Source organism: Telopea speciosissima, chromosome 8 (genome assembly GCF_018873765.1).
Source record: "Telopea speciosissima isolate NSW1024214 ecotype Mountain lineage chromosome 8, Tspe_v1, whole genome shotgun sequence".
In the NCBI taxonomy this organism is placed as follows: Eukaryota; Viridiplantae; Streptophyta; class Magnoliopsida; order Proteales; family Proteaceae; genus Telopea; species Telopea speciosissima.
Window position 1 is genome coordinate 44060028 of NC_057923.1, and position 72089 is coordinate 44132116.

The 72089-nt window shown below is 43.8% G+C and overlaps 3 protein-coding genes across 4 annotated transcripts; 2 read left to right on the top strand and 1 right to left on the bottom strand.

The window, feature by feature from the left end:
• Nucleotides 1–13698: 13698 nt before the first annotated feature.
• Nucleotides 13699–29580, bottom strand: LOC122671789 (histidine-containing phosphotransfer protein 1-like). Of its 2 annotated transcripts, none has more exons than XM_043869225.1 (2): nucleotides 29569–29580; nucleotides 13699–14268 (listed from the first exon to the last, which is right to left on the bottom strand). In XM_043869225.1, exon 2 carries the CDS (start codon nucleotides 14196–14198, stop codon nucleotides 13743–13745), a length of 456 nt encoding a protein of 151 aa, XP_043725160.1. In that variant the 5' UTR covers nucleotides 14199–14268; nucleotides 29569–29580; the 3' UTR covers nucleotides 13699–13742. The 2 variants fall into 2 exon arrangements, with proteins under 2 accessions (XP_043725160.1, XP_043725161.1); XM_043869226.1 differs by lacking the exon at nucleotides 29569–29580 and adding an exon at nucleotides 18175–18192 and having other exon boundaries at nucleotides 13699–14218.
• On the top strand, nucleotides 15609–17584 carry LOC122671790 (60S acidic ribosomal protein P2-1-like). Its single transcript, XM_043869227.1, has 3 exons — nucleotides 15609–15710; nucleotides 16541–16776; nucleotides 17435–17584. Exons 1-3 carry the CDS (start codon nucleotides 15623–15625, stop codon nucleotides 17459–17461), a joined length of 351 nt encoding a protein of 116 aa, XP_043725162.1. The 5' UTR covers nucleotides 15609–15622; the 3' UTR covers nucleotides 17462–17584.
• On the top strand, nucleotides 20509–22327 carry LOC122672320. Its single transcript, XM_043869812.1, has 3 exons — nucleotides 20509–21328; nucleotides 21427–21748; nucleotides 21832–22327. The coding sequence occupies exons 1-3, from the start codon at nucleotides 20509–20511 to the stop codon at nucleotides 22325–22327; spliced, it is 1638 nt and encodes a 545-aa protein (XP_043725747.1).
• Nucleotides 29581–72089: the final 42509 nt, after the last annotated feature.

The following is a 72089-nucleotide window of genomic DNA, read 5'->3' on the forward strand; positions in this document are numbered from 1 at the left end:
TAGGGTTTTCTCCAGTAGCAGATCTGGATTTTGGCCACATGCAAGGCTGTAAACAAATGTAAAATGGTGATTCAAGGCTGCTACCACCTAAGGTTAGGTCCCATGTAGCCAAGGTTTGCATCCAGGGCTCCATACAGTCAAATAGCAGTGCATCTGGCAGTGCAACCATGCACAGTCAGATTTCGGCTCCAAAACCAGCATATCAAACCTGTATTTTTACTCAAAAATCTTAGATCTTCCATGCTCCATGCTTGCATGGCAGATCTGGAGCAATTCTAGGCCCCAGCTATTCTGGGCTGCCAGATGGCTAGAAACTTATCAAAATACTAAGGAATCAAGTAAGGAGCAACATCAGTATGTGAACAGTAGATTAGAGGTTACATTTTATACCTACTCAGGCCTATGGTTGCTCGAATCCAAGCTTTTGGATACAAGGTTGCCTCCCCTCTCTTCCTTCTTTTCTTTCTTCTTCTTTTTCCTCTCTTTTCTCTCTTCTTTTCTCTCCCACGATTTGAACAGTAGTAAGAACTCTAAATGAGCTCATGGTACTGCTATTTATAGGCCCAGCCCATGCTAGGGTCTGTTTGGCTGTTAAGGCCCCTTTTGAAAATGAGTTTTTAAATTGATTCACAGTAATTTTGGGCACACTGGTGGGGTCCATAGTGAACCAAGGGTATGAGGTGGTCCCTTAGACTCCCCTCTATCTATAGAGGGTGCCCATGTCCATTATGAGTGGTCCCCATAACTTAAAATCAATTTAATGTGCTGTTTTGCACTCTGGGCGATGTCTCTGGGCCTTGTCTGCATCGCCCAGTGCAATGCCTAGAGATTTCAGCAAGGCTGAATCTCAGTGGGGCTTGCACAAGGGTTTGACCCATGGTTAGGGCATTGTCCCCACATACCATTTAGGGTTCTTTAAACATATTTCTAGGGGTGGGTCCCACAATTATGGAGAGGAGAGAGATTACCTGGGGTCCAGGCCATACATAATGTTGTGAGTTGTGCAGTTGCAGGGGTCAGCTGTCCATCTTCTGATAGGTATGTAGGAAGACATACACAGGGTTTCTTCATCAATCAAAATCACTGGAGTGATACTCCACAGTGTTCTTGGTTTCCTGGTGTGGGGTTCCTGTCCTTCAATCAAAATTCCAGTCAGTCAGGGGCAGGGTTTGACAGGAAATATTTTACTTTCTAGTAAGGAAGACAAAGTGGTTTGGACACTGAGGGTGGTATTTTTTCAACCAGGGCAGTGTGGAATGAAATTAGATCAACGTCGGTGAGTACACCTTTTGCGGATTGGTGTTGGAATCGGTCGATCCCCACCAAGATTGGTTTCTTCACTTGGCAGGTTGTGTGCGGAGGTGTCCTGATGGAGGATGCCATCATGAGGTTGGGGGTGCCACTTGCCTCGAAATGTCAATGCTGCAAATTTCTGAGGTGTGAATCGGTAATACACTACCTAGTTGCAGGTGGGACAACGTCTAAAGTGTGGAGATTTTTCTCAGGACTATGTGATGTTGAGGTTGTGCCACTTTAAGATGTAAAAACCAGAATTTTATTTTGGCATGGGCATACAAAGCGTTCTACTCTGTGCGGCATGATTACAGGTGTGCTACCTTCTTTTATTGTGTGGGAATTATGGAAGGAGAGAAATAACCAAAGACATGGGGAAAGAGCTCGAACAACTAGAAGCATTGTTGAGGTTATTAGGGGTTGGATAAGGGAGATGCCTTTCTTGTATAAGGCCAAGAGGGCACCCTCCTTCAAGGAAAAGTTGATTCTTCAGTTCTTTGCTATTAACCACCCCCCGCTAGTGTAGAAATTGCCGATGCCAGTTTATTGGTGTCCCCCTTTTAATTCCATTATGCTAAATGTGAATGGGCTTGTAAAGGCAATCCGGGAATAGGGGGAAGTGGTGGTATTATAAGAAATCAGGAAGGTGAAGTTATTGCCACTTTCTCCAACTAGTATGGGTACCGCTCTAACTCAATGGCCGAACTCCGTGCTTTAAGAGATGGCTTATTCCTTTGTGCGAGTTTAGGCTATGAGAATTTCCATGTAAATATGGATTCGACTACCACTATGCTCTGCACCCATAAAAGGGAGTGTGGCTTTTGGGAGGGTTGGTACTAGTTCCAGGAGGTTTTGGAGTTGATGGACACGATTCATCCTAGGATTGCCTGTATCTACCGTGAAGGGAATAGAGCTACGGATTTATTGGCAAATTTGGCTTGCGACACTGCGACGGACTGTACTAATATTGGGGTAGCAGGGCTATCCACAAACCTGCGACAGATTATCCATGAAGATGCGGTGGGTCTCTCTGTGATACGAAAATAGTTTTCTTGTGTTTATCTTGGTGAGTTTGTTGGGGGGTTGGGGTAGAATTCTTTTCCTTTGAGAGACTGAGTACTTTGTGTAAATTGGGAAGGGGTAAGGCGGGTATGTCCCCCCCATGTATTCAATTATTCTTTGAGAATTTCTAATAAAACACTAGGGGCTGACTCGGGTCCCAGATAAGTTCGGGCGAAGAAAAAAAACAAAAAGGAAGGCCAAATCAAAAGACCTAGGGTGGAAGTATGGGTATTGGCTTGACCTTATAGACAAAAACCTTATCAAATACAATTTGTCCAAAAAAGATCTTAAAGGGGGGATTAAAAGGATAAAGCAACATTTGGTAGGTAGATATGGAGATGTTGCATCATGATAACTGCAACAATTTCTCAAAAGATGAATAAAATTGTAATGCGCAATAAGAAGAAGTTAGAAGAGATATTGGATGATGATGATGATGATGGTGATCAGGGAGAGGGAGGAGAGACACATGTAGAGGTTGATGAGTAGATACAATTTGGTCTTGGTAGGTCCCAATCTTCTATCAAAGTTTTTCCAAGCCCTGAGACAGCTGTAAAGAAAAAGATGTGTCATAATTCAGCCACAAGTAAGGGGTCCCATGGATCCTCATGTGAGACGGACCCCAGAACAAGTGGTTGCTAACAGGAGGCTTAAAGGTCGTAATCAGAGTACAATAGAGAACTGGATGAGATTAATTGAAGAGAAAAAAAGAGTTGACTATCACATTGTAGATTGGGTTTATCACTGTGGAATTCCATTTAATGCACTAAAGGTAAGAAGTTTTGAGTTGATGGTTGAATCTATTGCACAATATGAGTCAGGATATAGGCCCCCTACTTATCATGAAGCGATGGTGCCTTTGTTAAAGTCTGCAAAGAAGAGAATTCCAAAGATGAGAAAGACATATGAAGGGTATTAGAAGCAATATGGATGCACACTCACGTGTGATGGGTGGACAGATAAAAAAGGAAGACATTTGATCAATTTCTTGTTAACTGTCCAAAAGGGACTTACTTTATGGGCTCTGTTGATGCATCGAGTCATATAAAAGATGCAAATATGTTGTTTCAATTGCTTGTTCGCAACATCGAAGAATTTGGGGAGGATAATATTGTGCAAGTTGTTACAGACAATGTTGTCAATTTGCAATTTCATTTCTGACACTCCAGAGCTTATTGAGACATAAGGATGACTTTTGGCATTTGTTTATTTTTTATGAATGGAAGAATTCTAATTTGTCAAAGACAGAGGTAGGAAAGAAATTAATTGAAACTGTGTTTGCTACTACATTTTGGAATAGTGTGCAAGATTGTATTAGAGCATCAAAGCCACTTATTGTTGTTTTGAGGATTGTAGATGTTGATGAAAAACCTGCCTTACATGAAGTCTATGTTGCCATGGACAAGGCTAAAAAAAAGATTAAAAAAAATCTTGGGGGATAAAGAGTGATTGTGGAGGAAAGTGATATATATTGTTAATAGGCAATGGGAGTGTCAAATGGAGTGCCCATTGTATGTTGCTGCATTGTTTCTTAATCGAAGAAAGTTTTATCAGTATACAAAAACTGATGATTATCAAATGAGATAAACTTTACAAATGGCTTTTAATCAAGTCACTACAAGAGTAGTGTCTGATGCATCTTTACAAGACGATATGTAATCAGGTTGGTCAATTTAGAAATGCTTGAGGTCCTTTTTCGAACAGTATGGCAATTAGACAACGAACAATCATGAGTACTAGTAAGTAGCTAATTGTTTTATATTGTTTAATTATTGTGTTTGTAGTTTGTACCTACTTTGTATGATGCATTAATCCAATTTTTTCTTATATATTTATACTTTATAGTTCTTTGGTGGGATACACATGGAGGTGTTGCTTTTGAGGTTTTAATGATTGCACGCATATACATGGCCGTTGTTGTTCCTCTTTTGGTTAGGAGCACAACTTGAACACATTTGATTTTGTAAGTATTTAGTGATTACATTTATTTTTTATTTTTAAACTTTTAATTTTGTTATTAGTTTATAGAAGAGTGATTTGGGATCCTCTAATGAATTTATATTCACACCAAGAAGAGAAATAGACTGGAACATGAACATTTGAATGATCTAGTCTATGTTCAATACAATCGCCGCCTTGAAGAAAGATTTTGAGAAAGGCATGAGGAGAACAAAAATTATGATCCTCTATTGCTTGATGAGTTGGACTGGACTAGTGAGTGGATAGTTAGCCAACCAATGGATGATTTAATCCATTCTCAGGATGATTTCACATGGGTTGCTACTAATAGAGCAATGGGTGCATCTCCATCATTTGAAGGACAAAATCGATCGAGGACTACTCAAGCATCAACCTCTTGAGCTAATGTATACTACACACATCGTAATAAAATGGACGGTTGTTGTTGAAGATGACTTAGGATCAGATGAAGATATAGAAGAAGAGGAAGAAGTGAATGACGATGAGGATGTCGTAGCTGATTTTGGAGAAAGGGAAATTGGTTCCATGGGACAATAGCAACAAGATTAACTGCCAACTGCTGATTTACTTAATGATGATTTTGATTAAATCATTTGTATTTGGATATATATATATATATGGATTTTTTTTTACACTTAACTTGAATCTTGAGTATTTGACTGCTTAAACTTTGATAATTACTTAAATTTTGCATTTAGGGTTGATTCTTTTTTTAATATTCATATTCTTCATATTATTTCCTTCTCCCCCCCCCCCCATTAATTTGATTTTTTTTCTTCTTTCTTCTATATTAACTATTTTTAACAATTAACATGCTTACTTGCATTGTTAATTTTCAAGATTGATATATGGAGTCATGGACAACATGAACATCCTGATTCTTGACAAGTTCAATTTTTTTCATTTTCTTGGTAGCATCCTGGTGAAGGTATGCCATGCAACTATGTTTTTTTATGAAATGACGATAATAGTTAGTTTTTATCTAGGACTTAGTGATTACTGATTACTAAATACGAGAATGTTGATTAGTGATTTGTGCTAGTTGGATAACTTGGACGTATGTAGCATTATGTCATTTTTCTTTTGTTGCATTATTATTTTTAATTTCTATTGGTAATTTGGTATTAATTTATTTGTTTTAATATTTTAATTAATTTATGATGTTTCTAAATTTTGATGTAACATGTATGATTTTTCATTTTTGTCACTTTGATGACTTGAGATGGCTTAATGTTAATTTTTAGTGAGGTATGATGTATTGATGTTAGAAAAGTATTGGGGATGATAAATTAACACATGGACACCTTACCTCCTAAGTGCTTAGACAGGCCTCCACCGCCTTGGAACACCTTGTCGCCATGACAACTATGGGTACCAATAATATGAATGTTGACTCATTTACCAAAGGGCTTGCACCTAAGGTTATTATAGATCGTGTAAGGAACATAGGCTTATGTAAATCATTGTGTGTTTAAACGTAATTTTAAATATTATAATATAAAGTTTGATTTTGATTAATGTATCAATAAAATTACTACCAATTTGATTTTCCTGCTATTCATTATAGTTGTGCACATTTGTTTAGAAAAATAGATGTCTATAAAGTCGTTAGGCAATAAAGTTTGGACTTAAATTGATCATTAAGTCAATTCAGAATTAATCATAGGATTAATTATTTAAAGTTTAAACTTTATTACATAATGGTTCAAGTTAGGAAGGATAGCTCATCGTGATACATGGAAGCGAAAAGTTAAGTATTAAGAACTTGGACTGCCATGATTCGTTAAGTTGGAATTTTCATATTGAATGTAGGATTCTTTATTGAGATTAAATTTAGTATGGCCATACATCAAGTTTAGAACTTAATCATCTATTTAACATATGACAATCTAACCCAAATGAGAGAATGTTGGCTCATGTGGCATATGATTGCCACTTAGGAATAATTAATTTTGATCTTAATGTTTTAATTTAATAAGTAATGAAGTCATGTTACTACCTTCACTTCCTTAATTGGAGAAGTTGGAGGAGTTATATATGAGGTGAACACTTAAGTTCCTCTTTCTATTAACACTTTGTCTCATCTCTTTGAGAAGGCGAGGCTTGAGAGAAATTATAAGGATCTTAACATTTTTAAAGGTATCAAAGTGGCACATAATGCACCTGAAATTATACATCTACTCTTCGTAGATGATACTCTTCTCTTCTGCAGAGTCTTTGTTGAAGATGTTACTACTCTCAAGTCCATCATTAGACTGTTTGAAGATCTCTTTGGTCAACAAATCAATTTTGAAAAGAGTAGTATTTTTTTCAGTCCCAACACTCCTGAGCCCTTAAGGTCTTTAATAAAAAATATTCTGGGCATTAAAGACATGACTCTTGAATCCACTTACCTAAGGGACTCCACTTTTTCCATCTTCCTCAAAATCAAGTTGTTTAGAAAACATCATTCATAGAGTTAAGAATAAACTTTCAAACTAGAAGGTGTACTTATTATCTCAAGCAGGACGAACCATTCTAATCAAATCTGTTCTTAACTCTGTGCCTTCTTTCCTTATGACCTATTTTTCTTTCCCAAAGACTATCAACCAAAAATTTAATTCAATTAATGCTACTTTTTGGAAATGGAAACAATCTAGTGAAAAAGTTTAAGCCTCATGTCCTAGACGAACATCTGTAAATCTGAATACCAAGGAGGGCTTGGAATTAGAGACACAACAACCCATAGTAAATCACTCCTTTTGAAATTAAATTGTGAGTCTGAATTCTCAAAGAAAGGTATGTTTCAAATACAAATCTACTAGTTAGGAACCTGAAACCAAAAACTGGAACTTGTACCTGGACTGGAATCAAGAACATAATTTTCGATCTAACCAAAATGATCTGTTGGAAGGTTGGAGATGGACACTCCATCAATATCTGGAAATAACCTTGGATCCCTACCCTCACTAATTACACCATACCATTCTCTATCCAACCCCATCCACTATATGAAAAGGTTCATGACCTTATGTTTGGAAGAAGTTGGAATCAAATTCTCATACACAACCTTCCCCCCCCCCCCACCATTGCTCCACACATCTTGAAAATTCCTATTTCCAGTCATTCACATGAAGATTTTCTCTTCACCCCTTGAACTAAATCTGGTTCTCTATCAACCAAAGCAACTACTTCATTCATCTCTCAACATAGATTTGACTATCCTTCCCCAATCTGGAAACATCTTTGAAAATAAAAAATCCATCCAAAATTCAAGGCCTTTGTCTGGAAACTGCTAAAAGGAGGACTCTCTTCCAAATCAAGACTTCAAAAGTTCTTCCAAATAGACAACACTTGCCCCTTCTGTCACTGCATCCAAGAAACTGATTGTTACCTATTTTTGTCTTGTCGCTTCACAAAACGAATATGGGTAGTTGGATATTTAGGAATCCGAATAGAGTTCCTGGAAGCTTTATACATCCCTGACCTTGTTGAGCAAATTATAAAGAACACAAATTTCACTATAGCTCAAAAGAACTATATTCTGAGTCTAGCTTGCATCACTTCATATTTTATATGGCAGGCTCGAAACCAAGCAATCTTCCAAAATTCAAAGCCTAAATCGACCAGAATATTCAACCATATCAGGCGATGGGAATGTGATCTTAAGGTCTTTCTTTTCTTTGATGAACCTGAAGCAGTAATTGAAAGATTGACTCCCTTGGAGTTCTATCAAAACTTGCACACTAAGGGCATTAATCATAATCTCATATGGCAGCTATTAGGGGTGTCAATTACAGGCCCGCACCGGTGGGGTTGACCGGTACCGGCCAATCAAAAACCGTGACCGACACGACCGATTTACAAACAAGTCGGGCTTATGGACCGACCGATTTATAATCGATCGTTCCTGGTGCAAGATTGGAAACCGACCGACTGACCAAAATTGATTTTTAATATGCTGGAATGAACTCACCATTTTGCATGAATTGATACATTTAATGTCATGTCCCATCACGTTACTCACCTCACCACTAAAGAGTACAACTGTACTCAAATATCAAAATTCTATCTCTTTCTTTCTCTCTTCTCTCCTCTCTCTCTCTCTCTCTCTCTCTCATTTCCAATTTAACAGAGGTGAAACCCTTTTTTAGATAAAACAGAGGCAAAACCAAAAACCTAAAACGGAAGCAAATGCAGCGGCAAGGCAGCGCCAAATGCAAAGCACTGAAATCTCCAACAGGGTCTCATGTAGGAAGAAGGCAAACTGGATCACATCGTCAAGAATGTTATTCCGGACTGATGATGGGCCAAGAGATTACCCAAGTCGGCATCTGAGATCTCTCTCTCTCTCTCTCCTTTGTTGGATCTTAAACTGAGAAATTGTTGACATGAGAGACCTTAGAGCAGATTGAGATTTTTTTTTCACTAAATTGTCACAAAACATAGTGTTTCTGTGATATGATTTCACCCTCTCTGAATGGGTTTTTTGTTATATAATTATTTGGTTTTGATTGGGTTGAAGTTTGTCCAACTTTGCGTGGAATCTGAGAAGGGATTGATTTTTGTTTTTCTTCCATTTGGATCTATAATTGTGTTGTCGATTATGGTCTTTTTTTTTCTTCATTTGGGTTTGTAATTTTGTTGTATTCATAGTGGATTATGATTTCTTGATGTGCAGACAATGATGATGATTATTGATGACCAAATGTTGAAAGTTGCCATGCCCGTTTATGGCCCGCTAACCGACCGACCGAATGTTATCAGTCCATGCCCAGCTTAGGAAGGCCCGTTTACATATTCGGACGGGAACGGTGCAAGTGTTAAAATTGGGGGTGCCCGATTGGGCCCGACCGAAACCGACCGGTTGACATCCCTAGCAGCTATGACCAAATATCCAAACATAGAGCTTAGGCGTCTATCTTAATTACTAACAATAATATAATCTTTGCATTTATGAACTTTGATGAAGCTAGATCAGCAGAAGAAACAGAAGCCAAAGGCGTCTTGCAAGGAATCATAAGTTTAATTTATATCGGAAGACAAGGACCAGTGGCAGAAATCTGGGCGAACTCACAAACTTGGTGGATTATCTCCCTTGGGAGATTTTTTTAATTATTTTTTACATTACATCTCTATTTAAAAGATTTCAATTCGATTTGTATTTTTAAAGTACATAGACTACCACATCACTACCTCACCATTTAGCAAACTATGCCCGCACAACATCCTCTTGAGGGAATTACCCATCTTTTTTTTTTTAACCCGAATATTATTTGGGACGGTGGGACCCAGGCTGGCCCCTAAAATTTTATTAATGATCAAATCAACAATGAAGAAAAGAATACACAGGGGGGACTTTCCCGCCTTACCCCAACCCGAAATGACATATTATTCTCACGCACTTGAGAGGGGAGCTTACCACCCTACACAAACCCAAAAGAAAAAACAACATTATTTTTCCACAACCGAGAAACCAGTCGCCTCCTCCCGAATAAGCCGCTTAAGATAAGGAGGAAGATTAGCAAAAGAATTAAATAGTGTGTTGGACGCCAAAGCACAAGCATTATTTGCTAACTAGTCTACTGCTCTGTTACACTCTCTAAAGGAGAAGGAAATCATCGGGCGTAGATCTTGAACAAAGAGCAAAATTTTGTGGAACCAGCACCACCCCTTCCAAACATTGCACTGCTTCTTGGAAATACAATACTCTTGCTTGTATTCGGTTTAGTTGTTTCAATAAATTTTAGTTCATAAAAAAAAATTTTTTGAGAGAAATTAAGAAAGAGATAGACTAAGAGTGGGACACTCCAAAAGAGGCTTAAAGGATTATTTCCAACATCTAGTGACAGCAGGCTATTAAGGTTAGGGGTGTCAACTACAGACCCACACCAAAGAGGCCGATCGGTACCGACCAATCAAAAACCAAGCCCGGCATGACCGGTTAATAAATGTGCCGGGCTTATAGCCTGACCGAATACTGATCGGTCTTTCCCAGTGCAATATGGGAGACAAACCGACCTGATCAAATTTTTTTTCCGATGATTTTTTTTTATTGATTGAATGTGTATATTGATTTAGAATATAATGTATTTGAAGACTCCACCGACGCAAGTAATAATCACAAAACTATTAAAATAATAATTCTCCTAACAAACCTCAATGTATTTCTCTTTTTCCTTAACCCTAACCCTCTTCGTTTTGTTTGTTTCCACTTTCCACTATGCCTCATCGCCTCCTCTCTGCTGTTCCATTATCAATTGAACGAAGACGAACCCTACCTTCCTCCATGCTGCTTTGACACTGACTCGATTATAGCAATGGAATTACCTTGTCTCTCTAATCACAACAGAAATTCTTTGGCCTGCCTGCTGTTCTAGCTAGACAATGGCACCAGAATCTCCCTGTCTCTTGATGATAATAGAAACAATTTGGACGCCGCTTGCTGTTCCTACTAGATGAGGGCAAGGGAAGTTCTTTCCATCTCTCTCTCTCTCTCTCTAGATCTCGTCCTGTTTAGTTTCCTCGAATGCTTTTTGGAGGACCAGTTGTATTCTCTTTTCATTTTGTCTTCCAATCTCCATGAAATAAGCCTTGTCCAAGGTCAAGCAATCTCTTTGGTTTCTAAATCCGACTCCGTAAGTAACTATTTTTTAATTTGAAATCATTTATAGTTTTAATTTTGTGTTCTTTCTATTTGGCTTCCTGATTCTCATTCCTTACCGAACGGATGCCCGTTTAGCAGTAGACACTACAATAGTTTAGCCTGAATAGTTGTAGCCCGTTTAAAAACCGACAACCGACCGACCGACCGAAATTAAATAGGTTCATGCCTGCCATATGCAGGCCCGATCCAATAAACAATCGGTCACGGTGAAAGTGTTAGAAATGATGTAGCCCGATCAGACCCAACCGAAACCGACTGTGACCGGCCAATTGACATCCTTAACTACGGTCCACGAGGAGATAGACTACAAAGTTTATTTTTCGCATCTAGTACGATCTCTAAGATTATCCTCCTTACATGATTTATATACCACGTTGCAAACTAATTATATTTGATACTAAGGGTGTGAATTGAAAACCTAAACCATTTCTTGAAATCAAATCATTAAACTATAATAAAAAAAAATTCATTTATTAATTAGTTCAGTTTTGGTATTAAGAAGTGAAATAGATTATTAAATGGTTCAATTTTAATCTTAAGAAGTGAAACCAATTAAACCGTTGATTTTGAACCAATTAAAATCGATTAGAACGGATGTGCTATTGAACCAATTATACATAGTAAACGAAGAAAAAGCCAATTAGTCAGGGCATTCTATATAGGCTCCCTAATATTTTGTAGCTGATTTAAACCATGTAAATTACTTTAAATTGGTTTAATTTGTTAAATCATAATTTGAGGCTAAATGCCATGGTTCAAGCCCAACAACATCAGATTTCTTTATTGGACTTCAAAAATTAGTTCATTCCCAATTGAGTCTATAACTGCTAACTGGAATCAACAATAAAATCGATAATACCCATTTACTCAAAACTGTTTAAAATTAATTAATTAATTTCAATTTAAAATATCAAAATTGTTTAATAAACGATTCATTTCTATCCTTCACACTTTGAACCAAACTAAAACCAAACCGGTTAACTTTCTAGGCCATCTACGAAAGCTTTCCTCTCCTAACCACTCAAGATTGAAGAGAAAGAGAGTGGAAGCTGAGTGCAGCTCAGGTTCACGTACGAGAACCATTTTGTACACCCCTGAGCCGACATGATGGAATCCATTTTATGGACCCCACTTTGTGGATTCCATCATATCGGTTCACGGCCTACGAGATGGTTCACATAAGTGAGCCTGAACTGACCTCGGTGGAGGGTAAATAGTAATCACTAAAGTTTGATGTTCTGTGTCACACTCGATAACTTCCTTTAGTGGGTGCAGGTTGGGTTGCACGAACTAAAACCCTAGAATTAGTGGACGGACTCCCAACAACTCACTCATTGGCTTACTAACTCTGCAGATTTTCTTTGGCTGTGGGATTTATATGCACTTCTTTTTTATATCTCCCACTAGGGGTGTCAACCGGTTGGGCTCAGTCGGTCTCGGTTGAGCCTAGCCGGGTCTCACAAATTTTATAGGCTGCACCGTGTTCGACCGTTTAGGCATTCGGGCTTGCCTTGGGCGGGCGTGGTATGGTTTCATTTCATTCAGTCGGTGTTCAGTCTTTAATCGGGGCAGCCTTATTCGGGCTAAGCGGGCCTAAACCGGGTTTAAAACGGGCTAATGAACCGTTTAACTCTAAACGGTCTCTAAACGATGTGGGCTTACTAATTGACATGCAACCAAAATTTTAAGTTCAAACCATCACACCGTTGGGCATTCACTATACACCTCAACTCAAAATCAAATAAAACTTATCCCAACTAAAATAGTAGTAGAACACCGAATAAAAGCACATCTAACAAAGAAAGTAGAGGGAAAAATAATAACAGCACAACACTGAATAGAAACACTTCTAACAAATTAAGTAGAGGGTAATAAAAAAATAACAACACAATACTAAATAGAAGCACATCTAACAAAATAAGATCTAAAAACTAAAACTAAGCCTCATCTCACCTACGTTAAGTGTATCTAAATCTAACCAATAAATGTAAAAGACCAACAAAAAAACAAACAAAAAAAAGGAATTTTGGAGGGTAGGGGAGGGGAAGTTTATAAGTTAAAGGGTCGGGCTGGGTCGGGTTGCAACAGAGCGGTCTTGGTCGGGCCTGGAATCGGTCGGTTTGGTCGGACGCCCGACGGGCTAGGACCCCACACCGGGACCGCCCGATTACTAAACATGTCGGGCTTAAGCCCGACACGTTTAGTAATTGGGCCGGGCCGGGCCAGGCTTTAACCGGGGCGGGCTCGGTCGGGACTGGCGGGCTGGGCCTAGAATTGACACCCCTATCTCCCACACCCTTTCTTCCCAGTCTGTAAAAATTATTAGGGTTTTTTACAATTACCACCCCCAAATCTTTCATATCTACTATTATCCCCCAAAAAACTTTCAAACAACTGTTACCCTCCTCAGTTGCATACTAATGACAAAATGACCCCCACCGTTATAGACCCGTAATGGAGAGGGTTAGTAGTGATATTGTGCTATTGTCGTGAATTTTATATGACCAAAATACCCTTCGTTCAAACCCTTCCTCTTCACTTCCTCTCTTCACTTCACTTGCAGCAAACCGGAGGAACAAGAACATCGTCGGCTTCCTTCTGCGGCGAGCACCTCCTTGTTCCGTGACGACTTCTTTCTCTGGCGAACACCTCTTGCTCCGGTAGCGACCATCTATGCATATAAACTCTCACACTCATTCCTTTTTTTCTTCACTCTCTTGTTCTCTGCTTAAGTGGACAACTATTAACCTCACACTACTACTTATTCCATCATTGGAATTGACCCACCAGCAGCCAGGATCTGTTGCTCCAGCCTGAATAGAGATTCATGCTTGTTCTTCACAAGGAAGTACTCCTGTTTCACCTGTTGCAGACATCTGAGACACCCTTTTGAGTTCTGCATCTCACCAAAGTTACGAAACGCAATGCAGGCATTTTTAACCCTCTGTGCACCCATGTTGGAGCTGCTACCCTTCAGCTGGTGAACATGGGCATCCACCTTCTTGAAATCTACAATCTGCTGATCAAGAGCTTTGCCCAAATCGTTGAGAAGCCTCTCAGAATCTTCAAAGAAGAGAGAGACAACTTCGACAACGAAATCGGGGTTGCTTTCGTCTTGCAGTTGCTGAAGCTGAGTGAATTGAACATCCAAAAATCCCTCACGAAACAAGGATGCAGTGTAATCAGCAAACCGTCTTTGCATCTGATCCACATCCATGCGTGACTCCTCAATCCTCTCTCCCCTCTCCTCTTAGACTGCCTTGCTCTCACGGTCTCACCAAACTAAGCTACCCCTTTGAGTTTGCAAATCTTATATAAAAGAGGATGGAAATGAGAAAAGAAGGAAACAAAACCCCGATCTCACCATTGTTGGACTCACCGGACACCTTCGCCTCAACCATCTCATGCGAACTCAGAACCCTAATTTCCAAATGAACTCGAACCAAATGGGCATGTAAGACCCAACATACAGGAAGAAATCAAAGCCAACCATTGTGTGTTATATTTCTAAATGTAATGAAAACAAGACCAAATCAACAAATTAGAGAGAAAAGGTTGAACATTTCTCAATAAAGGTTTTCCCTCTTTCACTGGAAAACAGGATAAAGAATAGAAGAAAAGCAAACAAAGACGAACATATTAATACAAAATGACATCTAAAATTTGTAAGTAGAAAGTTTAAAGATAAAGGAACAATCCAAAATCGAATAGAGAAGTTAAAAAATGAACGAACTTGTTGAAAATGACCTCCAAAGTCTCGAAATTGGCAGGATTTTCTACATAGAATTTCAACTCTGCAGCACATTTCGCGGAGTTGAACCTCACAACCGGCGCCCTAGTCATCGCATCTCTAAGTAACACGCTGGTGGCACCACCAGATGCATAAATGGCCTTACAACCCCTGTTAGTACTAGCCACCAAGCAACCCTCCGTGGTGGCCATAGGCACCGTAAACTCCCTTTCGTCAAGCAACAGAGGGCATGCGACTCCCACAGGAATCTGAATATACCCAACGGGCATCTCATCTTTCAAACAACTTGAAAGTGAAGAGGAAGTGATGAAGAGGTGGTTGCCGGAGAAGGAAGCCGACGATGTTCTTGTTCCTCCGGTTGCTGCAAGTGATGAAGTGAAGAGAGGAAGTGAAGAGGAAGGGTTTGGACGAAGGGTATTTTGGTCATATAAAATTTGTGACAATAGTACAATATCACTACTAACCCCCTCCGTTATGGGTCTGTGTAACGATGGGGGTCATTTTGTCATTAGTATGCAACAGGAGAGGATAAGAGTTGTTTGAAAGATTTTGGGGGGATAATAGTAGATATGAAAAATTTGAGAGTGGTAATTGTAAAAAACCCAAATTATTAAGAAACACAGGTCTGCTTTGAACTGTGGATGTCTTGGCTAAGGATGCTAGAACCAATAGGTTCTCTACGGACTGCTCAGATACTATTGTACAAATATTAGCTAATTAGTAATATACTTTTATGCTTCTCCACCACAAAAAAAAAAAAACCCTAGAATTAGCAGAGAGAAACGGAAGTTGCAGACTTGCGCCACATTTGCACATCTCTCTGTGTGACGACTCATCTCAGTTTTCTGAGCAGTTCTTACCCCAAAAAAAAAAGGGTTTTTGGAGCAAAGATGAAGGTTATCGCTGCCTACTTGCTCGCTGTTCTGGGCGGAAACACCAGCCCTTCTGCAGATGATTTGAAGAACATTCTTGGATCAGGTATTTCAGTGTTATTGATTTTTCTCCTTTTTCGCTAGTGATTCAATTGTTTTGGGACTGTTACAATTCAAGTTATTATTGTCTAATTTTTCTTTGTTTCCGATTAATATTGTGAATGAAGTTATGAACTAGCACACAAGAAAAATCTATCGCATCTATTGATAATTAGGTTTTTTTTTTTTTTTTTCCTATTATATGTTTGTTAAATATTTTCTTTGTCAATCCCCCCCTCCCCCCAAAAAAATTCTGTCTTTTATGTTTTCTTCGTGTTTGGGATTTCATGGGTTTTGCTAGGCTTCATTTACCATTCATTCGGATTTCTTTGATATTTAGTGTCTCACCTAAGAAACGACGCAGATCCGTTAACCCCAAAGGTTTGGCAAGAAAGGGGAAGGGCTGGCTCTTTAGTACCAGAAGAGGCATTTTCATTAGCTAAACTCTGCCTTTGGTCTCTTAGTTGTTTATATGCAATCAACAGAGGCCTCTGTGGGCTAGAATGTTATGTCTGACAGTTTGTAATGAATTCAAATTTTATAGATGTAGTTTTATTAAAGAATTAAATCTGTTCTGCATTGGTCAGTTACTTTGATACTGATGAGTAGTCTATGAAGATTTTTGGCCTTTTTTTGAACATTTAAAAAAATCCTGATTTGGGAAGTTCAATGGTATCACACTGACTTGTTTAATTCTTCAACTTGTAAATTGGAAAACCACAATTCAGATTCCTTAATGAACCAAATGCTTGGGAATTGATTTTGTCATGTTTTTCATACTAAACAGCATTCATTAAGATTAATTTGACAATGGCAACCGTTATTTGGAATTTGCAGTTGGGGCTGATGCTGAAGATGATAGAATTGAGCTGCTGCTCTCTGAAGTTAAGGGTGAAGATATTACAGAGTTGATTGCATCTGGAAGGGAAAAGTTAGCTTCTGTGCCTTCTGGTGGTGGTGGTGCCATTGCAGTGGCTGCAAGTACTGGTGGCGGCGGAGGTGGTGGTGCAGCACCTGCTGCAGATGAGCCAAAGAAAGAAGAGAAGGTGGAAGAGAAAGAGGAGTCAGATGATGTAATATTTTCTTACCTTAAATCTATTCTGAATTAGAATAATTCAATTTCACTACCCCTACTACCCAGAGCTTGCCTAATTTGGCAGTATCAAGTGTCTATTCAGTGCAACTCATTGAACTGACCTTCAATACTAAATGATCACCAGGATATATTTGCTTATTTCCTCACATTTGTTTATGGCCAAATGTTCTCAGTGCCGGGCGCAGGCTGCACGCAGACACATGGGGGTGGGCAAAATGATTACCCTGTTCCCTGCCCCCTCCCTCCCCCAACCCCTTGAATGGCAGGAATACCCAGCCCATGTGTCTGAGTGCAGGCTGCACTGCGGCACAGAGAACATAACCCCTTTGTTTATATATTACCACATTATTTTATTAGGTTTAAAACCCCGTTCTGCTAGAGAACACACCTACATCTGGTAACTTTCTTCTTCATGTTAGTTTGTGAATCAAATGATAACAGGGATACGTTTGCGTATTCCCTCACATTTATTTTTATAATACAACATTACTTTGTTAGATTTAAAACCTATTCTGCTAGAGAACAAATCTACCTCTGTTAAACTTTCTTCTTCATTTTAGTTTGTGAATCAGGTTATTGCTTTTAGATTGTCATCTTCCATTGATGTTGTCTTCTTTCTGTTTAACTTGTTACAGGACATGGGCTTTAGTCTTTTCGACTAAGGGATTCTGATTCTGGTCCTTGAGCACGAAGCCATTTCTTCCCATTTTCTAGTGAAGTTTTGGTCAGTGGAGGGTTAATTTATGAGAATTTTGGAGGGTATTTGTTCTTTTCCTGTTAGGTAGAAAGATATGATTGGGAGAAAATGTTGTTCGATGTATTCATTAGGTTGATTTCCTTAACTTGAATTCCTATGTTTCTTTAAATGAAAATCCATAAAATTGTTTTTTAGATCTCTTATTTTTTACACTAGTAAATCCATGAAATTGTTGGGCTGATTGGCTGATACAGTCGATCATATCCAAAAAACTAACAAAATTGTTCTGGTGGTATTTCGATTACAGGAATTGTTTGGTTTTCAAAATCCAACTTCCCTTTACAGAAAATCGATCTGCTTGGGCTAGGCAGGGAGTTTCTCTCTTTGAGGTTGAGTCATTTGAGTGTTATGAAGAGGAATTTTATCCTCTCTAGTGTAGTACACTGGTCATCCTCTCAAGTGCAGTGCACTGACCAGTGCACTACACTTGAGATTCCAACTGTCTACCCAACACTTGAAAAGATAAAAAGATGCCACTGATCCATTTCTTACATCTTCTATTTTTGTCAATTTCCCCCTTAGATTGTCGACACATGGCATATTTAAATCTTATGGTTAGATTTGAGTTATGGCTTTCACCCACCCAACCCTAATCTAACTTGAGTTACCCACACACACTCTCTCTCTCTCTCTCTCTCTCTCAACTGTCGGAGACGACGACAACAAGCGTCGGTGGAAACTTTGTATAATGGACTTTTGAAGAAGGCAACCTGTCGAATTCCTTTGTTGTTCAAAACCCACTTAAAACACCGCCCACCCCTTGTAACACCACTTGGTTCAAAGGATTAATGTTCCAGTAAATGAAACCTAGGCTTCTGAACTTAATTTTCAGGAAAGCAAATAAAACCTTCTCTTCAATCTTTTTTGTTTAAAAACTTCTTGACTTTTAAATGAACTCAATAAAATTGCGTAAAGCATCCCAATAATTGGAAGCTCCAAGAAATCCGGAGGGACTTGCATCTCTGTAAAGATTCAGAACTAGTAATTTAGATCCAAAGTCTATTTCAAGTATTGGTAACAGAATTAGTACCAAAAGGAGGATGAAGGAATCCTTGATCGAAAGAAGAAAGAGGGAAAAAAGGGAGGGTTCTATCGAATTTTAGTTGTGACCCTAGCAGTTGAGGTACATAACTTTTCTGAGTGACTCCTCCGATTGCTTCAATTTCTCATCCCCAACCTTCTTAGCCGTTTTTGGAATCAGGAGCTTTTTTATATATTTTTCTTGGGGGGGGGGAATAGGGAGGGGGAAAGTAACAGTTAAGAAACTCGAACTCGAGACCTCCTAGTGAGCATGGGCATGAAGCGCACCAAAGCTCACCAACTGCACTACGCAGTTGTTTTTCTTGTTAACCGTTTTAGCCATTCGGAGTCCTCTCCTACTAATCCTACTCTAGCAGTAGATTAAGAAATTTTTTCTACTCTTAATTAATTTAAGCTTAGTTTTTTTGTTGGTAAATAGTTCAAGCTTAGTTTACTCAATTATTTAATGCTTTGTATGTGCTAGATTAAGTTAGTTATTATATGGGTTAGCTAGATTAGCATGTTAATTAGTTAGATTGTTTTGTAATCAATATTTTATCAATTACTTAAGGATTTAGGGTTGTACGAACCCTAACCCATCTCTCCTCCCCTAAACTCATCTTCTACTAGAGATTGCCAAAACCACCACCACAGCTCAGCAACCCCTACTCCTCCCGGTGAGCCCCGGTCATGGCTCCTCTTTCCTTTCTCTTCTTCTCAATTTCCTTTCCCCATCTCGTTCAAACCTTGATGAAGCTTCTCACTTCACCAAGCTCTAAGCAACACTGATCCCTGAGATATATAGTGGATTCTGTTGGTGCTCTTGGCAGTATTGTCATTGTTGGCAACAAAGGATTTGGCAATGATGTGGTTGTGAAGATAGTATTCAGTTGGTCAGCAAGGTGTATCACCACCATAGGCGTGGGGGTTCGGAGGCAGAGCCCTCGATGGTCTCATGGGGGTTCGGGGGTGGCAGGCCCTGAGGCGAATTTTTGGGCTTGCGTTTTCTTACTTCTTTCTTATTGGTCCTAAGGGTATCTATTGGAATAATATATATATATTCACTTGGGAGGACTGAAAACGCATCTCTAGAGCCCTAGAGAAGAAGGAAATCGAGGAGAAGTCGTCTTCTACCATTCTGGTGTGGTTCGAGAGCAGAGGCGCGAAGGAAATGGACTGAAAACATCAGTTTGGTTGTTGGCGATGGATTCGAGTGCTTGATTCGTTCTATTGAAGATCTCATAGCATTCATTCGGAGTTGGGAGTTTGCCTTTGAGAAGAGTGGGTTTGCAGTCTTGGTAGATCTGGCCACATTCTGGTGGTGCAAGGTGAGGCTGTAAGTGACTGTGTTGTTTGCAGAAAACGTCAAAAATTAAGGGAGCTAATTCTTCCCCCCCTTCTCAGTTCGATCCAGTATTCACAATTGGTATTAGAGCTCGGTTCCCTAGGATTGAAGTTTAGCAGCTTCGGGGTTATCTGCGGTTAACTGAGAGATGGCATCCAGTAAGAGTAGCGGTATGGCAACCAAAATATCTTACTTTGATGGTACAAATTTTAAACTTTGGAAGACCAAAATAGAAATCTATCTCAAGCCATTGGGATATGGAGTATGGATTTCAGTAAAGAATGGTTACACACCTTCAGAGACAGACTTGACCGATGATAGGGAAGTGAAGAAATTGGAGAATGAAGCTAAGGCAATTAATGCCCTATTGGGTTCCATAGCCAGCACTGAAGCAACTAGTGTCTAGTTGCACTACAACTAAAGAAATCTAGGATAAACTTGTTAGTTTCCATGAAGGTGATGAGAAGATCAAGGAAGTGAAGCTATAGCATTACAGAACAGTGTTTGAAAATCTGAAGATGACAGAAGATGAATCTATCGAGTAGTTCGTGGGTTGTGTCAGTGAGACAGTTAATTCTATGCGAGGTATGGGTGAAGAACTGAAGGATTCTGTTGCTATTAAAAAGATTTTGAGATCTTTACCAAGACTTTACAATGCCAAGGTCTCTGCAATTGAAGAGTCAAAGGATTTGAACAAGCTGAGCCTAGATGAGCTACATGGGACTCTAACTGCCTATGAGATGAGAATGGTTGATCCTGCAATCAAAGAGAAGGAAACAGCCTTCAAGGCTATGAGAAAGATGAAGATTGATGAAGACAATATTGAAGAAGAAGATTCTGATGATGAACTGATTGCCTATCTTGCCAGAAGACTCAAAAAGGACAATAACAAATTCAAAGGAAAGTTGCCTCTAAGATGCTTCGACTGTGGTCAGCCAGGACACTTTGCCTCCAAGTGTCCAAAGAAGAATCAAGATTCTGACTCTGATGATGAAGATGCAGGGGAAAGCAAATACAAGAAAGGGAAGAAGAAATTTGTTCCCAAAAAGAATAACTACAAGAAAAAGGGCTTGATTTCAAAGAAGAAAGCCTCCTCTGATGAATCATCTGAAGAAGATCAATCAAATACTAAATATTCTGAAACCTTGTTTGTGGCCTTCAAGGAGAAAAACAGTAAAGGAAATGATGGTGAAGTGGATATAACAGAGGAGCAGTTTGATTTAGAAGCCAAGCTATTTGGAGCTCTATCTAATCTGAAAGTTGCTCTACAAAAGTGCAATTCTCTACACAACCAGTTAAAAGAGAAGGAGAAAATTGTAGAGGAACTGAAGGCCACAATGGAGGAACTGAAAGATTTCAATAACATCAGCCTTAATCTTGAGACAAAGACAAAGAATGTGAGGAACTGTTAAAAAGGGTACAGTCTTTGCAAAGTGAGCTTGATGAACTCAAGAATAACAAAGAGTCCAGTAGCAATGAGCCTATATCCATATTGACATCTTAAGTGAAAGAACCAAAATCAATCATTACAAGCACAAAGGATACAATTACAGACAAAGAAGATGCACAAACTGAGGGGGAGTTTGAAAAGACCTTTACAACAAATGTAACTCAAAGGTTCAAACCTCATTTCTTAGGCTACTATGAGATCTGTGGTGCTTATGGGCACAGGACAAGGAATTGTCAATTTAATGAAGCTGAAAAAGGCAAGGCCAAGGTGGATGAACCAGAATCATCATCTGGGAAGCAAATCCAGACTAAAAAACAGCAGAAGTCCAAGAACAACAAGGGTATAAAAAGAGAGTTGGCAATGAAGGCTTTAAATCTGTTGGCTACAATATGTCAAGGAGCTATTGGAAGAAACAAAGGTTTTATGGATATTGCTATGGGTGCAATGCTTATGGCCATAGGATTGTAGAATGTAAGAAGAGGACCAAGTCTACTAATACAGTTACTTTCAATAGGTTTGCTTCATTGGCTGAAGAAGAGGAAGTTGTGTGCTACAGGTGTCAAAGGACAGGTCATATAGCTGTGGGGTGTAGGGCTGTCCTACCATCACAAAGACAAACTGAAAGAGGACAAAAACAAAATGCTCAAGCAGAGTCAAAGCAAAGAAAAGCAAGAGAGCCTATCATTGTTGTTGAAAAAGCCGTGTGGGTAGAGAAGAAAAAGGAGAGCAGTGCTGAAGGTGACAAGGCACTTGTAGTGCAGGCTGCTTTCAAAGCTAATGCGAAGACCAAGCCATGGATCTTAGATAGTGGATGTAGCAACCACATGTCTGGAGACAAAGGCAGATTTCTAAAACTGAAATCTATTGATGGTGGCAATGTGAGGTTTGGAAATAATGGAGGAGCGAAGATTGAAGGCAAAGGCACAGTTAAGTTGAACAGTGGAAAGATTGAGTGACATGATGTTTGGTATGTGAATGGGCCAAAACACAATCTACTTTCAGTAAACCAAATATGTGAAAAGGGAAACGAAGTGGTCTTCTCCAAAGATGGTTGTGTTATTAGAACGGTCAACAATGGAAAAACAGTGGCTAGAGGCACTAGAACAGCTGGAAATTTGTATACTCTATCAGAAGAAAGTGAACCCAGCTGCTCGATGAGTCAAGCAGATGAGAGTTGGTTATGGCACAAGAAGATGGGTCATATAAATTTCAGAAATCTTGCCAAAATCAGCAAGAAGAAGGCGGTAAGAAATCTTCTCAAGATCACTGTCCCCAATGATCATGTATGTGGCTCATGTCAGAAAGGAATGCAAACCAGAGCCTCTTACAAAGCAAAGGAGCACAATAGTAGAGAGCTACTTGATTTGGTGCATATAGATCTTTGTGGGCCCATGAGAAATGAATCTACTGGTGGAGAAAGGTACTTCATTTTGTTTATTGATGATTTCTCAAGAATGACATGTGTTATGTTTTTGAAAGACAAGACAGAGGCATTAGAATGTTTTAAAATTTACAAGGAAAGGGTTGAGAACCAGACAGGAAGAAGGATAAAGTGTCTCCGATCTGACCAAGGCAAAGAATTCACTTGCAATCTCTTTGCTAGATTTTGCAATGATCATGGAATTCAGATGCAGCATAGTGCAGCCAGGACTCCACATCAGAATGGAGTAGTTGAGAGGAAGAACCGGACCGTCCAAGAAATGGCAAGAACCATGCTTAGTGAGCACAATGTGTCTAAGAAATTTTGGAAGGAGGCTGTATAGGCAGCAGTACATATTCAAAACATGTGCATGTTGAATCCGAATGAGTCCATGACCCCATATGAGCTCCGGTTTGAAAGAAAGGCTACAATCAAATATTTGAGAGTATTTGGTTCAAAATGCTGCATCAAGCAAAAGGATGAAAACTTGGGTAACCTTGATGAAAGGTCAGATGAGGGAATATTCTGGGGTATTCCACTAAAAGCAAAGCTTATAGGTGCTTCAACAAGAGATTGGGTAAAGTGGTGGAGAGCTCAGATGTTAAAGTTGATGAACAACTTCCCACAGTGAAAAACTCAAATTCTAATGGCCAGTACTATGAGGACTTTGATGATGATGATGATGAGATTGTTGATGTGGAGCAACTGTCAGAGAAGAACACCGAAGTTGATGAGGTTGTAACAGAGGTTAAAAAGGATGGTAGACCTAGGGATACTCATATATAGAAGATTCATCCACCTCAACAAATAATTGGAGACCCAAATGTTGACATTCAAACAAGGACAGCAAGGAAACCAAAACAAGTGTTCTCTTTACTATCTAAGGTAGAGCCAAAGACAGTTGCAGAAGCAATTACAGATGATAATTAGGTTCAATCCATGAATGAAGAGTTGGATCAAATTGAAAAGAATGAGGCTGGGAGTTGGTACCAAAGCCAGTGAACAAGAATGTAATAGGCACCAAATGGGTGTTCAAAAACAAGTTGAATCAACACGGTCAGGTGGTAAGGAACAAGGCTAGATTAGTGTGCAAAGGGTACTCTTAGGTTGAAGGGATTGATTTTGAAGAGACCTTCACTCCAGTTGCTCGGTTGGAATCCATTCATATGTTTCTGGCATTGGCAGTGTATAGAGGTTTTAAAGTATACCAGATGGATGTGAAGTTTGCATTCCTTAATGGGTATCTTGAGGAAGAGGTGTATATAGAGCAGCCTGATGGTTTTCAATTGGGAGAGGATCCAGATCTTTTATGTCGACTAAAGAATGCATTATATGGCTTGAAACAGACACCTAGAGCTTGGTATTCCAGGCTGGACAGCTATTTGTGTTAGTTGGATCTACAGAAGGGTATAGTGGATGACAATCTTTATGTGACTATAGAAGGTAATAGTCAGTTGATAGTTGTTGTCTATGTGGACGACATTATATTTGGAGGTAACTTTGAAGATGTATGTAAGAGCTTCGCAGAGAAGATGAAGTCAGAGTTTGAGATGTTTATGCTTGGTGAGCTGACTTACTTTCTTGGCTTGCATGTGTATCAGAGGCAGAATGGTATTTTTATTTCCCAATCCAGATACACAAAGGAGTTGTTGAAAAAAATTGGAATGAATGATAGCAAACCAGTTGGAACACCATGGCAGTTGGATGTAAACTGAGCAAGTTGGATGAGTCTTTAGGAGTTGACTAGACTATGTATCAGTCAATGGTAGGAGGGTTACTCTATCTTATAGGATCCAAGCTAGATATTCTACAGGTAGTGTGTTTAGTTGCTTGATTTCAGGCTGACCCAAAGGAAGCTCATTTGATGGTTGTAAAAAGGATCTTGAGATATTTGTAGGGCACGGTTGCCTATGGACTTTGGTACCCAAAGTCTAATAGTTTCACATTAACATCATTTTCAGATGTTGATTGGGCAAGATCCATTGATGACAGGAAGAGCACAAGTGGTGGTGCTTTCTATCTTGGTTCAAGCTTGGTTGCATGGCATAGTAAGAAGCAAGACTCAGTGTCCTTGTCCACTGCAGAGGCTGAATATATTGCAGCGGCAGCATGTTGTACACAAGTGCTATGGATGAAAAGACAAGTGGCTGATTTCAGAGTTGTGATAGATGCGCCAGTCTCTATAATGTGTGACAATGTGAGTGCTATTAACATCTCCAAGAACCCAGGTCAACACTCCAGAATGAAGCATATTGACATCCGTTATCATTTTTTGAAGGACAAAGTGACTGAGCAAGCCATTCAGTTAGAGTTTGTGCCCCAAGTTGCTGACATCTTTACGAAGGCTCTTCCCAAAGAGGCATTTGAGAAGTTGAGAGAGAAGCTGGGTGTTGTTATGCCTAGCAATTTGTATCAGACCTTTGTATAGGGGGAGTGGCGGTTCTTCTTTGGCATCTCAGCCAGGGGGAGCGTGTTTTAGGTGGCTGTCCCTTTGTACTTGTTGTCAAAGGGGGAGAAGAGAGGTGTGGTGTCGGTGTGTTCATTGTGTTGCCAACAATTCCAAAGGGGGAGTTGTTGGTGCTCTTGGTACTGTTGTCATTATTGGCAATGGAGTGGTGGTGAAAACAGTATTCAATTGGTCAGCAGGGTGTATCCTTGTCGTAGGCGCGGGGGTTTGGGGGCGGCAACCCCGAGGTGAATTTTTTGGCTTGCATTTTCTTACTTCTTTCTTATTGGTCCGAAGGGTATCTATTGGAATAATATATATATTCACTTGGGAGGACCGAAAACACATCTCTGGAGCCCTGGAGAAGAAGGAAATCAAGGAGAAGTCGTCTTCTACCATTCCGGCGTGGTTCGAGAGCAGAGGCGCGAAGGAAATCGACTGAAAACATCGGTTTGGTTGTTAGCGATGGATTCGAGTGCTTGATTCGCTCTCTTGAAGATCTCATAATATTCGTTCGGAGTTGGGAGTTTGCCTTTGAGAAGAGTGGGTTTACAGTCTTGGTAGACCTGACTACATTTTGGTGGTGCGAGGTGAGATTGTAAGCGACTGTGTTGTTTACAGAAAACGTCAAAAATTAAGGGAACTAATTCACCCCCCCAGTTCGATCCAATATTCACAGATTCTCTCTTTGATTCGCGACCAAAACTCCGACGAGCTTCTTAATATTGTTTTTGGTTTGATTATTGAGTGAATTGCTGCTGTCAAATCTGATTTGGCATTGGGTTTGATCACATGGGGGTATCGAGATCCAGTCTCTGATCAATGTTCATTAATTTACTTGGATGTCGTCCTTTGCGTTTGGTATTCAAGATCTTGTCAATGTTCTTTCGAGTCGATTTACATATAGGATTGAATAATTTAGGCTGTTACAGATCTGGCTCTTCTCCAATCGTGGCGGGAGCTGGAGGGTCCAGCGCTCGAAAACCCCCCAAAAAATAGGTGTTGACCAGCCCACCCCTACGTACCCTTGCCTCTTTGGTTGCATTCCATTTGCCTTATCCGTAGCGAGTCATAGTTTCTTCCTCCAAAGAATATATTTCTGGGTCCTAGACCCTTTTTAGGTGGCAACGCCTTTTCCTTTTTTTTTTTTTTTTGACATATTCATGTGTAGTGTATGCTCTCTCTCCTGATTCGAGATATTGAGCATTTCAGTACCTGTCATTCGCACACGTGCGTCCTTGCATCCCTACTCTCCCTGTTACGCTCATACGTCTTAGAACGATTTCGTCAGAGGTCCTTTGTACCTACACACATGCCTAGAAGCTGCTACTGAACTGAAATGACCATTACTACAAAAGACTATACAATGTAACTCTCAACTAATGCTATCGACTGTCACTATTGACTGTATCCAAATGATTGTCAACTGTAACCGAAGACAAATGTGTTGTACTCACTGCTGCTGTATTGTATGTATTGCCATATCTATCAAAGCACTGTTGACTGAATTGCACCAAGATGCACTATGTCACATGCACGGTGTTGACAACAATGACATTCAACACACAAACACTATCATCTGCATTGTGTGTTCAACAATAAGGTAGTCTGGGCATTCTTTATTGTCTATCAAAAATGGTTTGCCTTTGCTAGATTTGGTTCAAGTATGACAAGTGACGAGGTTGAGGCTGAAGCCAGGGGTCTTGCTCAAGGGATTACATTAGCCGTAAAGTTGTGGTATAAATAAAAAACTGTTTACCTTTGTCGGAATTGGTTTTGGTATGGCAGGTGACAAGGTTGAGGCCAAAGTCGAAGCCGAACTCAGAGGTCTTTTGCTGAAGGGATTGTAATAGCCATAAAGTTGGGACACAAACAAGTAGAGGCTTAGTCAAACTTAAAGAGGTCAATCTCATTAATTCAAAAAATCTAACAAGGTGGTATGGTCATAGGGATCCGACTCCTCTACTTCCAAGGCGAGCAGTACTTCCGTGCGCCCAACTTTGCCCAGCATACAAGGCGGGAAGAAAGTACCGCCTTACCCTCGCTCGGGCAGGGCGCTCGGGTAGGGGCAAGGCGGTACTTTCCGCCGCCTTGTATGTGGGGCAAAGTTGGGCGCATGGAAGTACAGCCCACCTTGGAAGTAGAGAAGTCTCTTCCTTAGAATTATGCATGATATTTAGATGGGTTGTAATAACTTTGTGCAATTTTATCAATTCAGATCTTCTACGGCACTCTGCCCATAGCAGCCTAAGCGGCGCAAATTGAGCTGCACGTGCAATGATCACCTTACTCCTTTCCAAACGCCTTGTCTGAGTGGCCCAGTCTGCGCAGCATAGGCCGCTACGGGCAGCACACCGTAGAAGATCTGGATCCCAATTTTATTTTAATCTATGTGACAATGATGTGGTAGGGCTTGCTTGTATCTTAGCAAAACAAGTAAAGACAATCGATGGAACTTTGAGGTAGATGAGAATGTGGGGACATGTATTTTTTTATTTATTTGTAATCAGTACTTTATTATTCTTTTTAAAATAATAATATTATCGAAAAAAATTAAAAATAAAAATGATAAAATATCACCACAACGAGAACATTAAGCGTGCAAATAGATGTTATTAGTCCAAGGCAGATGGGTCTTAGTGTGGCCAAACCAAAACCTTATTATATTAATCAGTTGGTTGGTCTAGGTCTATAATTGATATTTGGTCAATCGGGCTATATTGGGTATAAAGATCAATTAATTGACCAGTTAAGTCATTTATGGCCTATAATCTAGTGTGGGATAGATAAAGGATCGAGTTTTCTTTCACCCTTGAAAAAGGAGAATCACATTACAATATGCATCTATACCCTATGATTTAACCATGACCGGAGTATTTGTGATCAAGAATATTAGGGTATGAGAGTTAATGATGAACCCAAAGTGCAATCATAGGATTACATCGTTACTGGAGAAGTTCCTTTCATATGGGTAAGGAGAACTTTTGCTATAGATTAATTTCTTTTTTGGGAAAAGTTTTCCTTTTCCGTAGGGTGAAGGAATCATAAAACCATCAATTACTGTCAAAATATACCCCAATTTATGAATGATCTAATGTCCCCCATTGTTCTTTTTTACCTTATGGACACCATCCGAAGGCCTTGGTCAAGGGAAATCTCCTGACCATAGCTTAAGGATTCGAAATTGATCAAGTTTGCACATTCAATCCTTATTAGTAAGTCCATTGGTCTAGTTGCTTGGATCAAAACCGACCTATTAATTAATCAAACCTCATTCTTCAATCTGAACCTAATCAGTCAGTTTCCTTTGGGATGGTTGACTTGGGTCAAGGCTTGGTGAGACGTCGTGAAATCACCCTCCACTTGGGAACTGACACGTGGATGGACTAAGCTGACCCTGAGGGCTGAGCCGAGCCAAATGATGCAGTCCCTAACTGGAAAGGCAACCGAACCTGATCACCACCTCGGCCGAGCACCAAGCTAGCCGACCACCGAGCCACACCGACCCTGAACGGCTTGCTGCACAGACTAGCTCCCTCCAGGGCGAGCCCCGAGCCGAGCACCAAGAGGGTCCGAGGACAGCCCAGCTGGACACGACACTTGGGACACCACGCACTCGCCACCCTAGCCGAGCACGGTGTGATCGAGCCATAATCCCAACGCAATACAGAATTATGCTCCAATAAGGACTCTTACCTCATTAAGAGTCCAACTCCGAAAATAACTCTCCACTCCGCTCCACGTGGAAGAGCCCTACCAACAGAGGACTCTTACCATACTAGGACTCCTCCAACCGCCTCATCTCATCCTATAAATACTAAGGTATGGAGCTCAAACGCTCATCTCACTTTTCATTAAGCTGTTACGTTATTGCATTGGAGACCTGACTTGAGCATCAGAGAATCCTTGGCCGGAGCCACACCGGCTCTCTTACGCTCACTCGATTTTTGCAGGCTGCGAACCAGACAACGGAGGTTTTCACACAGAACAAATTTGGCGCCATCTGTGGGAACGACATCAGCTAACCACCGTCGTTTCTGCCAATCGAGAGAACAAGGACAATGGTCATGCAAACAAGATTGAGACAACACGACTCTGCCTCCCGTGGGGATGACCAGCAGCTCGATAGGCAAGCGAGGCACTCTCTACCGCCCCCTGAAATGTCACAGCAGGGAGCGGCAGGAAGACCCCCACCAGGGGGATGAACTCAGCGCAGCGCGGGCATCACTGCCAACCCGATTCCACCGTCGGAGGGTGGAAATGGGGGAAGTGTACTAGACACGATGGTAGAAGGGAGGCCCCAGGCAGAGCCTAACCCGAATGGGTTGAACCTCCCGCCGCCGCCACCCTTGCTAAAAAATTTGGATCCGAAGGTCCCGACGAATAATCGACAAGTTATGGAGCTTCAGCTACAAGTGCTCCACACTAATGAGATGCTGCGTACGTTCATAGGTCAGATGGCCCAGGCGGGGTTGTTGGGCCAACCCCCAACTGTGCCCCCTTTGGCACCAGCACACGTCGAAGGAAACCTGCAACAAAATCTTGGTTATCACAGAGCCGAGCCAAGCAGCGTCGTCTCATCCACCTGGTTAGAAAACTCCACCCCTGCTTTCCAATAGGAGTGCTCGGCGGGACGAGCTGGAGCATCGTCAGAGCCCTAGGGCAGGGCAAGAGATTGAGCCGATAGCTTCGATCACTAGAAGATCAATATTTTTTGGCCAACTCGGGGAAGACGGGCAGCCGAGGGGACGCCGAGAACATCGGGAGGATCCCAACTGGAGGCGTGCCATGAGGGATGGAGAGAGAACCCGCCACAAGCCTCGACGTTGAAGCCCGCCTCGTCGAGAAGAAGACCAAAGGAGCCCCCGTGGGTCCAATGCCCAACTAAAGAGGAGAGCAAGGAGGAGTGAGGCTGACCGAGCCGAATAGAATAGCCAACCCTGACGGGACGATCGCACAAGCAGAGCCGAAGGGCAAAATGGCTGACCTCGACCAAATGAGCAGGGTAACTTGCACCAGCCTGACGAGCCGAACGGCCGAGCACCTAAAATAGAAGTAGAGAGGAGGCTGCGAGAGTTGGCCAAGCAGGTTAAGGGATTAAAGAAATAGGCGACCCCAGACGCCTACTCACTGGTCATGCAACACCCCTATCCTCCTGAGATCATGACTGTGCCATTGCCGGCCAGGTTGAAGCCATCCTCCTTCGACCGATATGAGGAACCACTGACCCTACAGATCACATCTGTCACGCCCCTATCCCGAGCTTATGCCACAAGCATAGTCAAGAGGGTGATTGGGATGCACACGTCACCCCAATACCTACCAAGATGAACGACACAGTGTCCTAGTGCATAATTATCACCCAAGGGCCCACCCAATAAATATATTGACTAAAAAGGAATATAATTCCAATATTTGTTAGTCATAATGAGCGAAAGCATTAATTACATAAGCAGTTAAAGTATGTTCAGCCATCTAAGTGATAATACAGTAGTAGTACTGACGCCAGCTGACTATGTCATAACTACTCAAAATTATAATAAGTTATTACAAAAAGAGTCTAAAAGAATCAAAAGTTAGGGAGGTGTCCCTGAAAGTGTAAGTGCCCATAAGCACAATCATCGCAGGGGCAACAGTCGCCGTGTTCCTCCGACATGTACTTGGGTTCCACTGTCCCAATACTATCGTAATCTGCAGACTATACATCCAGACCGGCCAAGTAACCATCACCTGCATTAAAGTCTAAAAAGTTGTGTATGCAGGGGGTTAGCTCCACTGAGCCAGTGAGGGAAAAGGGGAGTAAACATACATACAATCACACATAGTCCATGAGGCATGAAATGTTAAATTCATATTTTCCACCTAGCAAGCAATCTAAGTCATGACATATGCTACTGTGATAACTCGGAAGACAATGAGGGTCACTTATCCTATCGTCCCAGTGAAACCTCAATTATCACATGGGACCTGCGCTGGTAGAAGCCATCATGACCACCCAGTGGCAAACCCCGATAGCCATCACTACCCCTGTCTTGGGACTCTCCCACCTCCACAGACCACAGTTGCTCAGACTATCCAACACCTAAATCCCTGTTGGCAAGGGTCGTAGCATAGGGAACAATCATCTTAGCCGCAGATATACTATATGCAAGTTCTATCATCCCGAGAGGTATTTCAGGTGCATTGACGTCCCATTCCATCTAGTACCCGGGTACTAGCACGGCACGATGCATACAGACCAAGATGGCAAATAAATAAATATTGTATTTATAAAAGTCTCGGGGTTTCGGTACTAGTGTAATTAGCACCGTAACCTAATATCACAATATAAAACATCATACTCACATTTCATCAATTCATATCCGCAGGTTTCATATGCAAGATGCAAAATAGCAAAATGAATGTAAACACATAAATCAATATATTAATTTGGATAATGCATTCCTATAATTATATATATCAATCCCAAACATCACCCAAAGCCCACTCACCGATTGTTTGATTGTTGTTTGGCGAAGTTTGGTCAAGTGCACGTACTCCCGTATAGATTCCAAGGTCTGAGAATGCGTGAAAGCAGCATTAGGAACATATAGGAGGGTCCCAGAAAAGGTCCCAACAAAAAGATGTGATTTGGGCCAAGACAGTAGAAACGGATGAAGGAACGGAGCCAGACAGGTGAATCTGGTCGTGGATCCGCCCAGGTCGTGCCCTAAAAATATATGGAACGGACTCACGGGCGGATGCGGAACGTGAGTACGCTCGTAGATCCGTTCCAACCCTAAGACACACCCGAGAGCAACTTAAGGATTCTGGGTTTCGGGCGGATTCACTTAGGTGGGTCCGCTAGTAACTCCGCTCAGGAGAAGAGCCAAATTAGGCTGAACGGACTAACGAATGGATACACAACAGTGAGTCCGGTCGTTCGTCGACTGCCCTTCCTTTAAATAGCTACGAAGAGCATCACCTTCTGCTCTTCATTCATGGATCCAAAAGGGTATTGGGGTATGGGAAGTGAGCTTAGACCTTCGTTGGAGGTCCAAAACATGAGGCCCTACACAAAGATAAGGGGATTTGGGGATTTTAGGTCCATCCCCAAGATTCTTCCCAACCTAAGCTAGGTTTCCAATGACTGAATAGTATAGGGGTAAATCAAAGTCATGAATGCATTAAGGTGAAAGGGATTTAAGTCTAAAGGATCATTAACTAGGTATTGTTGAGCTCCCAAGGGAAAACCCAGCCTTAAAATCATTTCCAAGGGATCTCCAGACCTAGAAATGGAAGAGAGGAAGAGGTAGGTGAGGTCGTTTACCTCAAAGTTGAACCAATCGATATCTCCCACCTCCGTAGCCTCTCAATCCCTTCTTCTCCAAGCCTTCAATGCTCCCACTGCTCCAATGGTTTGGGTAGGTGAAAGGAGAAGTGCTTTGAGACATGAGAGTTAAGTCTTGGTTTTAAGACTAATCTCCCTCTTAAGGTCTGTTTGGTCTGAAGCCTAATGAGCCAAAACTCATTAAAAAGGCTTATTTAGCCAATGGGTCCACCCAATGGCAACCCTACAAACCAAGGAAAGATAAGGATGAGACCAACCTCGTCCAATAGACTAAACTAGAGTGCCCGAGGTACGGGGTGTAGGTCCCACACAAGGAAAATACACAAAACCCAAAGACAGCACGGGCAGACTAACGGACGGATGCAGTGCTGATGAGTCTGCTCGTGCGTCCGTTGCTGCTGTAAGGGCAGAAACACAAAGGAAATGGGTCGGGCTTTGGCCCACACTTCAAGGTCAACTAGAGTATGGTCCAGTATCTTTCACAAGGTTAAAATCTTACCCCTCGACCGTCACGATGTGTCCTTCATGATCCCGAATAGTTTCCCGATCGCGATACTAAGTTCATCGCCAAAGGAGGTATCTAACTGTGGGGACATGGGGAATGCCTTTCGGTACTCCTTACTTTATGAACTCATACTGGGAGGATGATCGACGAAATCACCATCGATAAATCTTCCCCACTACCGGTTAAGGAACCTCTCTTCCACAGGCAGGCCCATGATATGGTCAACGATCTTGTGGCTAGGTTTGACCACAAGTGAAAATAACTCGCCTACATACACCGCAGTAGAATCTACACGTCACACGAGAGAGAAAACATTATTAAATAATAAATCCGGGAGAGGGTGTAACATCCTCCCCACCTTATAAGAATTTCATCCTCGAAATTGTCGTACCTTGTAGGAATCCAAGGGAAGGGTATTTTGCTCGCATTTCCACCTCAGCTTCCCAGGAGGCTTCTTCTTCCGTGTGGTTGCACCACTTCACCTTCACATAATGAATAGGTCTATTGCGGAGGTTCACCACCTTACTGTCCAATATCTTCTCAGGCTGCTCTTTATAGGACATATTCGCTGCCAGTTCTGGTGGATCCTGAGACAGGATATGGCTAGGGTCATGTACATACTTCAGCAACATAGATATCTAAAACACATTGTGTACACCGTCGAGAGATGGTGGAAGTGCTAATCGATAAGCCACCGGTTCAACCTTTGCAAGAATCTCATAAGGCCCAATATATCTCGGGCTTAATTTACCCTTTTTGCTGAACCGCATCACACCTTTTATTACACCTGCGCTCAGATTTATTAGTTAATAATGTTTTCTCTCTCGTGTGACTAGTAGATTCTGCTGCCGTGTATGCTGGCGATTTATTTTCACTTGTGGTCAAACCTAGTCACAAGATCGTTGACCACATCATGAGCCTACCTGTGGAAGAGAGGTTCCTTAACCGGTAGTGGGGAAGATTTGTCGATGGTGATTTCGTCAACCATCATTCCAGTACGAGTCTGCAAAGTGAGGAGTACTGAAAGGCTTATCCCGTGTCCCCACAGTTAGATACCTCCTTTAGCGATGAGCTTAGTATTGCGATCGAGAAGCTATTCGGGATCACGAAGGACACGTCGTGATAGTTAAAGGGTAATATTTTAATCTTGTAAATGATACTGTTCCTTACTCTAGTCGACCTTAAAGTGTGGGCCAAAGCCCGACCTTTTTCCCTTATGTTTCTACCCTTATAGCAGCAATGGACACACGAGCGGACTCATCAGCACTGCATCTGTCCATTAGTCCGCCCGTGCTGTCTTTGGGTTTTGTGTATTTTCCTTGTGTGGGACCCACACCCAGTACCTCGGGCACCCTAGTTCAGCCTCTTGGACGAGGTTGGTCTCATCCTTATCTTTCCTTGGGTTATAGGTTGCCTTTGGGTGAACCCATTGGCTAAATAAACCTTTTAATGGGTTTAACCTTAAAGGCCCAAATCCAAATAGACCCTAAGATGGGAGATTAGTCTTAAAACAAGACTTAACCCGCAAGCCTCATTACTTCTCCTTCACCTACCCTAAACCATTGGAGATGTGGGAGCATTGAAGGCTTGGAGAAGAAGGGCTTGAGAGGCTGTGGAGGTGGAAGACATCGATTGGATTCAACTTGAGGTAAATGACCTCACCTACCTCTTCCTCTCTTCCATTTCTGGGTTTGGAGATTCCTTGGGATCGGTTCTAGGCCCGGGGGTTCTCTTGGAGCACATCAAACTTCATTAATGGATCCCTTTGAGACCTATAATCCCTCCTCTTGGTGCATTCATAACCATGAATGACCTTATGATGTTAAATCATTGGAAACCTAGCTTAGGTTGGGAAGAATCTTGGGAATGGACCTAAAATCCCCAAATCCCCTTATTTTGTGGGGGACTACATGTTTGGGACCTCCAACGAAAGTCTGAGCTCACCTCCCCAACCCCAAAACCCTTATGGATCCTTAAGTGAAGGGCTGGAAGTGTTGCTCTTCACAGCTGTTCAAATGAGGGGCAGTGGACGAACGACCGGACTCACTGTCGTGTATCCGTTAGTTAGTCCATTCAGCCTAATATGGCTCTCCTCCGAAGTGGAATTACGAGCGGACCCACCTAAGTGAATCCGCTCGAAACCCAGAATTCTTAAGTTGCTCTTGGGAGTGTCTCAGGGTTGGAACGGATTCATGAGTGGACTCACATTCAGCATCCGCTCGTGAGTCCGTTCCATATATTTTCGAGGCATAGCCTGGGCGGATCCATGACCGGATTCACCCATCTGGTTCCATTCCTTCATCCGTTCCTGTTGTCTTGGCCCAAATTGTATTCATTTGTGGAGATCTTTTATGGAACCCACCTATACACTTCTAACATCGTTCCCATGTATTCTCAGACCTTGGAATCTACACGGAAGTACGTGCCTTAGAGAAAACCTTTCCAAACACCCTGGTGGACAATCAAGAAATCGATGAGTGGGCTTTGGGTGATGTTTGGGATTGATATATATATAAGATTATAGGGATGCATTATGTAGATTAATATATATTCATTTATGTGCTTACCTTCAATCTCATTATGTGCACCTTGCATATGAAACTTATGGCTATGAATTGATGAGATGTGAGCATGATGTTTTATATTGTGATATTGGGTTATGGTGCCGGTTACGCTAGTACCAGAGGCCCATGAGTTTTATAATTATAATAATTACTTGTTGCCATCCTTGTCTATATGCGTCGTGCCATTCTGGTACCTGGGTACTAGATGGAATGGGACGTTGATGCACCCGGAATACCTCTCGGGACAATAAAAATGCATGTAGTATATCTGTGGTTAGGATCTATTGTACCCTATGTTATGACCCTTGCCAACAAGGGTTTAGGTGTTGGATAGTCTGAGCACCTGTGGTCTGTGGAGGTGGGAGAGGCCAGGACAGGGGTAGTGATGGCTATCGTGATCTGCCACTAGGTAGTCATGATGGCTTCTACCGGCGCAGGTCTCATATGATAATTGAGGTTTCACTAGGGCGATAGGATAAGTGACCCTTAGTGTCTCCTGAGTTATCACAGTAGCATATGCCATGACTTAGATTGCTTTCTAGGTGGAAAATATAAATTTAACATTGCATGCATCATGGACTATGTGTGATTGTATGTATGTGCACTCCCCTTTCCCCTCACTGGCTCGGTGGAGCTAACCCCTTGTGTACACAACTTTTTAGACTTTGATGCAGGTGAGGTTTACTTGGCCGGGCTGGATGCACAGTCGGTAGATTATGATGGTATCGGGACAGAGGAACCTGGGTACGTGTCAGAGGAACACGGCAACGGTTGCCCCTGCGATGATTGTGATTATGGGCACTGACACTTTCAGGGATACTTCCCTAACTTTTGATTCTTTTGGGGTATTGTACCCATTCTAGACCTTTTCTGTAATAACTTATTATAGTTTTGAGTGGTTATGTCATGGTCAGTTGACGTCAGTACTATTATTATGTTATCACTTAGATGGCTGAACATACTGTAACTACTTATGTAATTAATGCTTCCGCTCATTATGGGTCTGACAAATATTGGAATGGTATTCCTTTTTACTCAATGTATTTATTGGGTGGGCCCTTGGGTGATGATCATGCACTAGGACACTGTGTCGTTAATCCTGGTAGGTATTGGGGTGACGTGTACATCCCAATCACCCTCTTGACTGTGCTTATGGCATAAGCTCGGGATAGGGGCGTGACACCTTTTGTAGGCGACACTTTGAGAAATACTTTATCGCCAACGGGGAACTCCAGATCTTTTTGCCTTTGATCTGCATAGCCCTTCTGCCTAGACTGGGCAGCTCTAATTCTTTTCCAGATCAAATCTACTTTTTCATAGGTGGCTTGTATCAGTTCCAGGCCAAGAATGCGTCGCTCACCTACTTCGTCCCAATATAATGGAGTACAACACTTCTTCCCATACTGTGCTTCAAAGGGTGCCATCCAAATAATGGCTTGGTAACTGTTATTATAGGCAAACTTGATAAGCGAGATGTGCTCATCCCAGCTGCCCTGCATATCAATGGCACAAGCTCAAAGCATGTCCTCCAATGTCTGTATTATCCTTTCTGACTGACCGTCAGTCTGTGGGTGGAAGGCAGTGCTAAAGCTCAATAGGGTACCCATAGATCTTTGGAATCCGCCCCAAAATTTGGAAGTGAACCTGGGATCCTGTTCTGAGATAATGCTAACTGGAACTCCATGTAGGCGAAGCACGTTATCAATGTACAAACGGGCCAATCTATCCATAGAATAGGTGACTTTAATTGGGATGAGATGTGCCGTCTTTGTCAACCTATCCACAATGATCCATATAGCATCAACACCTCTAGGTGTACGGGGTAATCCTATGACGAAGTCCATAGTAATATGTTCCCATTTCCATTTCGGCACAGGCAATGACTGCAACAGGCCATGGGGACGTTGCCTGTCTGCCTTCACTTGTTGACAAGTGAGACACCGGGCTTTCAGCTACATCCCTCTTCATTCCACTCCACCAGTAATGTCCCTTCAGGCCCCTGTACATTTTAGTACTACCTGGGTGAATTGAGTAGGGAGATTCATGTGCCTTTGCCAACACTTCCTTTCTTAGTTGGTCGTCCTTGGGAACACATAGACGATCCCTAAATGTGAGAACGCCGCTATCTGTCAATGTGAAGTCCAGATCACGCTGCGTGTCACCCTGGATAGCTTCAATGATTTCTTTACAATGTTCATCTGAAGCTTGAGCGGCCTTAATCTTTTCAACCAAGGTTGATTGCACCGTTAAAGATGCTAATGATAGGGTAACACCCTCTACTAATAATTCCAAATCCATCTTTCTAGCTTCTTCTATAGGTTCCTTACTGATAGCTAGGGATGCGATAGATAAGGTCTGTGATTTTCGACTGAGAGCGTCAGCTACAACATTTGCTTTACCTGGGTGATAATGGATGGTGCAGTCATAGTCCTTCATGACTTCTAACCAGCGCCTCTGTCTCATATTAAGTTCCTTCTGAGTAAAGAAATATTTGAGGCTTTTATGGTCGCTATAGATCTCACTTTTCTCTCCATATAGATAGTGTCTCCAGATCTTCAGAGCAAAGACCACAGCCACCAACTCTAGATCATGAGTTAGGTAATTCCTCTCATATTCTTTCAACTGACGAGAAGCGCAGGCCACCACTTTATCACCTTGCATTAACACACACCCATGTCCCATTTTTGACGCATCACAGTAGACTACCATTCCCCCAGTACCATTTGGTATGTTAAGCACTAGAGCTGAAATTAGTCGTTGCTTCAGGTCCTGGAAATTCTTTTGACACTCGTCCGACCACTCGAATTTCACTCCCTTTCGAGTCAATTGAGTCATAGGAGAAGAGATTTTTGAAAAGTTCTTGATGAATCTCCTATAGTAACCGGACAGACTAAGAAAACTACGAATATCTGCTACATTCTTAGGTGTCCCAGTCAACTACCGACTGTCCCTTGTTGGGGTCAACTTCAATACCCTTTGCAGATACCAAATGACCTAGAAAAGCCACTTATTGTAACCAGAACTCGCACTTGCTGAACTTAGCATATAACTGCTTCTCTCTCAATTGCTGAAGCACAAATCGAAGATGGTCTGCATGCTCTTCTTCGCTCTTCGAGTAGACCAGGATGTCATCAATGAATACAATGACGTATTTATCCAACACATCATGAAACACCCTATTCATCAACTCCATGAAAGTTGTCGGGGAGTTGGTTAGCCCAAACGACATAACCAAGAATTCATAATGGTCATATCACGATCTAAATGCGGTCTTGCTAATGTCACTGTCTCTGATCTTCAGCTGGTGGTACCCCGAGCAGAGATCAATTGTAGGGAATACCCAAGCACCTTGTAACTGATCAAATAGATCATCGATCCTAGGTAATGGGTACCGATTCTTGATTGTCAGCTTGTTGAGTTCACGGTAGGCAATACATAAACGCATGCTACTGTCCTTCTTCACAGACAAAACAAGTGCACCCCATGGGGAAACACTTGGCCTAATAAAATCTTTCTTCAATAGATCATTAAGCTGTCCCTGAAGTTCTTTTAGTTCTGATGGGGCCATTCTGTACGGTGCCTTAGACACTAGAGCAGGTCCAGGTATCAAATCAATCATAAATTTTGTCTCTCGGTCCGGTGGTAACCGTGTGAGGTCTTCCGGAAAGACATCAGGGAAATCTCTTACCACACTAATTTCTCCCATCGGTGTAACCTTAGCTTCTATGTCCACTACCAAGGCTAAGTAACATTGACAACCTTGTGCTAAGAGATTCTGGACCTGGAGAGCTGATATGATTGGGTTCTTGGGCTTCTTACTTTTGTTGCCCTTAAATACAAACTTATTATCCTCTCCTATCCAGAAGAGTGTTTTCCTTTCTGCACAAATCAGACTAGCTCTGTGTGTAGATAACCAGTCCATTCCCAGAATTACATCAAAATCTTTCATGTCTAGGATGATCAAACTGGCCTCGAGCCCGTGGTCGCTTACTCGAACAGGGCAAGAGTGAAAAGATCGATTAAGCTCCACTTTGCTTCCAGTCGGCGTACTAACCATCAAATTTTGCTCCAGTATGACCAGTTCAATAGGTAACTTCTCGGCAAAGGAGGGGGATACAAAGGAGTGTGACGCCCCCGAATCAAATAACACATAAGCAGGTAAGGAGAACACAGAAATCATGCCTGACAAACACTGAATAGCCAAATATAGTAAACTAAATTTAATTAATTTGACTAAGATGGTTAAGTGTAGTACCTGTGATAACACCAGGGTCAGATTGAGCTTCCTCGTGGGTGACAGAATAAACTCGCCCCTGAGTCTTGCTCACTGGAGAGGGAGCAAGTGGGTAAACAGCAGTCCTTGCCAGGGTGGTTTGGGAGTCACAACTGGCCATGAACCCGATTGTCGTGATTGTGGAAAATCTTTGGCCATATGACCAGACTCTTTATAGTTGTAACATATAAGAGCATGTGCCCCATAATGAGAAGCAGGTATAGATTTAGGCACTTGAGCTGAATCAGGCCTATGGAATTGAATCGGGACTGCATTGGTATAAGACCCTCTTCTTTGAAACTTTCCAAGTCCCCTAGAGTCATGAGATGATAGCAGTCTCTTACCTGCTTGGATAGCCCGATAATTCTCCCTCTGCTGATCTTCTATCAACTTTGCAACTTCAACCACCTCAGCATAGGTGGGGTACTTGTGAAACACCACTGTAGTACTCAAACTGGCTCTAAGTCCTCTTTCAAATCTTCTTGCCTTCACATCCTCAGTCTTCAAATGGGTCGGAGAAAAGTAGAAATACTCCTCAAAGAGTTGTTGGTATTCAAGGACTGATTTGGATCCTTGGCTGAGGTTCATGAATTCGATTTCCTTCTTTTCCCAAAAGTTTCTTGGAAAGTAGTTATCGTGAAAAGCTTCCTTAAATTGATTCCAAGTAGCATTGGGATATTTAGCCCAGAAATGATCTTTCGAGGAACACCACCATACATCAGCGTCACCTCGGAGTTGGAAGGTAGCACATCGGATTTTCTCGAGATCATTACACAGCAAAACTTCAAAGATTCTCTCGAGATCCCGGAGCCAAGTAGCTGGGAACATTGAGTCATGGATTAGCTTGTAGAAAGTGGGAGGATGATGCTTTTGAAATTTCTTGGAGAGTTTGGAGACATCTACCCATTCCGAGATTACATTTCTAACCGGTAGGGCAGTCGGAGGAGGGGGTAAATCTTGGTTTGCTTGTGTTGCAGGAACTTCATTAGTAGCCGGATCAAGAGGAGGAATGACGGGAGTGACATTATTTGAGGGATTTGGGACTCCATGTACCTGAGGTGGTACTCTTGGTCCTTCCCTACCAGCATTTTGAAGCTGGGCAGCTACATCATGCATAAAAGCGCACTACTCATTTTGGGAATCCCAATGTTCTCTCCGTATATCACGAAGAATATTTCCCAAAAGCGATGTGACATCGACATTAATGTTCACTAAAGGAGGTGCAGGAAAACCTTCCTCAGAAACATCACCGACGTCATCCCTAGGAGGAGAACTATTCTGGTTGCGAGTATTGACCATGTTTTAGCACCTGATTATATTAGATGCCTCACATGTTAGCACAAGAAGGAGAGGAACAAGTACAACTTAGAGAAAGAGCATATAATTTGCACAAGAAAATGTGTGTCCCAACACACGAAAACATTAAGAATCCTAAAAAGGAGGCTAAGCCCAAAAACATAGGCCAATGGCCCTTTAAAACACGAGTGGATCCACCAGCGGATCAACTCCTCTGAGTTTGGTCATGAGTCTGTTCGAAAATTCAAGCTGGATGGACTTACGAGCAGATGTGGAACGTGAGTCCACTCCTTCGTCCGTTCTCAGGGTGCTCACTGGTCGAGAGGAATGGGGTCGAATGGATTAACGGGTGGATCCTTATATCGTGGTTCCATTCGTTCGTCCGCTCAATACAGAAGATGAAGGGTCAGAGTCTATAGGCTCAGCGGTTCCACGAGCGGATTCACGATAAGTGAGTCCGTTCGTGCATCCACCCAACAAATTTTAACAAAACAGAAACCACTCCATTCAATTTCATATTTTGAGAGAGTGGTTAGGAGCGGGAGAACAAAGCAAGGGTGTTGAAGCTTCGTTCGCCCTACATTGCTTGCCCCTAAATCATGGATTTGGCTTCTTCTACTTCAAATCTCAATCCTCCAACCTCAAGGTATGAATCTCCTCAACCATTTTGAACTCATTGGATTGATTGAGTTCCCTTTTAGGGTTTCATTTAAGTTTTTCTCCTTTATTCATCCACATTGTGTTGGATTGTTTGAGAATATGTGGAGACATCATGTTCTAATTCTCTTTACTATTAATCTATTTGTAAACATGTCCAACCATGCACACCCCCATTGATTTGGCTAGGGTTCCAAACCCTTGCAAAAACCGAATTCTTCCATTGTTTGATGGTTTGGTTTCTAAGACATGGGGTTTAACACCTATTCTCCCCACCTTACATAGGTTTATTGTAATAAAAAAAAATTTTGATTCTCATTTGAGTGTTGCTATTGCTCCTTTGGAAATTTGGAAGATTTTCTATTTTGTCTTTGAAGAGGAAAATATCTAATTCCTGGATGCATTTGTATACATTGCTTTTAAATCCCTCTATTTCTTTAACATTGGCATGGTCTTTCACTCACATTTGTTCCTTGTTTTGTTTGTGTAAATTATTTAGGTGAGAAGAAATGGCTCCCAAAACAAGGAGTAGCAAGGCTCCAGTAGTTGCCGCAACACCAGCACCGGTTCCAGCCCCGGTACCCTTCGATGCCAATCTATTCGTGTCTGCGGAGGCTGAAGTCTTATACGCTCAAACATTGCGGGAACGACAAATCAAGACAGGAAGGGATGCCATCGTCGAGGAACTAGCAGCCTTTAAGGTAGGGCCAAGGTTTGAGTATCTAGGGTGGTCCAACATGTTGGTTCTACCCTGACACTACTACTCCAAGCTAATTGGGCATTTCTATGCCAACATGACTGTGGAGCAAGAAAACATGGAAATGCTCAGGATCAATTCCTTTGTGAAGGGGTTTCACATCACCTTCAATGAAGTAGAGTTGGGGGTAATTCTAGGAATCAGTTTCGTGGGTGCTCGAGTGTATCACCAGCCTGCCAGGGATCCCTTTTCCTACATGTCTTTGGCAGAGTATGAACATTTGTATAAGACCATGACCAATGACAGGCATGATAGTTGGGTGAATCTGACCAAGTTTGGCTACTCCCAAAGGATCCTAACTATGATAGTCAAATCAAACCTAGTGCCAGTGAAAGGACATAGCACCGAGCCTTCTCTCATGTCTGCTACCTTGGGGTATTGTCTTTACTGGGGACAGTAGATAAGTCTCCCTTGTGTCATCATCAAGCACATGGAGCAAGTGCAGTTCAAATCTAAGATTGAGAAAACCCTTCCTTACGGGAGGCTTCTCACCCGCATCTTCCAGTACTTTCAAGTTGACCTGAGTAATGAACCACCTTGCAAAAGTTTTAAGGAACCATTTGGGAAAAACTCCCAGGCTTGCATGAAGATTATTGTCACCACTAATAGCGATGGGGAGCCAGTGGTTCCAATAGGTGGTAGGGGTGCAAGTACAGAGGCCAGTAAGGATGATGAGGAAGAGGGACCAATACAGTATGCTGCTGGGGCCTCCAGTTTTGGAACCTCAGAGCTGGGTGCAATCCTGAGTACCCTAAACCAAATGAACCTTAACATGACCCGGCTCAATTCAGACATGTTAGAGGGTTTTGCAGGTGTCCACGGGCAATTCACTTCGTACAACCATTGCTTAGAGAGGATGGAGAAGGATATCCACGACATTAATGCATACCTCTACTATGAAGGTGGTGATGACGAGGAGGAGGACGATGATGGTGGAATGGGGGATTAGACCCCAAATCTGATTGAGTTTCTGTTAGCCTTTCTAATTTCAGCTCTTTTGTGTTCTATGGAAGTCTGTGAACAATGTTTCTATTTTGCTGTTTTACATGCTCTGTTCTTTTATTTTAGCTTTTCTCTTATAAATACAGTTCTACCAGCTGGAATTTTGGAACTTTCTGTTTTGGGTCCTTTGTAGTTTGCTTGCCTCCTTAGGAGGTCAAAGCAAGATCAGCTGGGGTGTAGGGAACTCGATTAACATATATATATATAGATAACTCTTAACTCTCATATTGTCCCTATTATGTACTATGTTTCCGTGTTGCTCCCTAACTAGTCCTCTTCCTGTGTTCTGCACACATTCCCATTATGATTGTTAAAAGCTTTTAATTTAGACCCTATTGTGTAGAGCAAATCAAGAGGCCATGGTGAATCATGTCTAGTGCAGAGCATCATGCTCTGATATCACACTGTCACACCCCTATCTCGAGCTTATGCCACAAGCACAGTCAAGAGGGAACTGACACGTGGACTTGGGTTAGGGCTTGGTGATATGTCGTGAAATCACCCTCCACTTGGGAATTGACATGTGGACGGACTGAGCTGACCCTGAGGGCCGAGCCGAGCCAAATGATGTGGCCCCTGATCGAAAAAGTGACCGACCCTGATCACCACCTCGGCCCAGCACCAAGCTCGTCGAGCATCGAGCCGCACCGACCCTGAACAACTTGTTGCACAGACTAGCTCCCTCCAGGGCGAGCCCCGAGCCGACCACCAGGAGGGTCCGAGGATAGCGTCATGGGTACAGCCGTCTACGGTCGAGCACCGAGGGCATGGCCATTTGAGGCCGAACCCTCTCTAGAGGCAATAATGACGTCCCACTGGGGATCGCGGTGCCACGTCAACACAACCCAAGAATCGTAGGATAAGGATCAAGCCACAATCCTAACACAATACAGAATTACGCTCCAATAAGGACTCTTACCTCATTAAGAGTCTGAAAATAACTCTCCACTCCACTCCGTGTGGAAGAGCCCTACCAACAGAGGACTCTTACCATACTAGGACTCCTCCAACCTCCTCACCTCATCCTATAAATACTAAGGTATGGAGCTCAAATGCTCATCTCACTTTTCACTAAGCTGTTACACAGTTGCACTAGAGACCTGACTTGAGCATCAGAGAATCCTTGGCCGGAGCCACACCGGCTCTCTTGCGCTCACTCGATTTTCACACACAACAGATTTGGCGCCATCTATGGGAACGACATCAACTAGCCACCGTTGTTTCTGCCAATCGAGAGAATAAGGACAATGGTCGTGCAAACAAGATAGGGACAACACGGCTCTGCCTCCCATGGGGATGAGCCCCAGCCCGATAGGCAAGCGAGGCACTCTCCATCACCACCTGAAACATCAAGACAGGGCGCGGCAGGAAGACCCCCACGAGGGGGAGGAACTTAGCGCAGCGCGAGCGTCACTGCCAACCCGATTCCACCATCAGAAGGTGGAAATGGTGGAAGTGTGCTTGACACGATGACAGAAGGGAAGCCCCAGGGTGAGCCGAACCCGAATGGGTTGAACCTCCCGCCGCTGCTGCCCTTGCCTTAAAATTTAGATCCGGAGGCCTAGGGGGGGTTGTTAGGCCAACCCCCGACTGCGCCCCCTTTGGCACCAGCACACGTCGAAGGAAACTTGTAACAAAATCTTGGCCATCGCAAAGCCAAGCCAAGCCGAGCAGCATCGTCTCATCCGCCTAGTCAGAAAACTCCACCCTCGTGTTCCAATAGGAGTGCTCGACGGGACGAGCTGGAGCATCGTTGAAGCCCGAGGGCAGGGCGAGAGATCGAGCCAGTAGCTTCGGTCGTTAGAAGATTAGTATTTTTTGGCCGACTTGGGGAAGATGGGCAGCCGAGGGGACGCCAAGAACATTGGGAGGAGCCCAACAGGAGGCGTGCCATAAGGGATGGAGAGAGATCCCACCACAGCCCTCTGCGTCAAAGCCCGCTCGTCGAGAAGAAGACCAAAGGAGCCCCAGTGGGTCCAATGCCCAATGGGAGAAGAGAGCAAGGAGGAGTGAGGCTGACTGAACCGAACAGAATAGCCGACCTCAATGGGACGATCGCGGGAGCCGAGCTGAGGGGCAGAATGGCCGACCTCGGCCGGATGAGCAGGGTAACTTACACTAGCTTGACAAGCCAAACGACCGAGCACCTGAAACCGAAGTAGAGAGGAGGCTACAAGAGTTGGCCGAGCAGGTTGAGGGATTGAAGAAACTGGCGACCCCAGACGCCTACTCACTGGTCAGGCGACACCCCTATCCTCCCGAGATCATGACTGTGCCATTTTCGACCAGGTTCAAGCCACCCCCCTTCAACCGATATGACGGAACCACTAACCCGACGGATCACATCTGTCACGCCCCAATCCCGAGCTTATGCCACAAGCATAGTCAAGAGGGTGATTGGGATGCACACGTCACCCCAATACCTACCAGGATCAACGACACAGTGTCCTAGCGCATGATTATCACCCAAGGGCCCACCCAATAAATACATTGAGTAAAATGGAATACAATTCCAATATTTGTCAAAGTCAGAATGAGCGGAAGCATTAATTACATAAGCAGTTACAGTATGTTCAGCCATCTAAGTGATAATATAGTAGTAGTACTGACATCAACTGACCATGACATAACTACTAAAAACTATAATAAGTTATTACAGAAAGAGTCTAAAACAAGCTTGGAGAAGAAGGGCTTGAGAGGTTGTGGAGGTGGGAGATATCGATTGGTTCAACTTTGAGGTAAATGACCTCACCTACCTCTTCCTCTCTTCCATCTCTAGGTCTGGAGATCCCTTGGGCTCATTTTCAAGGTTGGGTTTTCCCTTGGGAGCTCAACAATAACTAGTTCATGCTCCTTTAGACTTAAATCCCTTTCACCTTAATGCATTCATGACTTTGATTTACCCCTATGCTGTTCAATCATTGGAAACCTAGCTTAGGTTGGGATGAATCTTGGGAATGGACCTAAAATCCCCAAATCCCCTTATCTTTGTGTAGGGCCTCATGTTTTGGACCTCCAATGAAGGTCTGAGCTCACCTCCCCTACCCCAATACCCTTTTGGATCCATGAATGAAGAGCTGGAGGTGATGCTCTTCGCAGCTATTCAAAGGAAGGGCAGCGGATGAACGACCGGACTCACTATTGTGTATCCGTTCGTTAGTTCGTTCAGCCTAATTTGGCTCTCCTCCTGATCGGAGTTACGAGCGGACCCACCTAAGTGAATCCGCCCAAAACCCAGAATCCTTAAGTTGCTCTCGAGCGTGTCTCAGGGTTGGAATAGATCTATGAGCGTACTCACATTTTGCATCCGCCCGTGAGTCCGTTCCATACATTTTCAGGGCATGACCTGGGCGGATCCACTATCGGATTCACCTGTCTGGCTCTGTTCCTTCATCCATTCCTGCTACCTTGGCCCAAATCGCATCTATTTGTTGGGACCTTTTGTAGGACCCTCCTATATGTTCCTAATGCTGCTTTCACGCTCTCTCAGACCTTAGAATCTATACGGGAGTACGTGCACTTGACCAAACTTTTCCAAACAACAATCAAACAATCGGTGAGTGGGCTTTGGGTGATGTTTGGGATTGATATATATAATTATAGGAATGCATTATCTAGATTAATATATTGATTTCTGTGTTTACATTCATTTTGCTATGTTGCATCTTGCATATGAAACTTGCGGATATTAATTGATGAAATGTGAGCATGATGTTTTATATTGTGATATTGGGTTACGATGCCGGTTACACTGGTAGCAGAACCCCAAGACTTTTATAAATACAATATTTACTTGTTTTCCATCCTGGTCTATATGCGTCGTGTCGTGCTGGTACCAGGGTACTAGATGGAATGGGACGTCAATGCACCCGAAATACCTCTCAGGACAATAGGACTTGCATATAGTATATCTGCGGCTAGGATGATTGTTTCCTATGCTACGACCCTTGCCAACAGGGGTTTAGGTGTTGGATAGTCTGAGCACCTATGGTCTGTGGAGGTGGGAGAGGCCAGGACAGGGGTAGTGATGGCTATTGGGGTTTACCACTAGGTGGTCATGATGGCTTCTACCGGCACAGGTCCTATGTGATAATTGAGGTTTCACTGGGGCGATAGGATAAGTGACCCTCAGTGTCTCCCAAGTTATCACAGTAGCATATGCCATGACTTAAATTGCTTACTAGTTGGAAAATATGAATTTAACATTTCATGCATCATGGAGTATATGTGATTGTATGTATGTGCACTCTCCTTTCCCCTCAATGGCTCAGTGGAGCTAACCCCCTGAGTACACAACTTTTTAAACTTTGATGCAGGTGATGGTTACTTGGCCGGTCTGGACGTACAGTCGGCAGATTACGATAGTATTGGGACAGAAGAACCCGAGTACATGTCGGAGGAACACGGTGACAGTTGCCCCTGCGATGATTGTGCTTATGGGCACTGACACTTTCAGGGACACCCCCCTAACTTGGTACGGGGTGTAGGTCCCTCACAAGGAAAATACACAAAACCCAAAGATAGTACAGGTGGACTAACAGACAGATGCAGTGCTGATGAGTCCGCTCGTGTGTCCGTTGCTGCTGTAAGGGCAGAAACATAAAGGAAATGGGTTGGGCTTTGGCCCACACTTCAAGGTCAACTAGAGTAAGGTCCAGTATCTTTCACAAGGTTAAAATCTTACCCCTCGGCCGTCACGATGTGTCCTTCGTGATCCCGAATAGTTTCTCGATCGCGATAATAAGTTCATCGCCAAAGGAGGTATCTAACTGTGGGGACACGGGTAATGCCTTTCGGTACTCCTCACTTTGCGAACTCGTATTGGGAGGATGATCGATGAAATCACCATCGATAAATCTTCCCCACTGCCAGTTAAGGAACCTCTCTCCATAGGCAGGCCCGTGATATGGTCAATGATCTTGTGGCTAGGTTTGACCACAAGTGAAAATAACTCGCCAGCATACACAGTAGCAGAATCTACACGTCACACGAGAGAGAAAACATTATTAAATAACAAATCCGGGTGCAGGTGTAACAACATCAATTACTTCAATGCAATGATGATCATGTATGGGGGAACAGAAGTTATCTGTTGCCGAGCTTTCCCTTTGTCTCTTAAGGGTGCGGCGACCTCATGGTTCTCGTGGCTACCGCCGAACTTCATAACAAGCTTCGATTTGCTCTGTCAAGCCTTCGTCACATGCTTCCAAAGTAGCATGAAGCACAAGAAGACGACAGTCAACCTCCTCAGCGTGAAGCAAAGGCCTGACGAGTCGATCCGAGCATTCATCTCCCGCTTCAACAAGGAATCCTTAGAAATCAAGGATTTGGATGAGGCCACGGCTCATACGGCCATGAGCAATGGACTCACCAACATGAACCTGATCAAGGATTTGGCCCGGAAGCTGACCAAAAATGTGGCCGAGCTCTTGGAGAGGTGCAACGAGTTCACAAATATGGCAGAGGTGCTCCAAGCTCGGAAGATGAGCGAGGGAAAAGTTGAGAAGAAAAGGGCCTCAGGGGCGATCATAAAGATGAAAAGCGGACCAAGACTGATCATCGAACCGAGAGGATGGACCGATCTCGGAGCCACGATTACACTCCCTTGAATACATCGTGGAAGAAAATCTTGATGTAAATACATGACAATGGGTACTTCCGTCGACCTCGACCGATGCAAGCCGGGTCATCTCGGAATCCCAACAAGTATTGTCAATTCCACCAGGACACCTGTCATGACACCGAGGATTGTATCAGCTGAAAATAGAAATTGAAGAGTTGATCAAAGCGGGGCACCTAAAGCGGTGTGTCAAAGGAAGCCGAGAAGAATGTGGAGGTCGGCGACCTGAAGATCGTAACCGAAAAAAGGCCAAGCCGAGGACAGATAACCGGAGGGCCGACCACGAAGAGCCCAAGGATCGAGCTGAAAAGAAGGACGATGGATCTGGGTCGAGCAATGACAAGGGAGCCCCCATATACACTATCCTCGGAGGGCCCGGACAAGAATCCACCCGAAAAGCCAAGGTAAACACTCGATTCGTCGGAGTCGCAAAAGGGCAAAGTCCGACGCGATGATCTCCTTCGCCGAGGCTAACCTCAAAGTTATAAGTTTGCCCTATGATGATGCTTTGGTGGTTGTAACTACCGTGGTCCTCTGGACGAGGGTTCCTCAACCCTTATATATGGTGACATGGGTTTGATATATATATATATATATATATATATATATGTATGTATCTGGATATGGATAATATTGTCAATGTATAATATTGATAAATAGGGGATTGCGATCATGCATTAAACTATGCTAATATAATGTGAAGTCGCCACCTAGGGTTAGGGCCTAGGACCCATTAAGTGTAGCCCTATCCGTTTGAATGGGATTGGGCTACTTGACTCCATATGATCTAACCAGAGGTTTGGGTAAGGGGTCAAGTTACGAGTGTGGGAAGGTTTTAGGCACCCACCTCGCCCGGCCGAAGCCGGTCTCTCTGCATTAGATGCTACATAAGGACGAATGTTCTCTCTCTTTTATTACAGGGATGGGGGATATTATGAACTACATTCAGATGCTATGAATTGAACTAAAAACATAATAAACTACATTACATATATGAAAAATACGGACTAAAACGATGGAGTACAAAAGGACTACATCGTATCAACAAGAATGTAGTTATTATACCTGTATGGTTGTATTCCCCTGGCTTAGGGGAGATAGACGAATGGACTGATGTCGATTTCCTTCTGGGCAGAGTAACGGCTCTTTCAAGTGATTTGGAGAGGAGTAAACAGACAGAATAATGTCTATAATAAAAGGGTTTTGATTGTTAGCCGCACACTGACGGGATAAAAGCGCTCTATACTCAAAGGGATAATCGAAGGATCTATCCGCAACCAAGAAAACTTCACTCATTCACACTCTTATGAGAGAAGGAGGAGAAATGAGGGTGAAAAGGGAGAAAAAGAGGGTAGGAATTTCTTGGGGAGGGTCTCTCCACCCAAAAATTCCTTGGAAAATGTGGGAGAGGACCCTCCTATTTATAGGGAGGGACCCCCTCTCTCTCCTGGCCAGATAAGTCCTCCACGGCGTCGTGGAGATGTCCACAGTGCCATGGGGGACTTTTCCACAGCGCCGTGGGTGACGTCAGCAAGCTGATGTCACACCCCCTCATGGCACAGTGAAAATCCGGTACACATACCCACGGTGCTGTGGGAAGGCGCCCACGGCGCCGTGGGGGCGCAATGCCATTTTTCCCTATTTTTGGGCCTAAAATGGGCCATTTTGTGCTCAGCATGGTTCTTGGTCTTATGGGTCAGGTATCTTGGGTCTAGAAAGAGGGAGAGAGCGTCGTCCATCGTCCATGTCCCGTTGTCATCATCGTCAATTAGGGGGTGACAAAAATCAGTGTCTATAGTGGTATAGGTGAAAATCGTAAGGAAACCCGTTCATCGGGTACTGGTCGATACAAGAGCGTCCGTGGATCTGATGTCGCTTGACGCCTACCGACAGTTCGGCTTTGGCGATGATGAGCTCAAGCTCGAGGGAACCTCCCTCCATGGATTCTCAGGAGCCTCGGCAACCATCAAAGGGTCAATAGACCAACTGGTTACGTTCGGACAAGCTCCATGTCAAGCGACGATCCAAGTCAACTTCATGGTGGTACGGTCGGTGGTGGCCTTCAACGCCATACTTGGCTACCCATCACTCACTGCCCTCTAAGCTATCATCTCGCCAATGCATTTGAAGATGAAGTTCCCCATGGAGAATGGGATCGGACAAATCTGAGGCGACCAAAAGAAGGCCCGGGAGTGCTATACGACATTCGTCAAGCAAAACAAAGGAAATGTCTGAGGAATAGCAATGTGCGTCGAGCCCCTCCCTGAAGACCAATGGGATTAGCTCACTAAAAGGCGCGAAAGACCCATAGAAGACCTCATCCCATTCTCCCTCAGCGATGAAGATCCAACGAAGACTATACAACTCGGATCATTACTGAGCGAAGAACAAAGGAACCGGCTTGGAAACTTCTTGAAGGCGAATGCCGATGTCTTCGCCTGGTCGACCACCGACATACCCGGCATACCGAGGCGCATAGCCGAGCACAGACTCCACATTGATCCTAGCCGAAAGCCGATCCAACAGAAGAGAAGGAATTACGCCCTTGATCGCCAAGCTGCGATCAAAGAGGAAGTGGAAAAACTTCGACGATCAGGGTTCATTCAAGAAGAAAAATTTCCCACCTGGCTGGCGAAAGTCGTCATGGTTCCCAAGCCGAATGGAAAGTGGAGAATGTGCGTCGATTATACTGACCTCAACAAAGCATGCCCGAAAGACGAGTATCCGCTACCCCAGATCTACCTGTTGATAGATGCCACCACGGGGCACGAGATATTGAGCTTCATAGACGCGTACTCCGGTTACAATCAGATCCTAATGCATGAAGAGGATGAGTCCTACACGGCTTTTCGAACCGACCAAGAAAATTTTTGCTAAAAAGTTATGCCATTCGGGTTAAAGAACGCCAGAGCAACGTACCAGCAATTAGTGAACCACATATTCCGCGAGCAAATTGGCAATGTTACACCCCAAACCACCCCTTAGGAGGATTTAGGCAAGTGACCGGATATCCTACAACATCCGCCAATCCCCAAGGATCTAGAAGCAGTATTTACACGTCACAAACCACACAATGAGGGTAAAAAGATATTAAAAGAATATCAGAGTACAACGAAAGATCGAACTACCCGCAGACGATTTATATTACCAATAATAAAATCCCAAATACCTATGTTATACCATATACATATCCTTTTATGTCCAATAAGTACATTGTCTTCGTAATTACACTTCTTGAAAGAAATAAACTTAAATAATAACAAAATCGTTGCTAAGCAATGAGATGAGGAAGATCTGCAATTCCATTGACAGCTTCCCCGCCCATTAGCAAACCCTTACCTGCAAAATCAGCTAAAAGAGAATATACAAGAGTGTGAGCTCCACCGAGCCCGTGAATGAAATATAAACCATGCATGCACATGCAAGCACAGCCAAATGAGTCCTACATGAGGTGCAGTTCTTTTATTTATTAGCCACCTAACATCACAACTAAGGCAGGTTAGTGCTACTACAATCCCCAATACATCTATCCCTGGTGCGGGCTTGATTACCCCTTCCCACGATACACCCATTGAGTTATCGGAGAGGACCAGTCAGCCCCAACGCACTAGTCGTTGGTCAGCCCAACCAGCCCTTTGTGATTAACCTGTGGGGTAACCGTCGGTATTTAGCTCAATTCTTTTCCCTTTTATTTTTGGATCTTATTGTGGCATAAAGCCCAGAATATAGCTCATGATTTAATTGTGGCTTAACGCCCGGCATATAGCTCATGATTTAGTTGTGGCTTAACGCCCGACATATAGCTCATGATTTAGTTGTGGTTTAAAGCCCGGCATATAGCTCCTGACATTAATTATGGCATAAAGCCCAGCATATAGCTCCTGACATTAATTGTGGCTCCCATAGGCATCCAACACCTTAACCCCTGTTGGCAAGGGTGCGTAGCATGAGTGATGAAACTCTAGCCCCATGTCTATATGGCATCGTATGAATCAGGCGGTGTCAACCGTATCCCATAATACGGGCTACCACATGCCTCATTTCCAAGCCGGCTACGGCATCTAATCTAGCAATTTCACATACAAGCATTATCATACATTTCCAATGTTCATCAGATAAGATTTAGAATTCAAATGAGAATATAAAACAATTTAAAATAATTAAATATAGTAAATATTGTTGTTGTTGTCATGACCCATAAGTCATGTTACACCTACACTCATGGTGTAATTCCACTCACCTTGGTTTGATCCTACTGGTTCAGATGTTTGTTCAGTTCCGATCGGTATCTGGCTGTGCACCTCGAGCACGGAAACAAATCCTAAAGTAATAAATCAGAAATATTTTATTTTAATTATTCAAAACTATTTTGGATAACCCAGTGTTAGTCTAGGCTCCTAGGTCTAACTCGGTGCTCAGTCCGAGATCACTTTGAATTCTCTGGGCCTTGCACTGGGCTTTAAGCCCATGTCCCGGTGCATCATCCGGAGAATGTGGCTTACGGTCAATATGGTATTTTACCACTGTAATACATAGTTCTAGGTCACAATAGTCTTACAACACAGTCCCTAGGTCAGCAGTGCTGCAGGACCAACACAGACATGGTTTCCAAGCCCTGCAGGGCCTACTTGGGTACCCAAGGTATACATAATTATGGACAGATGTGAGGAGGGGTATTTTGGTCATTTTCCACCTCCTTACACTATTAATAGTCCATATGTGGAGGTCCCCCAAATCAAATCAGCAAAATAGTGAAGTTTTCATACACTGGGTGATGTCTGCATCGCCCAGTGCCATTACCCAGAGATTGCAAAACCGGAATCAGGCTGAGATTCCAAGGTTTTGAACCACGGGCAGTGCATGGATCCTCTCCTCATGCATGTTAGGTCATCTTGGACCCCCAGGGGTATAATTTGCACTGGTCCATGTGGATTTTCTCCTGGGCCCACCACTTGGCTGCCAGAAGCTGCCCAGACAGCCCAGTGAATAGTAACCCAACATAGCTTCAGCTGCAAGCCATGGTTTTGGTTGCATGCAAAGATGGTTTTAGGCATAAAATAGTAATCCAAAGCTGCTACCACCTAGGGTTAGGTTCCATGCAGCCAGGGCATGCAATCAGGACTCCAAACAGTCAAATAACAGTGCATCTGGTAGTGTAGCCATGCACAGCCAGATTTCAGCTTCAAGAATAGCAAAACAGATCTGTATTTTAACTCAAATATCTCAGATCTTCCATGCTGCATGCTTGCATGGCAGATCTGGAGCAGTTCTAGGTAGTTCCCAGCTGTTCTGGGCTGCCGGTGGCCAAAAATCCATTAAAACCACAGAGATCTAAGAAGAAAAATAGTAACAGCAGGTTTGCATGTTAGATCTGAGGCAGCACAAGGTAGCCCCCAGCTGTTCTAGGCTTTCCTTAGCCAGATCTGCCTCCATAAAGCATAGATTCAAAAGAGGAAATAGAGAATAGTAGCAGTAGCCTATTAGGGTAAGGATTATACCTGAGTTTTTGGTCTGAGTATGCTGCTGGAACCGAGTCTGGGTGCAAGGTATGCACTCCCTCCTTCTTTCCTCTTCTTCTCCTTCCCTTCTTCCTCCTTTCTCTCTCTTTTCCTCTCCTCCACGGTTTGAGCAGTGTAAGGGCTCTAAAATGAGGCTGAGGTCTCTATTTATAGACCAGCCCTCAACTAAGGTCTGCTTGGCAGCTTAGGCCCATTCCAAGAATGTGTTTTTAGACTGATTCTCAGTCATTCCGGGCTCTCTGGTGGGGTCCACAATGATCCAAGAGTATGAGGTGCTCCCTCAGACTCCCTTCAACCTATGGGGGTGTTCATGGCCAATAGGGGTGGTCCCCACACATCTACAGATTAAAATACTGCATTTTCCCACTCTGGGTGATGTCTCTGGGTGATGTGTGCATCGCCCAGTGCCATTGCCTAGAGATTTCATCTGCAGAATTGTTTGGATTGAAATGAAATTTCAGTCCATTTAGAGACATAATTGGATCATGGTTCCTTCTAAGAAACTGAAGCCCTATCAATCTATTTTTTAGAAAAACTAGAATCAAAGAAAATGAATATTGGATTATGGAGTTATGTTCTTTTTATTACCCAAAGGTCAACCTGTCAAGACAGCATGATTCGATTTTGACAGCAACTTGAACTAAACTTTTAACTAACTTAGAGACATAACTAGGTAATGGTGTTTTCTAACAAAATGCAGCCCTATGAGTCTAGTTTCTAAAAAAATTGGAACCAACACAAATGAAGTTCTGGTGATGGAGTTATATCATTTTAACTAAGAGAAGGTCAATCTGTAAATTAGCAGAATTTGTCATTTATGTTGGAATTTAAGATGTATGTATGGAATTGGGTTCTCATCATCAAATCAATCATTAAAATTGATGTTTGGCTTTAAAAATGTTTTATCTAAAACATTCAAGTTGATGAGGGTCATCATTGGTTTAGCCTAGAACTTGGATTTAAGTCCAAGGGTCCTAGAATCAAGGGATGGTACCTTCCATAGCCAGTACATTTGGTGGTCAGCTGTACAGTCACAAGGAGTTGGTGTTTGCTTTCTTAATGGTATGTAGGTCCTCACCAATGGGGCTATCTCATTATGTTCAACCTCGGGTTCAATGCACCATAGTATACTAGTAGCCTTGACCTCGGATTCTGGGCTTTCAACAAAAATTCCAATTAGCCCCTATTTTTGGGCAGGGGTTTTACAGGCAAGAACATGGAAGTCTACGTAGACAACATGTTGGTGAAGAGCTTGAAGGCCGACCATCACTTGGTCGACCTAGAAGAGGCCTTTGGTGTACTGAGGAAGAACCAAATGAAGCTGAACCCCGCTAAATGAGCCCTTGGCGTGACCTCGGAAAAATTCCTTGGCTTCATGGTCTCCATGCGGGGCATTGAAGCCAACCCGACGAAGATCAAGGTCATCCAAGAGATGAGCCCTCCAAAGACGGTCCTAGAAGTGCAAAGGCTGAACGGAAGAGTAGCGGCGTTGGCACGGTTCATGTCAAGATCGGGCGACAAATGCCTGCCGTTCCTCAAAACTCTGAAGAACCTTCGAAGCCCAAAAGATTTTATGTGGACCGAAGAATGCCAACAAGCTTCCGCTGACTTGAAGAAGTACTTGGAGAATCCGCCTCTCCTCTCCCGACCTGAGCCAAAAGAAGAGCTCCAAATTTACCTCGCCGTGACCCTGGTGGCAGTCAGCGTGATACTAATCAGGGAGGAGGGCCGAGCACAAAAGCCCATATACTACATTAGCCATGTTCTCGTCGATCCCAAGACGAGATACTCCAAGTTTGAGAAGGTAGCATTTGCCCTTGTCACTGCCGCAAGGAAGCTGAGCCCATATTTTCAAGCTCATCCAATTATGGTGTTAACCGATCAATCCCTCAAGAAGATACTACACAAGCCAGATGTGTTGAGTCGGTTGATCGAGTGGGCAGTGGAGCTAAGCGAGTACGATATAAGCTACCACCTGAGGATGGCGATAAAGGGACAAGTTCTGGCGGACTTCATCGCGGAATGCACTATACTCTACCCCGAGGTACAGGATGTCGAATCAACAGGAGAGATCGCAGTTGAGCTCGAGGCTGAACAGTCATGGGTCATGAACGTGGACGGCTCGAGCAATTCCGACGGGTGTAGAGCATGCTTGATGTTGGTTAGCCCCGAGGGGTTTCGCATCCAATACGCCCTAAGATTTAAGTTCCCAGCCTCCAACAACGAGGCCGAATACGAAGCCCTCCTAGCTGAACTCCGAGTCAGCAAAGCCATAGGGGTCAACCAACTGAAAGTACGGAGCTACTCGCAACTTGTGGTCAACCAAGTCAACGGTGAGTATGAGGCCAAGGATGAGAGGATGATATCACACCTGAGCCGAGCCCGAGCACTGATCTCCGAGCTCGAGCACTTTGAGATGGTCTAAGTACGAAGATAAGAGAATGCTATGGCTAACTCCCTCTAACGGCTAGCCAAAGCCGACCTCCCAAATCTGAGCCAATCAGTCTACATTGAAATTCTAGAAAGGCCATCCCTACAAGAAGAAAGTGTCAAGCACATTGAAGAAGATGGGCTGACCTGGATGGACCAGATCGTCAATTATCTAGCAAACGATCAACTCCCGAAGAATTGAGATGAAGCAAGAAAAGTCAAGATCAGAGCCACAAAGTACACGATGATCAATGGCGTATTGTACAAGTGGGCTATCTCTGCTCCCCTCCTCCGATGTCTTGGGCCAAAAGGCGCCGAGTACACTATGGCGGAGGTGCACGAAGGCATATGCGGGAGCCACCTGAGTGGCCGAGCATTGGCATACAAGAAACTTCGGCAAGGATTCTACTGGCCTAGAATACAAGAAGAAGCTATGAAATATGTCAAGACATGCTAGAAATGTCAACTATTCGCACCTGTTCCAGGCCGACCCGTGACAAAGCTAACCCCAATGCTGAGCCCAATACCATTCTCCATGTGGGGAATGGATATTCTCGGAGATTTTATCCCGGCATCTGAAAATTGAAAGTATTTGGTGGTTGCTATCGACTACTTCACCAAGTGGATCGAGGCCGAGCCTTTAGCCACCATCACCGAGAAGAACATGGAGAAGTTCTTCTGAGACAAACTCATCTACCGGTTTGGGCTACCAAAAGTGCTCATCATAGACAATGGGGCACAATTCAACAACCCAAATTTTTGGGAATTTTGCAAGCACTTCTACATAGATTTTCGCCCAGTGGCGGTGGTTCATCCACAAGCTAATGGGCAAGTAGAGGTGTTGAACCGAACACTACTGGCGAAAATCAAGAGGAGATTGGACAAGGCCAAAGGAAGATGGGTGGAAGAGCTGTCGAGTGTCCTATGGGCCTATAGGACTACAGTGAGAACACCAACGGGAGAAAGCCCATTTCGACTGGCATACGGAACTGAAGCCCTCATCCCCGTGGAGGTCAAGGCCTCATCATATCGAGTGCTCAACTTTGACAAGAAGACATACAAAGATGGGCTCAGGGCCAATCTTGATTTCCTCGATGAAGTCAGAGAAAATGCTTTGCTTCGGAACACGGCCTACCAACAGAAGACGATAAAGTACTACGACTCAAGGGTGAAGGAAAGGCACTTTCGCCAAGGAGACCTCGTCCTCAGAAAAGTTAGTGCATCCCAACCGAGACAGCAAGGGAAGTTAGCGCCAAATTGGGAAGGCCCATATATAGTTTCCATGCAAATTTGCCCAGGGACGTATTGCTTGCAGACTCTGGGGGCAAGAAGGTACCGAGGCCTTGGAACTCGAAAAATTTGAAGAAATTTTTTCAATAAAGTATTCTGCTCAGCCTAGCTTCGAACGAGCACCTATGTACCCAGGCTCAGCCTTGAATTTTATAATTCAGCTCAAGATGTTACTTTGAAGTTTGAAATTTAATAAAATGAGATTCCTCTCCATTTCAAGTTTGTTTCGAGTCTAAAACATGCCGAGTTATAAGACCAATCCTCATAGACTGGCTGACTTTGAAGACCGACCCTCATAGGTCGGCAACAAGGTCATAAGACCAATCCTCATAGATTGACCGACGACAAAGACCGACCCTCATAGGTCGGCAACAAAAGGTCATAAGACCAACCCTCATAGGTCGGCAACAAGGTCATCAGACCAGTCCTCATAGGCTGGCCGACCCACAAGACTACTCAATAAGTAGCCACCTCAACGCCAAGCACGACGGCCGAGCATGCGGGCGCCGCAGTACAATGAAAAATGGCCCAAGGCATGTACCTCGGCCGAGTGGACAGCTCGGAGTCGTAATCCCACGCTAACGTAAGACCCGACCGAACCAAGCTTTAAACTTTGCTAAGAAATTGGCTAAGGCATTAATATCAGCAGAGAGCTCGGCCTCGGCCCAACACCTTGAGACATACCCAAGCGCCAAAGCCGAGCCAGCAGCCCAAGCCAAATGGAGTGAAAGTTGCCAAGGCACAAAGCTCTGCAGAGCACTCGGACGGGGTGCTCGGCCTCGGTACTCAAACATAAGAACAGCATAGCCAAAGTCAAAAAAGGGAATGATCGAGCACAAACACTTAGACAACTGGCAAAAAACTAGCAGTTTCATTCATTCAAAGCCGAAATGTAATACCCATACCAAAAATACAAGGGTAATTTGGACTTTTCACTTTGTGTGCAGAATCTGTACCAGTGGACCAATGAAGGGTGGAATTTTGGTTGTTAGCATGCACACTAGAGGTAAAACCTTGCTAGTATTTTATTAGTGTTAGTGCAGGGTATGCTTGTTTATTTATTTATTTTTCCTTCTTTGTGCATGGTTATATGTTGCTAGTATCCAAATATATTTATTTATACATTATTAACATCTAAGAGAGGTTAGCCTAGTGGTTAGGACCCTATATGGACTTGAAGAGGCCTAAGGATCAATTCATGAGGGAAGCAATTGAAAGGAATGTTATATGTTTTGCTTTGAATATCTTGATGGACCCCACATAATATTTGACTTGGGGACTATAAATCGATATTGAAAGGAAAAGAGAGATTCCCTTTGTCAAGGTGTACTTGAGAAGTTTAGATAAATTAAGGGAAGGGAGAGAATTAAGAAACTTAAAGTTTTATGAATTAATAAACTGTAAAATAAATTAGGAGATTAAAACTTAAAATTTATTAAAAGGGAGTTGAAACCTATTCCAAGAAATAAAGAAGAAGTAAAGAAGAAATAAATAAGGATTGAAGATGAAGAAATAAAGGTGAAGAAATAAAGAAGAAGAAAAAAAAGAGAGGGAGAGATAGTTTCACGTAAGAACAAGAGAGAAGGATTCATTGGGCTTGTCCTTTTTCAGAAGGTATACATTTTAATATTTTTATACCATATATCATAGTCATTTGAATATTGGAGATTGAGTCTTAAGGTTGTATTGTTACAGTGTAATGTTTTGAACAGATTCTGTCTGCTGTTAGAAAAAGAATTGTATTTCTTAATTAGTGAGGATTTTTTACCCCAATTTCGGTGGAATTATGGATGACATGTAGATGGAATATTGTTTCAAATTTGATACCCATCCAATTTCGTTTGATATCCCACCTGAATGAGAACTTGGGACTAGTCTGCAGTTTTGGCAGGATTTGAACTTGAACTTGGGAATAATGAAAGCCCAACAAATACTTGGCATTTAGACTTGAAATTTAATATGAATCATTATTATTTAGTCTAGTTTAATACCAAAAAAAATTAAATTAAATTAGTTTTGGGATATGGTATTTATGTATCTTTTAAATCTGTTGCGTAGATCCTGGTTGAATCTATGCACTAAGATTGAAACAAATTATTTAAATATAAAATATGAGAATTTGGAGATGATTTTTGGTGGAGATCTTGGTATTAGGATAAATTGGTTCCCTGTAAATTTTGAGAGTTTCTAAATATGTACAAGTGGGGGAAATATTTCATTTTGAGGGCTGTCCGTGTTTACAAGTTGGCTATAGCCTTGTAGGGGTACATAAACCTATTGATTTTACTATTTATGGTCTATGTAGGGGATATTGGATCGTTATTTTTGTGATTTGAAGTGCAGTGAGAATTGACTTAAAACTTGCAAAGGTGAGTGAGACCCCGCAGAACCTATGTATTATTTTCATATACAAATCTCTTTTCTTTGATTTGTCGTTTTATGAAATTTCATGATTTGAAAGAACATGATTTGTGCATAATTGTCTTGAAGTCTATTTTGAAGTACTATGCATGTTTCGAAATATAATTTGATTTTTATGGAAAGAATGCATGATTTTTACTATATTAAAAGCATGATGAGACTTGTCATTTTATAAGATACGATTTGAATGTAATATTGTTGGACTGCAACCCTTCCAACAGAGGGTTATGTGTTGGGGTGGATTGTTGGGCACAGGAGTGAGGCAAGAGCGTGACGTTTAAGGACATGGTCCGGTTCTGTGAGCCAAGAGCTCGAAGCTCACAACTCCATTATGTTTAGGTATGTGGACCGAGGGGTGAGGCAAGAGCGTGACGTTTAAGGAACGTGGTTTTCCCTCCATAGGAGCCCGTTACCGGTTCTATGAGCCAAGAGCCTGAGTCCCATCCCATTGATTATATTGGTGATATGTTGATTTTTAGCAGTGCCACTTTATGAACCTACTGAGGCTATTAATTGGAATTGGTGTTATGAACATTTGAACTCATGACATGTTTTACTGGAATTTGTGATATTTGCAGATTTATATAACATATGTTTTGAGATTCTATTACATTTCTGGATATGCATTACCGATATTTATGTTCTGTTTCCTCTTACTCATTAAGCTTACCCCTTTATTTAATCACACAGAGAACGAGAGTCAGAAGCCATGCTCATGTGATGAGTGCAATGGAGTTGTTGGAGGAGATGATACTCAGATTGGGGGCGATTAGAAAATTTATGGAATCATTTACCTTCTTTTATTTGAAACGGTTGTAATGATTTTGGATTTGGATTTGACCTTGATACATGGTTTATTTTAATATTTGGATGGATGGATGTAATAGGGATTTATTCTTACTTTTAGTGTGGTGCCACCAACACCTTAGTTTTGAATATTCGAATTCATATTAATCGAATGTTGAATTTAACTGTTTAAGTCTTCCGCTGTGTTATATGATGGTATTATTGAGGATTTATTTGGAGATTATGACTAATGGTTCAATTCTGTTTCATCTATCTAAAACCATTTTGATCTTGTGGATTTGTGTGACGACCCTTACCCTTAGACCGGTTTGGGGGCGTTTCACGAAAGCTCGGCACGGTACAAAAAAGCTTTTTGGCTCGGTGCATACAAAAAAATAAAAATAAATAAAAGAGGATAAAATAAAAAGATAAATTGTTCAAATCCCGAACACGGGGACATGTACATCAAGGGAAAGAAGGAAAAAACTTCAAAGGTCGGTGATCTCCACTGGGTCCTTGTTTGCAACCTCGGCGGCGTCCTCGGAAGTATGCTCGACAGGGAGGTCCTTGGGGTCCTCGGCGGTGATGGAAGGGTTGGCCAATGAGGTGACCTCAGTCGGAAGGGTCTGTACAACCTCTGCCCCCTCCTCGTCTCCCAACTCCTCGACCACAGTGGCCGCATCATCGTCAAATTGAGAGAGGTTGAGGTCGGGGTAGGCAGCCCTGAGCTCGGCGAGGAGTTTGGCTCGACCCTCGTTGTACCCGAACTCATATGAGGGCTTTCGCAGACTATGGCATAGCTCGCCGTACTCCTTCGACCCGAGGTACCCATCCAAAGCCTCGGCTCGGGCACGCGCCAGGTCAGCCTCAGCCTTCTTCTTGGACTGCTCGAGTCGAGTCTTCAGGGCCTCCATTTCCTTCTTGTGCTTGGCCGCCTCATCTCGGATGACCTTAAGGTCGGACTCGGCAGTCTCAAGCTTTGACATGGCCTCGCGACGCAACTGGATGGCCGCATTGGCCTCCTTCCCAGCCTGCTCGCATTGGGCTTCGAGGGAGGCATTCTCATTGAGAATGCGCTCTAGCCGAAGAGTGGCCTCGACTGCCTTAGAGAAACCCTGGAAAAAAAAATAAACAGGACAAGCGTGGGTATGGCCGAGCCCGAAGAAGGAAACATACTTGGCAAGAAAAGGGAAGAAACTTACCATGATAAAATCTTGGAAGAGCATGGAGAGAAGCTCGGGGTTAGTCAGTTCCTCCAATATGGCCTTGTCCCTGGGGAGCCGACTCGCGTCGAGCCACTCCTTAGCATGGGCAGCAGAGGTCAAGGCCGAGTCCCTGAGGAAGAGGAGCCAGCTCGATTGGATCGGAATGCTGCTGGCTGAGTCCCTCCCCAGAGCCAGCCGAGCAATCCCCAGGTTTGAGGAGACTACGGGAGGGTTACCACCCGAGAAGTTGACGGAGAGCTTGTGCCATTTCAGATCCCTCAGCGGGCTCGACTGTCACGCCCCTATCCCGATGTAAGATATTTTGCCACATAGGGGTATGACTGAGATAATCACACATCATCCCAACACCTACCAGGATCACAGATGCAGTGTCCCGAGCCGCAGTCCACCCTGTCATCACATCTTGATAACAGAAGGGAACGTACAAAAGGAATAAACCATTCCAGATACAGAGTTAGCGAAAGCGAAATTAAATTAAATAATGTGAAATTATAGAACATCGGTTCTCTAATGATAACACATACTACAATTCTAACATAAGTAACCATTCATTACTCTCCTTATAAATAAACACACAGTTTATACATGATTGTGGAATGAAGACAGAAAATAATAAAATAACAAATAATTACCCCCAAGGGCACAAATCTTGGGTGTACATCTACATCCAAGTCACAGCCACCGGCTCCAGTTGATTCGCATCCAACAGTGCTCAGCTAAGTAGAACCTCTTGCATAACAACTAAAAAGGGGTTGCGCAATGGGGTTAGCTACACTAGCTAGTAGGGAGCAAAGGGGAATGCGCACACATCACACAATCAATTATCAAGCAGAATGATGCATGCTAATGTTAGATTCATTTTCCACCTAACACAATATTCTATCGGTCCAGTGTATGCTACTATGATAACTCGGGAGACATTAAGGGTCATCTATCCTATCGCCCTAGTAAAACCTCAATTATCACTAGGGGACCCACGCCGGTAGAAGCCATCATGACCACCCAATGGAAAACCCCGATAGTCATCACTACCCCTGTCCTAGCCTCTCCCATCTCCACAGACCACAGGTGCTCAGACTATCCAACACATAAACCTCTATTGGCAAGGGTCATAGCATAAGGGAACAAGCATCCTAGCCGCAGATATACTATATGCAGGTCCTATCGTCCCAAAAGGTATTTCAGGTGCATCAACGTCCCATTCCATCTAGTATCCGGGTACCAGCACGGCACGACACATACAGTTCAGGATGACATATAGTAGTTTTTATAATTTAAATAAATTGGGGTTCCGATACCAGCACACCCGGCACCGTAGCCCGATACAATGGCGAGCATGCTATCACATTCATAACAAATCACATTTGGATAATAATGCAATGCGCACAATGCTTATAAATATATAATAGCATGCTTAAGATTTCATATTAAATATATATTCAAGCCCAACAAAATCACCCAGAACCCACTCACCTAACATAGGCGTTGCCGTGTGTGGTTGACATGAATCTCACCTGGGCTTCTAGCTATCCATCGAGTTGGGTAGCCTAGGAATACAAAAATAATCATTAAAGCATGCATAGAAGGGTCCCATGTTAGGCCCATAAGGTTAAAATCAGATTTCAACCAAGACAGCACGAGCGGACTCATAGGCGGTCTCAGCAAAGGTGAATTCTCCCCTGACTCCATTCAGGCTAAAAGGTGAAAATAGAGTGAGCGGACCCACGAGCGAAACTTCTTACTTGAGTCCGGTGGTGCATCCATTCGACACCTGAGACACACCCGAGAGCAATAGGCCCTGGGCGGAGGCAAACACAGTGAATCTGTGCCTTCGTCCGCTCAAGCCAACACACAGGGTTTATACTGGGCGGACTGATGGGTGGTACCACGATTGGTGGATCCGATCGTTCGTCCGCCGGCAGTCTCTTCTGAGATTTTAGAGGGCTTTTTCTCTAGGTTGAATCTTGGAGTGCCCCAAGCTCTCAGGGACACGGGAGAGGTGTCCAAGCCTTCCTAGGGTCACTAGGTCTTAGGCTCACCTTAAGGATCCAAGATCCTATAAGGGTTGGGTCTCACATTGGTCCAAGGGTTGGGTTTTAAGGTTCAAACCAGGGATTTATTGGCCATGGCTACGATTGTAGCACTTAGAGGCCTAGGTCAACATTATTAAAGCTCCCAACTAAGGCCGAGCTTCACCTGGAGTCCCTAATGGAACCCTAGGTTAGCCCTAGCTCAAGAAACCATCAAAATCAAGGAGAAATGGGGGAGAGCTAGGTTTGGGGAGCTTACCTTGGTGAGCTTCCTTCCTCCAGCCACTCTCTCCATCTCTTCTCCTCCTCTTTCTCTTCTCCCTTGGATCCGGCCAACTTGGGAGGAGGTGTGGAGCTGCCAGCCATTTTGGCATGGCCTCCATCTTCTTCCCTTCCCCTCCTATTCCTCTCCTACTTCTACTTCTCCTTCTTCTTTTCTTCTTCTCCTTCTTCTCTTGTCTCTTCTCCTCCATAGTTTATGGGGGAGGGGGAGAGATAAGTGAAAGAGAGGGGTTTTCCTATCCTTTAAGGGGTTAGATGGGCCTTAGGGTGTGTTTGGTTTAGGGCCCTTAGAATGTAGTTGACCCATAGGTCTTCAAATGGGTTTTAGTTAGGTCTTAGGGTTTGTTTGGTCTTAGTCATAGCCACTTAGGTCATGTTTGGGGTGCACCCTAAGTCCATAGGACTTGATTGTCCACTAAGGTCTGTTTGGTTTAGGCTAGGGTGTATAAAACCCATTATTCACCTAAGTTAAGTCTTGTGGGCCCACTTTTATAGTCCAACTAACCATCTAATGGCAAGGGTAGGGGTCCATATGGTCCAAGGGTCTCCTTATGGTGTCCGGGGCACCGGCACGTGGGTCCCACGGGAAAATAAACCAAAAAGGCTGATGACAGCACGGGCGGATCCTCCAGCGGATTCAGTAAGAGTGAGTCCGTTCGTGACTCTAGTGCTGCTGTCAAGGCCCAAACTTCAAGGAAAGTTACGGGGCTTTGGCCCACACTTCCAGGTCTTTGAGGGGGTTCTTATTGCAATATTCCAGGTTTGAGGTTACAGGTGTTGACCAGTGCCACTGTGGCATTGCCCCTCAGGCAGAGGTCTAAACTGCCCCGGGGTATAGGGGTATATCTGGGGTGCGGGTGTAACATCAACTCTCCCTTCTCTCTCTTACCCTTTCCCTTCCTCGGTGGGCTCATCGTGTCCTTGCCCTTCCCAGCCTCGAGGCTGATGATCGTGTCCTTCGGGCTCAGCAGGACGGCCTTGCCCTTTCCCGACTTGGAGGCCTCGGCTCTAGCCTTGGCCTTCTGGGCAGCTTTCCTCTTTTTGTCTTCAAGGAGCTCGACCTTAAGCCGAGCCGGGTCCATTTGGGGGACGTGGCCGACCATTGCAAAAAGGGGGAGTTAAAACGTGATCAAGGAAAATCACAAGTAGCGAGCTCGGCTTGGATTCCTTACCTAGGGTCAGATTCCACCTTTAAAGAAACCCCTCGTCCTGGAGTTACAGGACATCGAAGGGCGGGTGCTGACGAATCAGGTCGTACGAGGTCTGCTCGTACTCGTTGAGGAGCAGCACCCTGTTGACATAACTCAACTTGATCTCCTTCCATTCAACTCGGAAGGGACAATTCGGAATGGAGGTAAAAAAGAACCGAGGCTTCCAGTACTTGTTGGAGCTCGGCACTCGGTCCAGGTACTTGTAGGTGCTTAGCGACAAGCACTTGTGTTTCCGGCAAGTAAAATAGTACCACCCCTTCTCGGTGGATTTCTTCAAGTACAAGAGCAGAGAGAAGAGATTTACACCCATGGCTCGGTCCATTAGGCAAAAGAAGACGTGGAAGCCATACATCAGCAACCACGCGTTCGGTGTCAACTGACCCGGGGAGAGATGGAATCGGTCCAAGATTTGGTCCACCAATGGAAGCACCGAAAACCTGAAGCCTTACCTAAAGGCGATCTCATACAGAGGCACCTTGCCGGGCCGAATGAAGCAGGCCATCTCCCCAAGGTTGGGAGCTCGGAGCTCAATGTCCTCAGGAATGGCATAAGTGACCCTGACCCTCAGACGTTGGAGGTCAGCCTCGGTGACCGTGCTTTCAACTATGTCGACGCTTCCCTCCTTAAGGTCAGGGATGTCGGTGGTGGAATCGCCCGAGCCGACCCCATCCTCGGAAGATTTCTCTTCGTCTGACTCTTCATCGTCTGTTGAGGACGATCCTGAGCTCTCAGCTCGATCTTCGGTAATAGGCTAGGCCTCATGGCCGGACTCCTGGGGTAGGGGGACTTTAGCAGCATCGGCCAGGCAGGGCTCTACCATGGCGGGCTCATCCGAGGTCGAGCCCAGCAAGTCTATAAAAGGTGAGTGGGTGGAGAGCTCTCGGCTCGGACTCGCAACTTCACCCACCCTGGCGAGCACTTTGCCCTCGTAACCACTACCAACTGACATGTTGAGGAGAGAAGACTTACTGGTTGATGAAGCTTGAAGAGGAGTTGAGCACAAAGTGAGCTAAAAGGCTAGAAGATGCCGAGCACTTGAAGACCTGAAGACTCTGAGCTAGCTCAAACCTCTGGGATCCAACGGCCGAGAAGAACCCAAGAAAATAAATCAAACGGTCCAGATCTTCCAACAGTTTGAATTCCCGAGCCATTATGGTAGTAGGTGATGTGGCATTGACACCCAACTACCAGATTCCGTACAACGTCAAATAACCTCAGATAGGGAGCTCGGACTCGGCCTCGAGGCAAAATAGACAACACGCCAAAGGACTGCACTCACCAAGGATGAGCCGAGCCTTGATGAGTGGGGGGCCTGTGATACGTTGTGAAATCACCCTCCACTTGGGAACTGACACGTGGATGGACTGAGCTGACCCTGAGGGCCGAGCCAAGCCAAATAATGCGGCCCCTGACTGGAAAGCCGACCGACCCTAATCACCACCTCGACCGAGCGCCAAGCTCACCGAGCACCGAGCCGCACCGACCTTAAACTGCTTGTTGCACAAACTAGCTCCCTCCAGGGCGAGCCCTGAGCCGAGCACCAGGAGGGTCGGAGGACAACCCAGCTAGACACGACACTTGAGACACCATGCACTCTCCACCCGGGCCGAGCACGATGCCGACCACCATGGGCACGGCCGTCCGAGGTCGAGCACCGAGGGTACGGCCTTCCAAGGCTGAGCCCTCTCTAGAGGCAACAATGACGTCCCACCGGGGATCGTAATGCCACGTCAGCACGACCCAAGAATCGTGGGATAAGGATCGAGCCATAATCCCAACGCAATATGGAATTACGCTCCAATAAGGACTCTTACCTCATTAAGAGTCCAACTCCGAAAATAACTCTCCACTTCGCTCCGCGTGGAAGCGCCCTACTAACAGAGCACTCTTACCATACTAGGACTCCTCCAACCGCCTCATCTCATCCTATAAATACTAAGGTATGGAGCTCAAACGCTCATCTCACTTTTCACTAAGCTGTTACGCTATTGCACTGGAGACCTGACTTGAACATCGGAGAATCCTTAGCCGAAGCCACACCGGCTCTCTTGCACTCACTCGGTTTTTTTAGGCTCATCCGTGGCCAAACCGGGTGACGGAGGTTTTCACACGCAACACTTGGCACCCTTAAAAGTTAAAACAATCTAGCTTGAAAACCCACCCATTGAAATGGGTCAAGATGAGCATGGCTCTGTTTGGTTGCAATGGGAATTAAAGGGAAGGGAAATTTTTCAAACCTAAAAAATGACAATATATCTAACTCCAAATCATTCCATATTTGGTTATTAAATTTCACTTTACTTTGCATCCATTTCCCTTTGGTTTAAAATGTAAAATAAATATTACATGTAAAATGTATCTTTACTAGATATGGTAAGAAATTTAAGTAGTTTATACAATCACATGGGGTAATGATTACAAAATTTCTTAAGGATAAAAATTTCACTTCCCTTCCCCTTAATTCCCCTTGCAACCAAACGGAGCCGTTAGATCTGATCCAATATGGTCTAACCTAAGCAATTGGAATGGGCTAGCATGGTAGGCACTTAGCCCTCCTAAGATCTCGGTTTCAAGACTCAGTTCCACACGTAATGTATCCACTTGTACCCTCTTGTCAAAATCAAAAAACAAAAAAAGGGGGCGGGGTGGAGATTGATGCTATTTCTTCTCTCTTTCCTTTTTCACAAGTGGACACTATCATGGTTCTAAGTATCGATATCGTATCACCATATTGGGTGACACATACCGGTTTTGCTATTCATCGATATCGATATCGATACCTTGCCGATATTGTATCGGTAGCACGGTACGGATAAGGGGTAAAATGGTCAAAAAACTCATCTTTTAAGGAAATTCAGGAGTAATTTTATCCGATACTACTGATCTAGGCCGATAACGTATCAGTATTGATGAACCACAAATCATCCCAACCTATCAAAAGATGCCACGTGTCCCTGACCAATAGGAGATCCACCCAGACACGAATAGCAGGAGATCCACCCGGACACTAGCTACACCTTGGGCGCCATCACTGCACTTGGGCGCCATCCACCAGGGCGCCAGCCGCCCTGGGTACCATCCACTGAGGTGTTGAGACCTCGACAGGGTGTAGGTACAAGCTGGACGACACCACCACCACGTCGCCAACAAGATATACACCACCACAAGGACTCCAGGCCATCACCTACCACTTACGTAACCCAGATGGACTCAAGCACCAGGGACCTTATCTACCACGTAGAAGGATCTATCCACCAAGAAAGATAACCCTACTGGGATACTAAGTCTCACGGGAAGACAACCAACTAGGAAGGAGCCCTGCTACTCAGGACTCCTCCACCCACGAAGAAGACTCCACATCAACTAGGGACTCTCCACTCTGCCACAGACCATTATAAAAGAAAAGGTATCTCATACCCTCAACCCATCTGGAATAATCACTATTCATCTATTTGCTCAGGAGATCTGACTTTGGCATCGGAGAGCCCTAGGTCGGAACCACACCGGTTCTCTCTGGTGACTTCTTGGTCCTCTTGCAGGTGATGACACTTGTAGGACCGCCCAACGATTTCCTGATGCAATAGACTGGCGCCATCTGTGGGAACGACACTAGCCATCATACCTACTAGCTCACTTCCATACTCATACAATGCCGCCACGAAGGAAGACTACCTCCACCAACAATGTTGCGAGGAACGGATCACCCCCTCCAAAGTGCTCTCATCGTAGAGCCAATGGCCAGGACCATGTCCCTCTGGAGGAAGAGATCCCTCATGATGACCAAGTCGCAGTCGACGAGCCCAACAACGACCCTGCAAATGATGTAGTGGTGGAGGTGGTACCTGACCCCAATGCACTAGCCACCATGGGTCAGATTAACAACCTACAGAGATAAATCCTCGATAAACAGCGACTCTTTTGAGACTACCTGAGGCAGCGGGCCACGTCCCACTACCGTAGAACATCATCATCACTAAGAGCAAAGCCTGTACCATGATAAGAATCAAACCCTAGGAGGTCTTCTCCCAGGGGTGACAGATCGGGGAGAGCTGCAGGGCAAGAAAGTCTTGTACACCAGCAGGGGGATCCTTCCCAGCATCCCAGAAGGACGGTAGACCTCCCTGTAAGGTTAGAGCGTGGGAGGACACCAACACCTAGGACAAGGGTGCCAAGCCCGGAGAGATCCATCCGGAGGTCCGTGTTCAAAGGACGACTAGGAGGAAGTCCCATACCACCACGTAGCCAGACCTACAAGGAGGAGAGCCCCTCACCTTTGCTCCAGGGTTCGTCATGGCGTGACCACTCACCATCCCGCCAGCACTCAAGGTGGGAGGGAACTTCAAGGAGAGGACAAGAACAAGGTCACAGTGAACGTCCTGCCAGGCATGAAGGACAGACACGAGATGAGGAGCTAGATCAAAGACTGCGTGACCTGGACGAGAAGCTGGAAGGGTTATAGAAGCATACCAAGGGCGAGACACATTCCATACCAAGTCAGCACCCATTCTCCACGGAGATCATGTCCGCCACACTCCCCTCCAGGTTCAGGTTGCCTACCTTTGAGCTCTACAATGGTACCACGGATCCTAATGACCACATCAACTATTTTAATGGGATGATGACCCTATATGGCAGATCGGATATGGTCTCCTGTCGAGCATTCCATGCATCCCTCAAGGGTGCAGCTACTTCATGGTTCTCCAGGCTACGATCGAGGTCGATAAGTTCGTTAACGGAGCTGTGCAAATAATTTATCACCTGCTTCCAGACCAACGTCAAGCAAAAGAAGACCACTGTCAATCTACGGAACGTGGTACAGAACCCTGGGGCATCTCTCAGGGAATATGTCAGCAGGTTCACCAAGGAGTCCTTGGAAGTTCGAGACTTGGATGACTAGACCCAGCATGTAGCCTTGGCGGGAGGCATCAGAGACCTGGACCTGATCAAGGACCTGGCGCATCACGAGACCAGGACTATGAAGGAGCTCCTGGAGCGGTGCAATGAGTTCGCTAATATGGCAAAGGTACTGCAACCTAGGAAGAAGGTGATCGAGGCTAAGCCACAAGACAACAAGTGGTCAGCGCCAGATGATCATACGAAAGGTAAGCGGTCAAGGACCGAACGCCAACAGGAGAAGAACAACCGCCCATCAGGAAGAACTGATCGTCGTCTTGAGAGAAGTAAAAGAGCCAGCAGCCCTGAGTTCACGCCGTTGAACACAACCAGGTCACAAATCCTTATGCAGATTCAGGACCATGACCTAATCTGTTAGCCACGACCCATATAGGCAAGACCCGACAAGCGAAACCCTAACAAGTACTGTCTCCTCCACAAGGAGAATGGGCATGATACAGAGGATTGTTACCAGCTGAAGAGGGAGATAGAAAACCTTATAAGGGCCAGGAGCTTGAACAAATACATGAAAGGAAGACGTGATGGTCGTTCAAGTCAAGCAGATAGAGGTCGTGACCGGGAGAGAGAGGAATCAAGAAGAGAAGAGAGGAGGACGGATCGAGAGAGAGACCGCCCAGAAGAGCGGAGAGATGTAGCAGAGCCTAGTGGCACCAAGGGAGCCCCTTTCCTCACCATACTAGGAGGACCGGGGCAGGAGTCCACCAGGAAGGCCAAAGCCCATGCCCGGTCCATGGGAGTT

Coding starts and splice junctions, on each gene's coding strand:
- LOC122671789 (XM_043869225.1), bottom strand. CDS start 14,198: ATGGATGTGGATCAGATGCAAAGACGGTTTGCTGATTACACTGCATCC.
- LOC122671790 (XM_043869227.1), top strand. CDS start 15,623: ATGAAGGTTATCGCTGCCTACTTGCTCGCTGTTCTGGGCGGAAACACC. Junction 15,711..16,540: donor GAAGAACATTCTTGGATCAG/GTATTTCAGTGT, acceptor TGGAATTTGCAG/TTGGGGCTGATGCTGAAGAT. Junction 16,777..17,434: donor AGAAAGAGGAGTCAGATGAT/GTAATATTTTCT, acceptor AACTTGTTACAG/GACATGGGCTTTAGTCTTTT.
- LOC122672320 (XM_043869812.1), top strand. CDS start 20,509: ATGGGTGAAGAACTGAAGGATTCTGTTGCTATTAAAAAGATTTTGAGA. Junction 21,329..21,426: donor GACAAAGAATGTGAGGAACT/GTTAAAAAGGGT, acceptor TGACATCTTAAG/TGAAAGAACCAAAATCAATC. Junction 21,749..21,831: donor GCAATGAAGGCTTTAAATCT/GTTGGCTACAAT, acceptor TTATGGCCATAG/GATTGTAGAATGTAAGAAGA.